At 46.0% G+C, this 72,089-nt stretch overlaps 1 protein-coding gene across 6 annotated transcripts; it reads right to left on the reverse strand.

Annotated features, from left to right (window-relative positions):
- Nucleotides 1-19,847: 19,847 nt before the first annotated feature.
- Nucleotides 19,848-45,271, reverse strand: LOC121546021 (protein FAM110B). 6 transcript variants are annotated; one of them, XM_041856996.2, is made up of 5 exons: nucleotides 45,152-45,271; nucleotides 44,841-44,912; nucleotides 30,099-30,162; nucleotides 24,629-25,004; nucleotides 19,848-24,455 (listed from the first exon to the last, which is right to left on the reverse strand). In XM_041856996.2, the coding sequence occupies exon 5, from the start codon at nucleotides 24,446-24,448 to the stop codon at nucleotides 23,180-23,182; it is 1,269 nt and encodes a 422-aa protein (XP_041712930.1). In that variant the 5' UTR covers nucleotides 24,449-24,455; nucleotides 24,629-25,004; nucleotides 30,099-30,162; nucleotides 44,841-44,912; nucleotides 45,152-45,271; the 3' UTR covers nucleotides 19,848-23,179. The 6 variants fall into 6 exon arrangements, with proteins under 6 accessions (XP_041712930.1, XP_041712928.1, XP_041712929.1 ...); XM_041856994.2 differs by lacking the exon at nucleotides 30,099-30,162; XM_041856995.2 differs by lacking the exons at nucleotides 44,841-44,912; nucleotides 45,152-45,271 and adding an exon at nucleotides 33,700-34,036.
- Between the last annotated feature and the right edge of the window lie 26,818 nt (nucleotides 45,272-72,089).

The raw sequence follows: 72,089 nt of genomic DNA on the forward strand, positions 1-72,089 counted from the left end.
GTAGATATTGAATTTTAATAATAAATTATATTGAAATTGTATTTTAAAACTGAATGCAATATTAATTCAATTCAGTTTGAAATCATGAAATACAAGTTCAATTTATACATTTTAGTCATTTAGCAGATGCTCTTATCCAGAGCAACTTACATTGGTGAGTGCATTCATTTTTGTACTGGTCCCCTTGGGAATCAAACCCACAACCCTTGCGTTGTAAGCGCCACGCTCTACCAAATGAGCCACAGTTCAATGATTCAATTTGTGCATGAAACATAAAAAAATATCCTAATACAAATTATAAATTATAAAATTCAAATACAATTTCACTCCATACCTGTCTCCCCTGCTCACCCAGGACTCATTCTGCCCTTTCACCTGGTCTAGAGATGGTTTCACATGTGAGCTTTTCAAGGTTTTAGGAGTCGTTGATCCGACTGCAACTAGAGCCATCGGGGCCAACGTGAAGCAATGTACAGAACAGTACAATACAGAGGCTGTACAGATAAGGCAAAAGATGCCTCTGTGTCAGTGAAGCGGGTAGAGTGATAGTCCATGTTGAGCTCTGCAACAAAGTGCTAAGCTAAAAACACACAACCCAGTTTTCCCACAGGATACAGCACCCAGAGTATGTACACATACGCGTGCTCGCTCGCTCGCTCGCACGCACACACACACACACACACACACACGTGCGCACACACACAGAGAGAGAGACCCCATCTGCCCCTTGTCCCTAATCAGTTTATCACTGCCTATGCTCCTCCCCCCTCCTGCCGGTGGGTTAGTGTGTCACTAGCAGCAGCAGCAGCCGTCTCATAGGAACTAGGGATCAGCAAGCCTTCAGTTTGCAATAACACTTACCCAGCCCCCCAGAAATCAACACACACAAAGTACATTCCCCTTGGCCCCCCCCCCCCCACCCCGTTTAACCCAGACTTCATAGTCTAAAGTCAAACAATCTCTACACATACAAACGCACTAAACTGATACACCCAGCAAACATACACACAGTGACACACAATACTGAACATGCAGTTCACACACTAACAGATGGCTACATTTCCACATGACTGTGTGTGTGTGTGTGGGGGGGGGAAATGCAGATGTGTGCGTATCTTTTTGTGTGTGTTCTTCCCCTTGCAGAGCACCAGAGCCCAGCTGATCTCTCAGTAAATATGGACATATGGCCTCCTCTGTGCCTCACTCCCTAAGAGCTAGGCGATCCTCTGCTAGTCAGTCTGTGGGTCTAATGGGAAACGACAGAGCAGGGAAAAACACATCCCTGTCCCACAACTCCCTCAACATTTGCCTTGTCTCTTGAAATTGCTCTAGAGTGCAAAATGAAACATCTCGGGTCATAGTATCTTCTGCTGTTGCTGTACTCCAGGTAAATTATTGGATACAAATGTGATAGGTGCCAATAAGTAATCCTAAAAACACTGTGGGAGTGTATACCCTGGCCTTGTCTGGTACCCCTGTATTCCTCTATGGCATCACTGATCAGTCTTCCCAGGCCAAGGTAGTCTGCTCCTTCAGTATAAGCCCTAACAAAAGGGCCTCTTTACACTACACTACTTTGACGACACAAACTAGATCCAGGAGAGATACAGTGCTTGAGTAGTGTAAAGAGACAGGTCTAGATTCAAATCTCGGTTTAAGAGATGTTTTAATCTACACCACAAGACAACGGCTCTCCAACACCACATGTCCCGGCAAGAATGACCTTAATTACGTTATTACTAGCATTTTTGCACTGTTAGCAAAAATATGCCACACTTTTAAAATATCCACACATTTGTGAATCAATGCATTAATCAATTGTGCAACACTAGTGCAATATTGTTTAGATCAGCCTTAAAGTATGGGACGTGACCCAAAGTGGGTAGCGGACCTGTTAATGGTGGGTTGCGACGTGTCAGAGTAATGATTTGGCCAAGTGCAACTGTGCTCTCTGTGACCGTACTAGGTTGGAGTCATTAAAACTTGTTTTTAACCACTCCACACATTTCTTGTTAACAAACTATAGTTTTGGCAAGTCGGTTAGGACATCTACTTTGTGCATGACACAAGTAATTTTTCCAACAATTGTTTACAGACAGATTATTTCACTTATAATTCACTGTATCACAATTCCAGTGGGTCAGAAGTTTACATACACTAAGTTGACTGTGCCTTTAAACAGCTTGGAAAATTGAAGAAAATGATGTCATGGCTTTAGAAGCTTCTGATAGGCTAATTGACATCATTTGAGTCAATTGGAGGTGTACCTGTGGATGTATTTCAAGGCCTACCTTCAAACCCAGTGCCTCTTTGCTTGACATCATGGGAAAATCAAAGGAAATCAGCCAAGACCTCAGAAAAAGAATTGTAGACCTCCACAATTCTGGTTCATCCTTGGGAGAAATTTCCAAACGCCTGAAGGTACCACGTTCATCTGTACAAACAATAGTACGCAAGTATAAACACCATGGGACCACGCAGCCGTCATACCGCTCAGGAAGGAGACGCGTTCTGTCTCCTAGAGATGAACGTACTTTGGTGCGAAAAGTGCAAATCAATCCCAGAACAACAGCAAAGGACCTTGTGAAGATGCTGGAGGAAACAGGTACAAAAGTATCTATATCCACAGTAAAACAAGTCTTATATCGACTTAACCTGAAAGGCCGCTCAGCAAGGAAGAAGCCACTGCTCCAAAACCGCCAGAAAAAAGCCAGACTACGGTTTGCAACTGCACATGGGGACAAAGATCTTACTTTTTGGATAAATGTCCTCTGGTCTGATGAAACAAAAATAGAACTGTTTGGCCATAATTATCATTGTTATGTTTGGAGGAAAAAGGGGAATGCTTGCAAGCCGAAGAACACCTCCACAGCATGATGGCAGCATCAAGCTGTGGGGGTGCTTTGCTGCAGGAGAGACTGGTGCACTTCACAAAATAGATGGCATCATGAGGAAGGAAAATATGTGGATATATTGAAGCAACATCTCAAGACATCAGTCAGGAAGTTAAAGCTTGGTCGCAAATGGGTCTTCCAAATGAACAATGACCCCAAGCATACTTCCAAAGTTGTGGAAAAATGGCTTAAGGAAAACTAAGTCAAGGTATTGTAGTGGCCATCACAAAGCCCTGACCTCAATCCTATAGAAAATGTGTGGGCAGAACTGAAAAAGCGTGTGCGAGCAAGGAGGCCTACAAACCTGACTCAGTTACACCAGCTCTGTCAGGAGGAATGGGCCAATATTCATCCAACTTATTGTGGGAAATTTGTGGAAGGCTACCTGAAACGTTTGACCCAGGGTAAACAATTTAAAGGCAATGCTACCAAATTCTAATTGAGTGTATGTAAACTTCTGACCTACTGGGAATGTGATGAAAGAAATAAAAGCTGAAATAAATCATTCTCTCTACTATTATTCTGACATTTCACATTCTTAAAATAAAGTGGTGATCCTAACTGACCAAAGACAGGGAAGTTTTTACTAGGATTAAATGTCAGGAATTGTGAAAAACAGAGTTTAAATATATTTGGCAAAGGTGTATGTAAACTTCCGACTTCAACTGTACGTACATATCCCAACCAGAAGCCATGGATTACAGGCAACATCCGCACCGAGCTAAATGCTAGAGCTGCCGCTTTCAAGGAGCGGGACACTAATCCGGACGCTTATAAGAAGTCCCGCTATGCCCTCAGACGAACCATCAAACAGGCAAAGCGTCAATACAGGACTAATATTGAATCCTACAACACTGGCTCTGACGCTCGTCAGATGTGGCAGGAATTTATAACTATTACGGACTACAAAGGGAAACCCAGCAGCGAGCTGCCCAGTGATGCGAGCCTACCAGATGAGCTAAATGCCTTTTATGCTCGCTTCGAGGTAAGCTAAACTGAAGCATGCATGAGAGCACCAGCTGTTCCGGACGACTGTGTGATCACGCTCTCCGTAGCCGATGTGAGCAAGACCTTTAAACAGGTCAACATTCACAAGGCGGCGGGGCCAGATGGATTACCAGAACGTGTACTCCGAGCATGCACAGACCAACTGGCAAGTGTCTTCTCTGACATTTTCAACCTCTCCCTAACTGAGTCTGTAATACCTACATGTTTCAAGCAGACCACCATAGTCCCTGTGCCTAAGAAAGCGAAGATAACCTGCCTAAATGACTACTGACCCGTAGCACTCATGTCGATAGCCATGAAGTGCTTTGAAAGGCTGGTCATGGCTCACATCAACACCATCATCCCGGACACCCGAGACCCCACTCCAATTCGCATACCGCCCCAACAGATCCACAGATGACGCAATCTCAATCACACTCCACACTACCCTTTCACACCTGGACAAAAGGAACACCAATTTGAGAATGCTGTTCATTGACTACAGCTCAGCGTTCAACACCATAGTGTGAAAGACTCCAGCCACCCTGGTCCATAGACTGTTCTCTCTGCTACCACACAGCAAGCGGTACCAGAGCACCAACTCTAGGTCCAAAAGGCTCCTTAACAGCTTCTACCCCCAAGTCAGAAGACTGCTGAACAGTTAATCAAATAGCCACCCGGACTATTTGCAATGACCCCCCCACTTTGTTTTTACACTGCTGCTACTCGCTGTTTATTATCTATGAATAGTCACGTTACCCCTACCTACATGTACAAATTACCTTGACCAACCTGTACCTCCGCACATTGACTCGGTACCGGTACCCCCTGTATATAGCCTTGTTATTGTTATTTAATTGTGTTACTTTTTATTACATTTTTTACTTTTGTTTATTTAGTAAATATTTTCTTAACTCTATTTCTTGAACTGCATTATTGGTTTAGGGCTTGTAAGTAAGCATTTGACGGTAAGTTTGTTGTATTCAGCACGTGACAAATAAAATGTGATTTGATTTTTTGCTCAGTGCGCACTCTGCTTAGCAGCTGCACCATCTGCGTGAGGGGGAAGGAGATGCCTGTGTGCTTCGGTGGCTTACCGGATCTTTTTTCTGCAGTTTTCTTGAAGATCACTCCGCGACCCACACGCTGCAGCGCTGCAATAGTTTGCAACTGCAGCCTGCAATTTGGGGCGTTCCTGCCCCCCTCGAGCATCCCATTGGTTCCTTCATGAACACCCCCTCCCTCGAGCATCCCATTGGTTCCTGTATGAACGCCCCCTCTCGAGCATCCCATTGGTGCAGTCTTTCGGGTTGGGACGTTAAACGGGTGTCCTGGCTCTCTGTGGTCACTAAAGATCCCATTGCACTTATCGTAAGAGTAAGGGTGTTAACCCTGGTGTCCTGGCTAAATTCCCAATCTGGCCCTCATGCCATCATTGCCACCTAATTATCTCCAGCTTCCAATTGGCTCATTCATCCCCTCTCCTCTCCCCTGTAACTATTCCTCAGGTCATTGCTGTAAATGAGAATGTGTTCTCAGTCAACTTACCTGGTAAAATAAGGGTACAATTAAATTAAATGAAATAAACATTCCTGCAAAATTAAGCACGTTATCTTCATGCTTGTGTAAACTTTTTTTCTGTGGCTCAAAAGGGAAATAAAAGTATTATCTGAGGTAGACAGTGTCCTTCGCTTCCGCCTGCCAAACACCTGCCCTCACGTCATTAACAGAACTGCGGGAAAACAGTGCCCGACAGGCGGGGGCGAAGGACACTGCCTACCGGTCACCCCCACTAGTACAGCAGGCGGGAGGCTGGAGCGACACCATGTGCTAGCTAACACTGTGTGCTAGCTTGCTAGTTAGCGAGCACACGGTGTCACTCCCGCCTGCTGTGTACCCGAGAAAACCGTGCCCGACAGGCAGGGGCCAAGGACACTGTCTACCGGTCGCCCCTGCCTACCACTAGCTACTCCAGAACACAGGACACGGGGAAACAGTGCCTGACAGGCGGAGGACACTCTGTGTACTAGCTATAGCTAGCTACCACTGTCGTCCCTGCCTCTTCTTCTTCTGTTGGGCTTATTGGCAGTTGGCATCCAACATTATGGTGCATTACTGCCATCTACTGTACTGGAGTGCCCCTGCCTCCCGCCTATGTGCTGGAGTCATAGCTTAAAAATGGACCAATAGGGGTGATCCTGCAGATGCAGGAATACCAACATGCAGGAACGATCACATGCAGGAATGCCCCGAATTGCGGCCTGCAGTTGCACCCTTCTCCAGCGCTGTCATTCAGCAGCAGATTATGTGCTGTCAGTCACTGACATGTCATTCCCACTCGCCATCACTCATCGCTGTCATCGAACTCATCGGTCGGACTTAAACTAGCCACAAGTTCTGACTAAGCTCAATCGTCATGAAACGCAAACACAGCGATGAGTTTCTCTCGCTTGGTTTCATACAAACTTTGAGAAACAATGTGTTTTGTGCGGTGAAGTGTTTAGTAATGAGTCTCTCAAAACGAACAAATTAAAACAACACGTCCTGACCAAACATCCACAGCATGACGGTAAACCCAGGGAATTCTTTCAGAACAGGGCATTTTATAACAGGTGATGATAAGCAGAAATAAGGGAGTACTATCTCTCATAGTAGTAGATGTGAGTTTCTCTTTCAAACAATCCCCTTGTACACAGCTAATTGCTAATGTTAGCCAAAGCAAGCTAGCTAGCTACTGATAGTGCAACCCTAAGTAAAAGTGCAGATGAAGATGAAGAATTATCAGGCCTAACGTTACTGTACATCTTACTGTAGAAATGATTGTTGAAAACAAGTCTAGGTTGGAACTGTTTCTGTTAAAATACAATAAATATTTTTTATTCTGATCTGGAATAAAATGATTTATCACATCACACAGATGTAGACCAGAACAGACAGACAGACAGACAGACAGACAGACACAAACATAAACACACACACACACACACACACACACACACAAACACACACACAGCTGATAAGATAAATCAAGAGTAGGTCATATTTACATTGGAACATGATATTTCATGGTAGGTGGCTTTTGACGAAAGGCTTTCTCTGCCCCTCTAACAGGCATCCGAAGGGAACAGAGCTATCCTCAAAGCTTCATACCAGGGGAGCCTAAATATTGCCAAGGCAAAGAAGCCCCACGGTACAGGAGAGGAGCTCATCAAACCCTGCCTGAGGGATGTCCGTGTGTCTCTCTTGGGTGACGAGGCAGCAAAGAAGGTGGAGTCAGTCCCACTTTCCAATGACACAGTGGTCAAAAGAATAAGAGATATGTCAGTTGACATACAAGCTGTCACGAGTTGCTAAGCCAGAACCCAGAAGCAGACCAGGACAAGGTAAGTTGAAACGAAGGTGAGTGTTTATTTACAAATTCAAGAGTGATGCTGAATAATCCAGGGAACAGAGCGGGCGGCGTTGATTAGTTGTTGGGGGGTGCAGTGGTTGATCCCATCCTGGGTCGGCAGCCCGACCACCAGGCAGAGGTTGGATGAAGGTTCCGGACGGGTGACTGCAGATGGAACAAAAGCGGGGGTAAGTAAGCAACAAACCAACAAGGTGCAAAAACAACAAAACTAACGCTAGGCTCTAAGACTGATACTCTGGTAAACCTACTGTTCATGGCTAACGATCCGGCAGGGAATGGATGTTAGGCCAGAGCCTAAGAAGGGTGATGATCAGGACCAGGTGTGCAGATTGCTGATGGGATGCAGGTGCGGAAATCAAGAGAGCTCCCCGGAGCGTTCCAGAACCCTCGGGAAACTGGAGATAACGAACATAAAAACTAGTCCACAGACAGGACCCGACTCAGACTGCCGGGATCGTTACAGTACCCCCCCTCCGACGGAACGCCACCGGGCGGACTCCCGGAGCGCCAGGATGGAGGCGGTAGAAGTCACTGATGAGGTCAGCATCTAGGACCTGTCGCCGCGGAATCCAACTCCTCTCTTCAGGACCATACCCCTCCCAGTCCACGAGATACTGGAAACCCCGGCCCCGCCGTCTGGAATCCATGATGCGACGCACCGTGTAGGCAGGACCACCTCCGATCATCCGAGGAGGAGGAGGAGGAGGCGGAGGAGGCAACAGAGGACTGAGCAAAACAGGCTTGAGGCAGGAGACATGAAAGGTGGGATGGACTCTGAGCGTCCTCGGGAGTTTGAGTCGAACTGCCACCGGATTGATCACCTTCTCCACCACAAACGGACCAATGAACTTCGGTAACAACTTCCTAGACTCAGTCCGTAAAGGAAGATCCCGTGTGGCCAACCAGACCCTATCTCCGATGGTGTAGGTGGGAGCGGGGATCCGGCGACGATTCGCCTGGAGCTGATACCGGTCCGAAACTCTAAGGAGTGCTTTTCTGGCCCGATGCCAGGTCCGGTGGCAACGACGAATATGGACCTGAACAGAAGGCACTGAGAGCTCCTTCTCCTGAGAAGGGAACAAGGGAGGTTGGTAGCCATACAGGCACTGGAAGGGAGACATCCCAGTGGCAGATGTAGGGAGAGTATTGTGGGCATACTCAACCCAAGGCAACTGAGAGACCCAGGAGGTGGGGTTGGAAGAGGCCAGGCAGCGTAGCGTGGATTCCATCTTCTGGTTGGCTCTCTCCGCCTGACCATTAGATTGGGGGGTGAAAACCAGATGTGAGACTGACTGTAGCTCCAATGGCCAAACAGAAGGACTTCCAGACAGCAGAGGTAAACTGAGGGCCACGGTCGGGAAACGATATCACTGGGCAACCCGTGGACCCTGAAAACCTCCCTAACCAGGATCTCGGACGTCTCCGAGGCAGAGGGAAGCTTGGCAATTGGCACAAAGTGGGCGAACTTGCTGAATCTGTCCACGATAGTCAGAACGACCGTGTTCCCCTCAGAAGCGGGCAACCCAGTGACAAAGTCCAGGGGCCAGATGCGACCATGGTCGCCGGGGAATAGGAAGGGGGTGAAGTAGTCCAGAGCTGGGCCGATTGGTACTCTTATTCTGCGCACACACTTGACAGGCAGCAACATAACCCCGAGTATCCTCGGCCATGGCAGGCCACCAAAACGTCTGCGAAGAAACGCCATTGTCCGAGCCACGCCAGGGTGACAAGCCATCTTGCTGGCGTGGGACCATTTGAGGACAGCAGGACGAACCGACTCAGGCACAAACAACCGACCGGGTGGACCGTTACCGGGACCGGGCTGAGTCCGAAGGGCCGCCAGCACCTCCTCCTCAATCTTCCACATAACTGCTCCCACGACGCAGTTCCGGGGAAGAATTGTCTCGGTCTTGGACCCACTCTCCTCCGTCTTGGAGAACATCCGGGACAAGGCGTCCGCCTTGCCGTTCTTAGATCCAGGTCGGAACGTCAGGGAAAACTTGAATCGTCCGAAAAACAACGCCCACCTGGCCTGGCACGGGAGTTGAGGCGTTTAGCCGATTGCACGTAAGCAAGATTCTTGTGGTCAGTCCAGACAATAAACGGTTGCTCCGCCCCCTCCAACCAGTGGCGCCACTCCTCCAAGGCAAGTTTCACCGCGAGAAGCTCCCGGTTACCCACATCGTAATTCCTCTCCGCAGGCGAAAGGCGACAGAGTAGTAGGCGCAGGGATGGAGTTTACTGTCCGTGGAGCATCGCTGCGACAGGATGGCGCCAACTCCCACATCAGACGCGTCCACTTCAACGAGCGAACTGACGGGCCGTGTCCGGTTGAGAGAGAATCGGTGCGTTGGTGAATCGCCTCTTCAAATCCAGAAACGCTCGATCCGCCTCCGGATTCCACTTGAAGGTCCTGATACTGGAAGTCAAGGCAGTTAACGGAGCGGCCACACGGCTGTAATCCCGGATGAATCTGCGGTAGAAATTCGCAAACCCCAAAAATCTCTGGAGCTGCAATCTCGTACCGGGCTGGGCCCATTCCAGAACCGCTCTAACCTTCTCCTGGTCCATCCTAATCTCTCCCCTGGAGATGATGTACCCGAGAAAGGATGTCGTGTGGGCGTGAAACTCGCACTTCTCGGCCTTCACGAACAGGCGATTCTCCAACAATCGCTGCAGAACCTGCCGGACATGCTGGACGTGGTCGGAAGGTTCCTTCGAGAAGATCAGAATGTCATCCAGGTAAACAAACACAAAGAGACCGATCATATCTCTCAGGACGTCGTTCACCATACTCTGGAATACCGCTGGAGCATTGGTCAGTCCAAACGGCATCACCTGATACTCGAAGTGACCCATCGGTGTATTGAAACCCGTCAACCACTCGTCCCCCTCTCTGATCCGGACCATGTGATACGCATTGCGTAGGTCTAGCTTGGTGAACACCGTAGCACCCTGTAAGGAGTCGAAGGCAGAACTCATCAAGGGCAGGGGATACTTGTTCTTGACCGTGATGTCATTCAACCCCCGATAATCAATACACGGTCGAAGAGAGCCATCCTTCTTACCCACAAAGAAGAATCCTGCCCCCAGGGGTGATGACGAGGGACGAACGAGACCAGCAGCTAGGGACTCCTTGATGTAGGTCTCCAAAGCCTCACGTTCAGGTCGGGAGATACTGTATAACCTTCCCTTGGGGTAGACAGCTCCAGGGAACAGGTTGATGGCACAATCATATGGTCGGTGGGGAGGGAGTGACAGAGCCTTCTGCTTACTGAAAACTTCCCCCAAATCGTGATATGTCTCGGGAACCAGGGACAAATCTGGGGGTTTAGCCTCAATCACCTGACTGGGAACCGAATGGGGGCAGGCAGTCTTGAGACAGTTAGCATGACAATCAAGGCTCCAACTCGTTACCTTGCCCGTCACCCAATCGAACGTGGGATTGTGTTCCTTCAGCCAGGGGTATCCAAGGACCAGAGGAACATGGGAAGACGGCAGAATGAAGAATGAAATCATCTCAGAATGATTCCCCGACAACCGCATCTTAACCGGTTCAGTCCTCATCGTGATACGTGCCAGACTACTGCCGTCCAGAGTGGTAGCTTCAATGGCTTCCGGCAATTGCTCCTTGGAAAGCCCCAGCTGTTCCACCAACTCGGCATCTAGAAAGCTTCCACCGGCACCTGAATCGATAAAAGCGTTAATCGCTAAGCTCTGATTCCTGTTCATAAGGGTAGCCGGGAAACGGGGTCTGACAGAGGTATTGAGAGGTCGAAACTGGCTCGCTAAAAGTCCTCCCAACTTTAGCGAGCCGCGCAGTTTGACGACCCGACTGGAACCTGAGAAGCTGATCGGTTGGACGGAACCCATTGCTTCTCCCTCCTTCGCTCTCGGACTCGATTATCCACCCGAATAGACAAGGCTACCAAGCTGTCCAGGTCACTAGGCTCCGGATAGGAGATCAACTCATCCTTGAGCTGCTCCGACAGACCCTGGTAAAAGGCCGCTTGCAGAGCCTCCTCATTCCACCCACTCTCCACAGCCAACGTCTTGAACTCGATCACGAAGTCGGCCACGCTGCGAGTTCCTTGGCGAAGCGAAAACAGGCGCCTAGCTGCGTCCCTCCCTCGGACGGAATGGTCGAAGAGCTTCCTCATCTCGGCCGTGAACCCCTGGTATGAAGCCATGCAGGGATCCTGTCGTTCCCAAACGGCTGAAGCCCACTCAGCGCTCGACCACGCAGCAACTCAATCACAAAGGCTATCCTAGCCTTGTCTGTGGCATAAGAGTAGGGCTGTAGATCGAACACTAATCCACACTGCATAAGGAAGGAACGGCATCTTCCCAGCTCCCCCTCATATTTATCCGGCGTCGGAACCTTGGGCTCACGGAAGGACACGGCTTCAGAAGCGGCAGGCGAGATGGGTGAAACCGGTAGTGGATCCTCCACCGGACACTTGCGTTGGTTCTGGACCTCCGTCAGACCGGTAGAAAGGTTCCGAACTGACAACGCGATCTCCTGTAGTACCGTGCTATGATGGCCCAACATCTTCTCCTGCTGGGTAATGGCATGGCGAACAGAGTCCAGGTCCGCTGGGTTCATTACTGGCCGGATCGTTCTGTCACGAGTTGCTAAGCCAGAACCCAGAAGCAGACCAGGACAAGGTAAGTTGAAACGAAGGTGAGTGTTTATTTACAAATTCAAGAGTGATGCTGAATAATCCAGGGAACAGAGCGGGCGGCGTTGATTAGTTGTTGGGGGTGCAGTGGTTGATCCCATCCTGGGTCGGCAGCCGCCGACCACCAGGCAGAGGTTGGATGAAGGTTCCGGACGGGTGACTGCAGATGGAACAAAACGGGGGGTAAGTAAGCAACAAACCAACAAGGTGCAAAAACAACAAAACTAACGCTAGGCTCTAAGACTGATACTCTGGTAAACCTACTGTTCATGGCTAACGATCCGGCAGGGAATGGATGTTAGGCCAGAGCCTAAGAAGGGTGATGATCAGGACCAGGTGTGCAGATTGCTGATGGGATGCAGGTGCGGAAATCAAGAGAGCTCCCCGGAGCGTTCCAGAACCCTCGGGAAACTGGAGATAACGAACATAAAAACTAGTCCACAGACAGGACCCGACTCAGACTGCCGGGATCGTTACACAAGCATCTGTGATAGAAAAGATGGAACAGCACAAGACATTCTCTCTTCAATTAGATGAGTCAGTAGATGTGGCTGGAACAGTTGATGGTATCATGCAAGAAACGTATTTGATGATGATAGGAGGAATGTATTTTATGTGACCATTTACCAACAACAACAGGAGGATAGGACATTTTTCAGGGGGGTAGACACTCATTTGAAAGACTTGCAACCTGACTGGGAAAATTGTGTTGGGATTTGTACTGATGATGCAAGATGCATGGCTGGGTGCAACTCTGGATTCATAGCTCATGTCCGCAGAGTTTTGCCCAACGTGAAGCTGACACATTGTATTCTGCACAGGGAGTCTTTGGCCAGCAAAGCATTACAACCTAACCTAGGGGCTGTTTTCGACTCAGTCATAAAGATTGTGAATCTGATCAAGAAGAAACCTCTTCAAACAAAGCTGTTCAGAGAGCTTTGCAAGGACATGAGAGCAGACCATGAGCACCTGCTGTTTCATTGTGAGGTTAGGTGGTTGTGCAAGGGGGAGGGTACTGGAGAGGCTGTCTGAACTGAGAGAGGAGGTTCTGGCCTATCTGGAGAAAGAGGACAGTGACCTTGCGTGACAAACTGTGGCTGGCTAAGGCTGGCTTACCTGGTGGACATTTTCAGAAAACTCAGTGAGCTGAACACAAACCTCTAGGGCAAGAAATCAACCATTTTAGAGCTTAAAAGTGACAGAGGATTCACTGCACGCCCTGGATTGTGGCAGTCACAGCTGAATGCTGGAGCATACGGCATGTCCCCTGTTCTGTAAGCTCACCTGGAGCAGACAGGATTTACCCCTGTGTGAGGCTGTGAAGAATGACATGGCTGAGCACATGGCCAGCCTGCAGCAGAACTTTGACCAGTACTTCCCGGACCCACAGGGGTCTTAAAACCTTCAATGGGTGAGGTATCCCTTTCAAGCAGTGTCCTCATCAGACCTAGGACTAAGTCTGCCAGAGATGGAGATGTTAGTGGCACTGCAAGCAATGGCAGCAAGATGCTTTTTGAGGCAAACACACTCACACGGTTCTGCTCATCTACTGCAGGCAGAGGGCTCCTGCCTGGCTGAGAAAGCAGTAGATGTTCTGATCCAGTTTGGCACCACATACCTGTGCGAGTCAGGGTTCTCAATTCTTGCGTACTTAAAAACCAAGTACAGAAACAGACTATGTTGAGCATGACCTCAGGGTTGCACTGTCAACAACTGAGCCCAGAATAGACCTGCTTGTTGAAAACTTCAACCAGCCGCACACCTCTCATTAGGACTGTGTGTGTGTGTATATATGTGTGTCTGTGTGTGTGTGTGTTTATATATATACACAGTGGGGAGAACAAGTATTTGATACACTGCCGATTTTGCAGGTTTTCCTACTTACAAAGCATGTAGAGGTCTGTAATTTTTATCATAGGTACACTTCAACTGTGAGAGACTGAATCTAAAATCCAGAAAATCACATTGTATGATTTTTAAGTAATTAATTTGCATTTTATTGCATGACATAAGTATTTGATCACCTACCAACCAGTAAGAATTCCGGCTCTCACAGACCTGTTAGTTTTTCTTTAAGAAGCCCTCCTGTTATCCACTCATTACCTGTATTAATTGCACATGTTTAAACTCGTTACCTGTATAAAAGACACCTGTCCACACACTCAATCAAACAGACTCCAACCTCTCCACAATGGCCAAGACCAGAGAGCTGTGTAAGGACATCAGGGATAAAATTGTAGACGTGCACAAGGCTGGGATGGGCTACAGGACAATAGGCAAGCAGCTTGGTGAGAAGGCAACAACTGTTGAAAAAATTATTAGAAAATGGAAGAAGTTCAAGATGACGGTCAATCACCCTCGGTCTGGGGCTCCATGCAAGATCTCACGTTGTGGGGCATCAATGATCATGAGGAAGGTGAGGGATCAGCCCAGAACTACACGGCAGGACCTGGTCAATGACCTGAAGAGAGCTGGGACCACAGTCTCAAAGAAAACCATTAGTAACACACTACGCCGTCATGGATTAAAATCCTGCAGCACACGCAAGGTCCCCCTGCTCAAGCCAGTGCATGTCCAGGCCCGTCTGAAGTTTGCCAATGACCATCTGGATGATCCAGAGGAGGAATGGGAGAAGGTCATGTGGTCTGATGAGACAAAAATAGAGCTTTTGGTCTAAACTCCACTCGCCGTGTTTGGAGGAAGAAGAAGGATGAGTACAACCCCAAGAACACCATCCCAACCGTGAAGCATGGAGGTGGAAACATCATTCTTTGGGGATGCTTTTCTGCAAAGGGGACAGGACGACTGCACCGTATTGAGGGGAGGATGGATGGGGCCATGTATCGCGAGATCTTGGCCAACAACCTCCATCCCTCAGTAATAGCATTGAAGATGGGTCGTGACTGGGTCTTCCAGCATGACAACGACCCGAAACACACAGCCAGGGCAACTAAGGAGTGGCTCCGTAAGAAGCATCTCAAGGTCCTGGAGTGGCCTAGCCAGTCTCCAGACCTGAACCCAATAGAAAATCTTTGGAGGGAGCTGAAAGTACATATTGCCCAGCGACAGCCCCGAAACCTGAAGGATCTGGAGAAGGTCTGTATGGAGGAGTGGGCCAAAATCCCTGCTGCAGTGTGTGCAAACCTGGTCAAGACCTACAGGAAACGTATGACCTCTGTAATTGGAAACAAAGGTTTCTGTACCAAATATTAAGTTCTGCTTTTCTGATGTATCAAATACTTATGTCATGCAATAAAATGCAAAATAATTACTTAAAAATCATACAATGTGATTTTCTGGATTTTTGTTTTAGATTCCGTCTCTCACAGTTGAAGTGTACCTATGATAAAAATTACAGACCTCTACATGCTTTGTAAGTAGGAAAACCTGCAAAATCGGCAGTGTATCAAATACTTGTTCTCCCCACTGTATATGTGTGTCTGTGTGTGTGTGTGTGTGTGTGTGTGTGTGTGTGTGTGTGTGTGTGTGTGTGTGTCTGTGTGTGTGTGTGTGTTCTGTTCTACATCTGTGTGATGTGATCAAGAATTTTATTCCAGCTGGAGCCTGAATAGCTTCTGCCCCCAAGCCATGAGACTGCTAAATAGTTAGTTAAATAGTTAACCAAACAGCTTCTACCCCCAAGCCATGAGACTGCTAAATAGTTTGTTAAATAGTTAACCAAACAGCTTCTGCCCCCAAGCCATGAGACTGCTAAATAGTTAGTTAAATAGTTAACCAAACAGCTTCTACCCCCAAGCCATGAGACTGCTAAATAGTTAGTTAAATAGTTAACCAAACAGCTTCTACCCCCAAGCCATGAGACTGCTAAATAGTTAGTTAAATAGTTAACCAAACAGCTTCTACCCCCAAGCCATGAGACTGCTAAATAGTTAGTTAAATAGTTAACCAAACAGCTTCTACCCCCAAGCCATGAGACTGCTAAATAGTTAGTTAAATAGTTAACCAAACAGCTTCTACCCCCAAGCCATGAGACTGCTAAATAGTTAGTTAAATAGTTAACCAAACAGCTTCTACCCCCAAGCCATGAGACTGCTAAATAGTTAGTTAAATAGTTAACCAAACAGCTTCTACCCCCAAGCCATGAGACTGCTAAATAGTTAGTTAAATGGTTAACCAAACAGCTTCTACCCCCAAGCCATGAGACTGCTAAATAGTTAGTTACATAGTTAACCAAACAGCTTCTACCTCCAAGCCATGAGACTACTAAATAGTTAGTTAAATAGTTAACCAAACAGCTTCTACCCCCAAGCCATGAGACTGCTAAATTGTTAGTTAAATAGTTAACCAAACAGCTTCTACCCCCAAGCCATGAGACTACTAAATAGTTAGTTAAATAGTTAACCAAACAGCTTCTACCCCCAAGCCATGAGACTACTAAATAGTTAGTTAAATAGTTAACCAAACAGCTTCTAGCCCCAAGCCATGAGACTGCTAAATTGTTAGTTAAATAGTTAACCAAATAGCTACCTGGACTATCTGCATTGACCCTTTTTGCTTTTTGAATAAACATAAACAGCTATTTATATGGTTATTTCATTTCATTGTTATTTGTTTTTGTCTATATTGCATTAGGCATAAGGGAAATTAAATGTACCGATATTTACGCATAGTTGCATATTTTCATAAGCTTGGGTCCCAGGAAAACACTGAATTTCTCATTTGGGTCCCAGACTGAAAAAGTTGAAGAACCCCTGGTTTAGATGAGAAGCTCCTGCATAGTTTGAATTACTATCCTTATTTTGTTAGTCTATAAACTATGGTATTTACGATATGCTAATAGCTGCACTATTAGCATATGAAGCAGGTATTATTTGATTCGATTTTTAAATGAACAAAAAAAACAGCATATTGGCATGCAGAAGGTGCACTCTCACACCCATCCTTCCCTCCCCCACTCCTCCATGGGCTGGACAGTAGCCCTTTACACTCATACCCGGATACTGGTTGAAAATAGCAGATTTGGGCACTGAAAAGCACCTAAATTAGCTGTACAGTAACACGCTATACATGACGTCAGAGCTCAGCTTCTGTGCTTCACAGCGCTGTATGGGTTTTACATTTTTGTCATTTTAGCAGACGCTCTTATCCAGAGCGACTTACAGTTAGTGAGTGCATACATTTATTTATTTTAATGTTTTTTTACTTCCATACTGGTCCCCCGTGGGAAACGAACCCACAACCCTGGCGTTGCAAACGCCATGCTCTACCAACTGAGCTAAACGGGACTGACAGCCGTTCTGAATGTGAGCACCTCATGCGACAAGAGTTTGCCCCCATCCCTCCCTCTAAACTGGACCACTTTTGTAAATGTTTTGTTGTCTTAGTGAGGGAAATGCTGTAATTAAGTGGACCTGATGTATTTTGAAAGATGAGATGTTGAGGATTATATTAAATACCACTTTGATGTCATACAAGCAAGACAAACACCTGTGAGTCCAAATGTGCACTTCACATTTCCATATCGTAAAACTATATTTGATGTATAGTTACAAGATGACATGGCGTCATACCCCGGGTTATTCTGAATGAGCCTGTGTTTGTCTACCGTGAAGAAAATTTGCAGCGGAACACGCAGCTGAATACATCACGCACCTGAATATATGCGCACCAAAATTACGATCTGTTTCTCTGAATTGCCTTGTGAAAGCCTAACACTGTGAGATCGTTTTTGATAACTTAGCTATTCATGTTGGCAATAGAAAAAGCTTTCAAATGATGCCCACCTGACGCAGATCGCAATTAAAAAATTGGCATTTTCTGGATTGCGTAAACAGTAAATGTGTGATGGTGGGGATGCAGGGTTGTGTTCCCAACAACACAACTACAAGTGTCCTTGTTCTAGTTCCTCACCAGCACAGCTAGGAGAGCTAAAAAAAAAAAGCACCTTATGGTTGAAGACTGTTTTTGAGTCAAAACACATTGAAATTACTTTGCAGAGGTGTGTGGTCACTTGGAGGCACCAGTTATTTATCTCACTCAAACCCTTGTAATATATTTTTCTTATGTTGCACCTACCCCACATGTTCCAGGAATATTCTTATCATGTTACTGAATGTATCCAGAGTATTTTCAGATTTTGTTATCAACAAATGTGGCGAAAAGTACAGTGAATGTAAAATGCTCATAAAATCAACAGTGTAATGTTTGGATTCAGTCTGGGGTCAGGTGAACTGTTGTGTCCTCAACTATGGTCTAATCATTTTCCCCATAATCTCCAAACTGTTCCCTTTCAATTGCTACCATGGTTATGCATTTCATATTTATTCTGTAAGAAACATTTCAATTTATCCCTATCCATATAGGCCAATTCCCATGAGTGTAAAGGGTTATTAATCACCGCTGACCAGAGTGACAGGTGGTTGTTGCCACTGGGCCTCAGCCAGCCTAGTGGGGACAATATTTATCACTTTGTTTACGGATTAGTACCGGATTGCTGCACCAATTCCATCAAAACTATAACCCTCCCCAAAACGACTAAAACCTGCACCCTAAATCAGAACACATCATTGGGTGAGTAGGGGACTGTTAAAATGACGTGCCAAGGGACACGGTTTGGCAGACAGGGACACTGTGGAATGCTGGGTAACAGCCCCCTCCTGCAGCCACTCCCCAATTCTATTCTTCCACAGTATGGAGGGAAAGTGCTCCCCTGAGGACAACTGGGTCAAGTCCGTATGGAGGGAAAGTGCTCCCCTGAGGACAACTGGGTCAAGTCCGTATGGAGGGAAAGTGCTCCCCTGAGGACAACTGGGTCAAGTCCGTATGGAGGGAAAGTGCTCCCCTGAGGACAACTGGGTCAAGTCCGTATGGAGGGAAAGTGCTCCCCTGAGGACAACTGGGTCAAGTCAGTATGGAAGGAAAGTGCTCCCCTGAGGACAACTGGGTCAAGTCCGTATGGAGGGAAAGTGCTCCCCTGAGGACAACTGGGTCAAGTCCGTATGGAGGGAAAGTGCTCCCCTGAGGACAACTGGGTCAAGTCCGTATGGAGGGAAAGTGCTCCCCCTGAGGACAACTGGGTCAAGTCCGTATGGAGGGAAAGTGCTCCCCTGAGGACAACTGGGTCAAGTCAGTATGGAGGGAAAGTGCTCCCCTGAGGACAACTGGGTCAAGTCCGTATGGAGGGAAAGTGCTCCCCTGAGGACAACTGGGTCAAGTCGGTATTCTTCCACAGTATGGAGGGAAAGTGCTCCCCTGAGGACAACTGGGTCAAGTCAGGGCAACCAGCACCAACACTGGACCTGAACCATCTCGGGAAGAAAAGAGAGAACTACACATTCTTCTAGCGTCTGTCCACACCAGACCACTAGTCATTTTTCAATGGACCGGCTGTTGGGGTACAACAATTGCTGTGTGTTTTGTGTCTATGTGTGAAATAAGAGAAATAAATGAAAAGTGAGTGATTCTGCGTAAGCGTGCACATTTTGTGTTGTAAATAATGGATTAGAGGTACTTCTTACAGAAAAAACAACAGTGGTCAAAAGGGACACGGGAGTGCTGCTAGAGGAGTCAATAAGTCAATAATTCATGCCAAAAGGAGATTTAGAAACACATGCTTCTTTTCCTCTGGACCTTCATCACATTGAAAATCCCAGAACTTGCAAAGCTGCCTTGTAGACTCTAAAGCCATTAGAGAAGCTACATCCATAAACTGTCACGATTATCTTATTTATTTATTATTTAACCAGGCAAGTCAGTTAAGAACAAATTATTATTTACAACGACGGCCTACACCGGCCAAACCCGGACGACGCTGGGCCAATTGTGCGCCGCCCTATGGGACTCCCAATCACGGCCGGTTGTGATACAGCCTGGAATCAAACCAGGGGGTCTGTAGTGACACGTCAAGCACTGAGATGCAGTGCCTTAGACCGCTGCGCCACTCGGGAGTCCCATCTTAGAAGACATTCAACTAAATTCAACTCTGCACGATGGAAGGCATGTTTGGTAGACATTGAAAGCATAATATCACAGCAAATACTGACCATGGAAATACTGACCAGGGAAATACTGACCAGGGAAATACTGACCAGGGAAATACCCTTTTCCAAAAATGTTTATTCTTTATTGACATGTTAAGAAAGACACCATGTTGCAGCGTATGAATAGCTTGACTCTTCTTTGGGCAGCCAGACAGTGCTGAACTCAACAGCACATCATCATAACACCAGACCAGACCATGGAGCTCTGTCCCAGACCCACATCATCATAACACCAGACCAGACCATGGAGCTCTGTCCCAGACCCACATCATCATAACACCAGACCAGACCATGGAGCTCTGTCCCAGACCCACATCATCATAACATCAGACCAGACCATGGAGCTCAGTCCCAGACCCACATCATCATAACACCAGACCAGACCATGGAGCTCAGTCCCAGACCCACATCATCATAACACCAGACCAGACCATGGAGCTCAGTCCCAGACCCACATCATCCTAACATCAGACCAGACCATGGAGCTCAGTCCCAGACCCACATCATCATAACACCAGACCAGACCATGGAGCTCAGTCCCAGACCCACATCATCCTAACACCAGACCAGACCATGGAGCTCAGTCCCAGACCCACATCATCATAACACCAGACCAGACCATGGAGCTCAGTCCCAGACCCATATCATCATAACACCAGACCAGACCATGGAGCTCAGTCCCAGACCCACATCATCATAACACCAGACCAGACCATGGAGCTCTGTCCCAGACCCACATCATCCTAACACCAGACCAGACCATGGAGCTCAGTCCCAGACCCACATCATCATAACACCAGACCAGACCATGGAGCTCTGTCCCAGACCCACATCATCCTAACACCAGACCAGACCATGGAGCTCAGTCCCAGACCCATATCATCATAACACCAGACCAGACCATGGAGCTCAGTCCCAGACCCACATCATCATAACACCAGACCAGACCATGGAGCTCAGTCCCAGACCCACATCATCATAACACCAGACCAGACCATGGAGCTCAGTCCCAGACCCACATCATCCTAACACCAGACCAGACCATGGAGCTCAGTCCCAGACCCACATCATCATAACACCAGACCAGACCATGGAGCTCAGTCCCAGACCCACATCATCCTAACACCAGACCAGACCATGGAGCTCAGTCCCAGACCCACATCATCCTAACACCAGACCAGACCATGGAGCTCAGTCCCAGACCCACATCATCATAACACCAGACCAGACCATGGAGCTCAGTCCCAGACCCACATCATCATAACACCAGACCAGACCATGGAGCTCAGTCCCAGACCCACATCATCATAACACCAGACCAGACCATGGAGCTCAGTCCCAGACCCTCATGGCTGAGCCCTCCGTCTGTCTCCCCTGAGAGGAACAGGAAGTCACATAAATACATAGTTTTCCCTCCTTTTCTTTCCCACAGAGCAGAGTGTATATCATCACATGTACTTCACCATTCAGTTACACACAACGTTCACACTCATGTTGTGTCTCATGTTGTGTGGCTGGCTGACAGCAGCTGGTGTCTGTTTGTATGTATGTGCATGTTCACATAGATACGATCAGATTGCACTTTTGTACAAATCTTGAATGCTATGCACTGGTTGTTGAATATTACAATAGCTTGTCACTTCAAATGGCATTTTTTAAATAAATATTGGTCCACCTTTCAGTAGACTTATGTCAAGGACACCCAGAACCTTCTGTTCCCTTTCGAGATAATTCACTCTTTCCTGTATCAACCTGTCTCTCACTCTTTCCTGTATCAATCTGTCTCACTCTTTCCTGTATCAATATGTCTCACTCTTTCCTGTATCAATCTGTATCACTCTTTCCTGTATCAATCTGTCTCACTCTTTCCTGTATCAATCTGTCTCACTCTTTCCTGTATCAATCTGTCTCACTCTTTCCTGTATCAATCTGTCTCACTCTTTCCTGTATCAATCTGTCTCACTCTTTCCTGTATCAATCTGTCTCACTCTTTCCTGTATCAATCTGTCTCACCCTTTCCTGTATCAATCTGTCTCACTCTTTCCTGTATCAATCTGTCTCACTCTTTCCTGTATCAATCTGTCTCACTCTTTCCTGTATCAATCTGTCTCACTCTTTCCTGTATCAATCTGTCTCACTCTTTCCTGTATCAATCTGTCTCACTCTTTCCTGTATCAATCTGTCTCACTCTTTCCTGTATCAATCTGTCCTACTCTTTCCTGTATCAATCTGTCTCACTAGACCTACCATCCTGATCCCTCTTCCATTGAGCTGTGTCTGTCTCTCCTCCAACCCCAGACAGCACCCCTACTCATCCACCCTACACTTACCTCAACCATCCACTCATGACATCACTATCTTTGTCATCCGTGGCCAGACATATACCTTCTTCACTGAATAAACAGAGACACTAACTGGACCAAAGCAGTCCTATGCTTGATTAGAGACCATGTTCCATTGCAGTACAGAAAACGACGACAGTACACAGCTACAGACGATACTCTATCCCTGACCTGAACACGTCTGTTTCAACTGGGAGTTGTGAGTATAGGTGATAGTGCTTTGTTGAGATGAGGACGTACATTGACTTTCACTTGCATGCTTGACAGCAACATCAACGGTTTTAATTAACAGTCTTACAGCCAAGGTTAGAAGATACTTTTTTTTCCCTTTTATTTCACAGTATCAATGAAGTTCTAGTCTTTCTTGCTCCTCACACACACACACACACACACACACACACACACACACCTGAATGTGTGAGAGCTGTGAAACATCCAGAGCCTATTCTTGCATCGTTAAGAGTCTGTAAATTCTAGCTCCAACGCCTGTGCAGACAGAACAGGGCTCTGGACCCTAAACACATCCTCCTAAGTACCTGTATTTCAGACAGACACACCGCAGGAACCACAGCATCTGGTCAACGTCATCATTGTCATCATCAGCATTCAGTCATTTCTACCACTGCCATTATTGCTTTGAATATTTGTTTAGGGAGGAGTGTGATTTCTCATCCTACTTCTCTTCTAAGGAAGCAGTCCTGACCCCCCCCCTCCCCAAAGAAAGGCAACACAATACAGAATAACAATGTCCTCCTGGAAAAGATGTACCCCTCAATGGTCTGTGGGATTTATCAATAAATAATAAACAACGTGGGGTAGGCCTGGGTATCATTCCAGAGCCTCCCCCTCCTGTCTCTTTCCTCTAAACGTTGGACACAGTGTTGGAGTCCCGAGCCTGGCGGATCCCGTACAGCCACTTGATGACACGAGCGTTCCTCTCAATGATTGAGATTCCGTAGGGGACACGCTCCCCGGGTCGGGCATGACCCTCCTCGCCCTCCACCTCCCCTTGTTCCTGCGCCTGCTCACACTCAGAGCTGGCGGTGCTGACGCTGCGCAGCTTGGACACAGACACAATATCTGAGCTGGCTCTGGCAAAGCGCTCCACTCCCCCCATGCCCTCCACCTCATCTGGGTGCAGCCCACAGTAGTTGAAGAAGCGTTCCAGGTCCGCTGTGGCTCGTGAGTACTGGTCACTCAGGTCAGACTTGGAGCGGTGTAGGGAGGGGTGTTTACGGGCCGAACCGGGGCGAGACCCCCTGGAGCTGGCTGAAGACAGGCGGGTGAAAGCAGGGGAGGCCGGGGGCATCATGCCCGCCCGGATCAGTATGGGGCTGGGAGGCAGGTAGGTTGGGGGATAGGGTAGAGGCTGGGTGGGGGTGAGGGTCTGAGGCTGGGGCTGGGCCTGCTGTGAGGGTGGTGGTGATGGGGCCTGGGGCTTAGCCACCTGGGGCTGGGAAGTCTGTCTGGGCTTGATCTGAGGCTGGAACTGGGTCCTCTGGGGCTTCCTCGGCTCAGTCTGGGGCCTCACATCCACCCTGCGCACCATCACTGAGTTAGGAGAGCTGTAGGGAGCTGGCACCCCCACCCTGTTCAGGACTCGATTGATCCTCTCCTGGTCAGCTGAGAGTCCATTCCCCATGCTGTTCCCCCCAGATGAAGGAGAGGAGGCGGAGGGTGAGGAGGGGATGGGAGATGGGGAGCAGAGAAGTGGTCCATCACACACGTTGTTGATGAGGTTGTTGAGGATCTCCAGGTTAAGAGGGGGTCCCCTCCTCCACCCTGCCCCTCCTGTCCCTCCTCCGTTCTCTGAGTCGGCAGGCCGCCGGGGCACCTTGCGGGCCGGGGGGGCGTTGATCCGACACTGCAGCATCATGCCCGGGGACAGCAGAGGCTTGCGGATGATGGGTGGTTTGACAGGCTCCTGCCTGGTGAGCACCACCTGCTGGCTCTTCACATACTTGGCCTTGTCCGCCTCCAGGCGCTCCACCGCGCTCAGCTTACGGGCTCCAGGCTCCGCTGGCCGCCGGAAGTAGTCAGGTCCCTTGTTGAGGATGCGGAAAGGCATGGCTGAGGTGAAGGGGACCCCCACCAGACGTCCGTCTGAGGGTCGGAGGGTCTCTACAGGCATTCTGGAGCTGTGAAGGAGGAGCAGAGCGTTAAGAAAAGAGAGTGAGACTGGGGGTAATGTTCATTGTCCTTTTTGTGCTCTCAAATGTCCTAAACCAAAGAAAATAGGAATTTTGTATTCCCCTTTTATCCCCCCGTCTCCTCTCCTCCCTCCACCCAAGGCCCCCTTTAACTTTCTTACTTGTTTATCTGTTCCTGCTGCTGCTATTTCTCCTCCGTTCTTCCTCCTTTCTTCACGTCGTCCCTCTGGTCTATTATCTGTCCTCCTCACTGAAAGGCTACTTGTGGGACAGAGTCACCATGGCTCGCACACCACATCAGTCTGGCTCAGTGACCCAACGGGGGCAGATCCTGCAGTTGCAGCTGCTGGTTGGTCCCTTTAACTAGATCACACAGCAGAAAACAGTCTGGCTCAGCCACAGACTGTCAGAGCAACTAAATCTCCTGATCCTGCTCCGTCTGTCTGGTCCGATCCTCCCACTGTCCTCAAAAGCAGCAGATCAACTGGCAGCTCCGCAGATTCCCGGGGTCCCTGGAGTGATGCTCCAGCAGGGCTCCTGGAGAGGAGAGAGAGAGACAGAGGAAGACGGTGTCAGACTAACAGGACAACCACAGGGAGCTCCTCTCCCAGTAACGTAACTACTCCACATTAACAAAAGCACACACTAAAGGAAAGGAGAGCAGACCGCCCAGCTTTAATATGCCGTCTGACTCCTCCCCTAAAAACGCTCACAGCCTCTGGCTCCTGGGTCCCACAGCAGCCAATCACAGGCCAGACTGGGAATCTCAGCAGGGCAGGGAGGAGGGGTGGAGGGTGGGAGCTGCACTGCTATTGGCTGTGGTCAAAGGATCTGACCAATTGCACCCCTCCCCCGACTGACAACAAAACACTGGGACTGAATTTTCATTCAAATTAAATGATTTGAAAGGGAGAAGAAAACAATTTTTAAAAAGGAGAGAGAGAAAGGGGGAGAGAGAGAGTGGGTAAAACAGCTGCAATATTTTACATTCAGTTGCATCAAACACAGCAGGATCTTATGAAAACATTTCAACTTCCTCATAAAAAAAAAAATAATAATAATAATAATTGTAAAGTGGTTATCCCACTGGCTATAGGGTGAATGCACCAATTTGTAAGTCGTTCTGGATAAGAGCGTCTGCTAAATGACGTAAATGTAAATGTAAAATTACTCCACATGTTCTGCTCTCTGTTCAACATTACAGACAGACACTGAGAGAAAGTCTTTGTGATGAAATATGGGCAGGTCAAAACTGTCAAGGCAGATGATATGAAGTTTTATAACCGCTCCATAACACCAGACCTGATCCTCTTAATCCCAGTACAACACTCAGGCGCAACACCTCTTCCTGGTAAACATGAGCCTTTTTTAATACTCTTTATGAATGTGTTGACTGGAGAAAGAAGAGAATTGCTCCATTGCTGTTCTGGTCTCACAGCAGATTACAGCTCTCATCCACCACTTAGTTCTCCTCCTTTCTTGATCCCCAGTTTCAGAGGAATTGAAAAGCAATTCCGTTTTTTTTTATTTGTCGTCTTCACACATCTTTTTTCATTACAGTTACACCATCAAACTCCCGGATTACATCACACTGAGTCCTACCGGGCTCATCTCTTTCCCCTCACCGCCATCATCATCCTCACCATCATCATCATCCTCACCATCATCATCATCATCACCATCATGACCATATTCATCCGCACATTTTTTATGTATCTTTTTATAGCCTTGCTGTCTCCCAGAGCCCAGTAGCATCAGAGAGAGAAAGCAGGGCCGGCAGGCGGTTCATACTACTGTAGCTCAACTCACACTGCTCCTTTCATCCTCCGTATGACACAACTAAAGAATAACTCTCCACTGAAATAGACCCAAATAGACATAAGAGCACTAGTGGTAAATGCCTTCGCTGCTCTAGCTACATCCTGTTATGTTATGTTGAAGCATGGAGAGGACGAGTCACCACACAGAAAGGACATGACTATAATCATGACATTGGCACATAAAACAAGGTTGCATTGTCTTGTGTAGCTCAGTCTCTCCTCACACACTGAGCTGTCTCGAAGAGGCAGGTATTTTAATAGCTGGCACAGTTGCTCAGGCATGAGTGGTGACTGGGTGAGGTGGCTGTCTGGCTGGCAGGCGCTCTAGTGTCTGGGCTTTACCCGACCTAGTCATCATTCACATCCACAGCTACTGTGGAGCTCTCCGAACACAGCCATGCTGCAGCCCTACAGGGCCAGAGACATACACACAAGGACAGGACACTGTCAAACACTCCAACACTGCAGCTCCTGGTCAAAGGCCAGACAAATCTCACACAGACAGACAGTGACCTTTCCAGAACCCACTCAACCTAGATTCTTGTTCAGACAAGAGACTCAGTAACCCCCCTGCCCCCCCCCAAAAAATCTCATTTTTCTCGCTCCTGACCTAATCAATTTCCCAGTTAACTGCCACACTCATTCTGTTGTGTGATTAGCATTCTTGTATGGTTAGCATACTGGGTGTAATCACACCAACAAAGGAGTGGCATTGTTCTGGTGGTAATTAGGATAACCCTCTCCTGTTCCTGGTGATGAAAACACAGGGCTGTCCTTTTCTCCCTGGACGGTGTCGCTGCCTACCGCCCATAAAAACCCATCCTAACTGACGGCATTATCCTCAAATTCACTCGCTTTGTTATCTGTGGCCCCAGCCAGAGATACGGCCATGAATCCCAAATACTGTGCGTTAAGAAGGGAGGTGTCGAAACACATCCCACCAACACAGTCCAACACTAAGCTATCCATCTCCTCCTGAAGACCTGGCTATTGTCATTCAGAGGTAGGCAGGTACACACGGTCCTCTTCCATCTTGCCCCCAACACCAATGGGCTGCCAGTGTTTTATGTTAATGTATCTCTAGTGTTATAGTGTTTGCATCAGGACGACGACACTAAAGACTTGAGCAGAATCAACAACCTCTGCATCATTCGAAACTGTTGCTTTGTGTGAAGGTTCACAGTTAATTAGCCATTGTTATGTAAATTTGTTTTTACACTGCTGCTACTCGCTGTTTATTATCTATGCATAGTCGCTTTACCCCTACCTATATTTACATTTGACATTTTAGTCATTTAGCAGACGCTCTTATCCAGAGCGACTTACAGTTAGTGAGTGCATACATTATTATTTTAAAAAAATTTAATGGGGGAATCGAACCCACAACCCTGGCGTTGTAAGCGCCATGCTCTACCAACTGAGCTACACGGGACCCAGCTATATGAACAAATTACCTCGACTATCCTGTACCCCCGCACATTGACTCGGTACCGGTACCCCCATGTATATAGCCTCGTTATTGTTATTTTATTGTGTTACTTTTTATTTTATTTTTTACTTTATTTTATTTGGTAAATATTTTCTTAACTCTTTCTTGAACTGCATTGTTGGTTTAGGGCTTATAAATAAGCATTTCACGGTAAGGTATTTGGCGTATGTGACAAATCAGGTTTGATTTGATGTGATTTGATTTAAATGCAAGCTGAAAAGTACCAGGGCTTTGCCTTGTTAGAGCAGGTCCGCCGGATCCATGGCCCAGTGAGACACGGGTGCCGGCCAGTGTAGATGGAAGGTCCGCCGGAACCATGGCCCAGTGAGACACGGGTGCTGGCCAGTGTAGATGGAAGGTCTGCCGGATCCATGGCCCAGTGAGACACGGGTGCCGGCCAGTGTAGATGGAAGGTCCGCCGGAACCATGGCCCAGTGAGACACGGGTGCCGGCCAGTGTAGATGGAAGGTCCGCTGGAGCCATGGCCCAGTGAGACACGGGTGCCGGCCAGTGTAGATGGAAGGTCCGCTGGAGCCATGGCCCAGTGAGACACGGGTGCCGGCCAGTGTAGATGGAAGGTCCGCCGGATCCATTGGCCAGTGAGACACGGGTGCCGGCCAGTGTAGATGGAAGGTCCACCGGAGCCATGGCCCTGTGAGACACGGGTGCCGGCCAGTGTAGATGGAAGGTCCACCGGAGCCATGGCCCTGTGAGACACGGGTGCCGGCCAGTGTAGATGGAAGGTCCACCGGAGCCATGGCCCAGTGAGACACGGGGGCCGGCCAGTGTAGATGGAAACAGAAAAGTCTGAGCCTTTTGGGTAAAACACTGGGGTAAATCCTCAGTGAAAATGCACCAACACAGTGCAGGTCCGTATCCTAATGTCTTCTCTATGGGACTATAATGGGTGTGTAAACGTCAGTGTCATAGTGTATTTAATGCCCCAGCCTGAGGGGTGACCTGATATGACAACAAGAGGCCCTCAACGACCTGACAACTGGACAGGGGACGGGGGACGGAAGAAAGGACAGTATTACTTCCCGATGGAAACAAAAACACACCTCCAATGGCATGGCATGCTGGGTAAGAGACAGCCCTTGGATTTACTGCCTGGCTGGCTGAACATTCAACTACATCACTCAGGTTTGGACCTTCAAGTTGGATCAAACCTTCAGTTGGACCGACCACAGAAACGGAGAACGGAAATAGCCTGGTTAGAAAGAACATAGCTAACAGTGATATTCTACTTCTTTGTTGTGTTAAAGCACACCCTCAGTGTGGTCGGAAGAAACCGGAAACATCCGGTTTTCAGTGATACAAGAAAGGCAATAGTGCACGTGACATCAACAACCTGAAACAGTATCTTCAACCTATCTTAATTTCCCCTGAAAACTAGACGCCTGCTATGTTAGGTTACGTTTAATTTCCCCTGAAAACTAGACGCCTGCTATGTTAGGTTACGTTGAGTGTACCGTTTTTCATTCAGCTGATGATTAGTGGATAATGATATGCCTTACGGGAAAAGCACATGGGGAAGTGATGCCATAAGATAAGTGCTTCATCTATTGGTGGTCAGTGAGCAACGAGCATGCTGGGAAAGAGGGGTTCAACCCAGTGGCCTCCGGCTAAAAGGAAAAAGAAGCCCACAGAGATCCAGAGTACATAACCAGAGAGCCATGAGGGGTAATTACAGGGCAATACTGGGACTGGGAGCACTCTGCTTCTCCTATAATACAGCATCTATCAGTTTACTGACTGGATGCCATATACAACAGACAGTGACCCGTGAGAGACAGATAGAGAGAGAGAGAGACAGATAGAGAGAGAGAGAGAGAGAGAGAGAGAGAGAGAGAGAGAGAGAGAGAGAGAGAGAGAGAGAGGAGAGAGCGAGAGAAAGAGATAGAGAGGAGAGAGAGAGAGAGAGAGAGAGAGAGAGAGAGAGAGAGAGAGGAGAGAGAGAGAGATAGAGAGGAGAGAGAGAGAGAGAGGAGAGAGAGAGATAGAGAGAGAGAAAGGGAGGAGAGAGAGAGTGAGAGAGAGCAGGGGTTTAAGAGAAAGAGAGGAAGAGGACAGGACGGAACAGAGTTATGTGTTCACTGAGGAATTCTAAATATATATATATCCTATGCGTCAGGTGAATAGGACTTCCATCCATCAGGCATCTAAAAGGGTTCAAAAAGCGGTGGACAGTAGTCCTGGAAAGCAGTCTCAATACAGTAGCCGTGAGCAAGACCGAAATAAAAAACAAACACAGTGAGATGGTGTGACTGACTGACTTCCTGGACTGAGAGTATAGGTGCCCCTCCAGAGCTGTGAACTCACCTCAGTCTGTGGAGATATGTATGAGCCTTGTCCTCTACTCGAATGACTGCTGGTTACAGACAGACTGAAATGAAATGAACATAACCTCAGTATGTATAACATAGCCTAACTCGTCAAAAAGACAAAAGGAAGGCAACTCCACACAACGGTAATCCAATGGTCTGCACTGACAGACCAATCAGCACCAACCCCACCACCAAATGTGCTCCAGATTTTTGGTCACCCAGCAGTTCAGAGGTTATCAAGCAGTCTATCTCCAGGGGTGATTTAAGAGGTTTTACTGGAGTAATGAAGAAAGACAGCTTTTCCCAGGGGAGGAGTGCAGCTGCAATTCCACAGTATCAGCAAATATCACAGATTTAAACCAAAAACCTGATAACTTTATGGCATGGCCTATCTCCTCCACACAGATGCTGAACTGCATTCAAGTTTCCCCCCCCCTAACAATCACACTCCCAGCAGGACAAAGTCAACTGTGAGAGTCACATTAGAGCCAGTCTTTAACGAGAGAGTTATTACAGCATCAAACTCTCCCTCCCCCACTGTACTCCCTCCCCCCACTGTACTCCCTCCCCCACTGTACTCCCTCCCCCACTGTACTCCCTCCCCCACTGTACTCCCTCCCCCACTGTACTCCCTCCCCCACTGTACTCCCTCCCCCACTGTACTCCCTCCCCCACTGTACTCCCTCCCCACTCCCCACTCCACCTCTAACCCAGCACTGTCTGGCTCTATGGCCACAGTCCCATTCTCAATTAAATCAAATCAAATGTTATTTATCACATGCTACGAATACAGCTGGTGTAGACTTTACAGTGAAATGCTTTCCCAATGATGCAGTCCCAATGGACCTTCTACTCTAACCCCCCCGACACACACAGACAGACAGACAGACAGACAGACATCACCCAATGGACCTTCCACTCTAACCTCTCAATTACCATCTATCTATCATCATAATGTTCACAACCATTCATGTTCCTCTGAAATCCCTAACCCTAAGGCTCAGTCCCCAGCCCTGCTAATCTTAATGTTAGATAACACAGTATAGACAGAGCCCTTTACTGTGGTAGCTCAGGAGAGAGAAAGGGAGCACAGAGCAATGAATGCATTGCAAAGATATGCAGGCACGGACACCATCACAAACATGTCCATAGTCAGCCAGCCAGCCAGCCAGTAATCACAGAGATGTGATTCTGGGGAGAGAGTGGCCAGGCTGAGTCACCAGATGGTCCTCCCTGTTGGCTTTGCCAGAGAACCCCACTTTCCCACAGACACACACAGACACACACACCTCAGTCATCATCCAATGATTAACCCCTGGAATCCCAGGTTGTTTTGCCATAGGCAGGCAGAGAGCCTCTCAAAGTCCAAAGTGCCCAGGAGAGAGAGGGGCAGTTTGTTTGTTTTAACTGACGGCCTGAGGATATATGACCCTCTACAGTGCATTCAGAAAGTATTCAGACCCCTTGACTTTTTCCACATTTTGTTATGTTACAGCCTTATTCTAAAATGGATCAATCTACATTTTTGCTAAAAAAAGAAAACAACAAAAAAATACATTTTTTACATATTTAGTATTCAGACCCTTTGCTATGAGACAAACATTTTTACTCAGGTGAATCCTGTTTCTACAACTTGATTGGAGTCCACCTGTGGTAAATTCAATTGATTGGACATGATTTAGAAAAGGCACACCTGTCTAGATAAGGTCCCACAGTTAACAGTGCATGTCAGAGCAAAAACCAAGCCATGAGGTCAAAGGAATTGTCCGTAGAGCTCTGAGACAGGATTGTTTTGAGGCACAGATCTGGAGAAGGGTACCAAAACATTTCTGCAGCATTGAAGGTCTCCAAGAACACAGTGGACTCAATCATTCTTAAATGGAAGACGTTTGGAACCACCAAGACTCATCCTAGAGCTGGCCGCCCAGACAAACTGAGCAATGGGGGGAGAAGGACCTTGGTCAGGGAGGTGACCAAGAACCCGATGTTCACTCTGACAGAGCTCCAGAGTTCCTCTGTGGAGATGGGAGAACCTTCCAGAAGGACAACCATCTCTGCAACACTCCACCAATTAGGCCTTTATGGAAGACTGGCCAGACAGAAGCCACTCCTCAGTAAAAGGCATATCACAGCCCGCTTGGAGTTTGCCAAAAAGCACCTAAAGGACTCAGACCATGAGAAACAAGATTCTCTGGTCTGATGAAACCAAGATTTAACTATTTGGCCTGAATGCCAAGCATCACGTCTGGAGGAAACCTGGCACCATCCCTACGGTGAAGCATGGTGGTGGCAGCGTCATGCTGTGGGGATGTTTTTCAGCGGCAGGGACTGGGAGACTAGTCAGGATCGAGGGAAAGATGAACGGAGCAAAGTACAGAGATATCCTTGATGAAAACCTGCTCCAGAGCGCTCAGGGCCTCAGACTGGGGCGAAGGTTCACCTTCCAACAGGATAATGACCCTAAGCACACAGCCAAGACAACGCAGGAGTGGCTTCGGGACAAGTCTCTGAATGTCCTTGAGTGGCCCAGCCAGAGCCCAGACTTGAATCTCTTGAGGGACCTGAAAATAGCTGTGCAGCGACGCCCCCCATCTAACCTGACAGAGCTTGAGAGGATCTGCAGAGAAGAATGGGAGAAACTCCCCAAATACAGGTGTGCCAAGCTTGTAGTGTCATACCCAAAAAACTTGAGGCTGTAATCGCTGGCAAAAGTGCTTCAACAAAGTACTGAGTAAAGGGTCTGAATACTTATGTAAATGTGACATTTTTATTTTTAATAAATGTGCAAACATTTTTTAAACCTGTTTTTGCTTTGTCATTATGGGGTATTGTGTATAGATTGATGAGGGAAAAAAACGATTTCATCAATTTTAGAATAAGGCTGCAACGTAACTAAATGTGGAAAAAATCAAGGGGTCTGAATACTTTACGAATGCACTGTACACAGTAGTCTATACACAGGCTGGCAACAGAGACACACTCACCTCACCAGCCAACCTGTGGATCTGACTTAAAGCTACATTATCCCAGTTAGGCATTACAACTGTCCTAGCTACATCATTATCAACAGCATGATCACAGTTTTCAACATGCTCATTCTGAAATGCATTGTTGGTAAGAATGTGTTTACCCTCTTAAATTCTCCCACTGCCATACATACTTTCACCCGATTAAGGCGAGAGAGAGGATTGTCTTCGAGCAGAGTTACCAAATGTTATAATCAAGGCCAGTATTTTTAGGAACATTCCAGCAACAATGAGGCCACAGGAGCCAGAGCCGAGAAGACACAGAGAGAATGGATGGTCTCTGTGTCTTCATGGATAGAAGTCTCCACAGGCTTTGTTTTTTTTTTACCACATTTGTTCAGCCAACTTACAACAAATGTATCTAGGTTAGTTTCAAATGGAATGTGCTTCTGGTTAATGTAAATGTCAGTTACATATCTGGAGTACAAAAGTGATTTCCCTTGAGTCAAAGTCTGGTTACCTCAACTAACAGAGCACCAAAGCCTCCTACCATAAAAGCACACAGACACAAACCCCGTCTAAACAATGACTGTTTGATCCGCTCGTCCAGACAGTCCTAGTTTAGTTTACCTGCTTGTGAGTGTTCACGAATGGAATCCTCAGCGGAGTCTCAAAGATCTGGAACCAAGCACTCTCTGGAACACTGAAGATTCCTCTAGTCTAAGTGAAAAGCCAGCTATGAGAATGTAGAGCAGGAGTCTGCGTCTAGAGAGTGAGCGTGTGCTGAGTGCTGTCTGAACACAAACCTGTAGAGGCTGGCTCATTCCCTCATCTCAAACACTCCTCCTCCTGCTCTCACTCCACCCTATGCCTTGAACCAGGAAGAGCCATTCTGGAGCCAGGACGTACGGGCTTTTATTCGCAGCCACATGACATCCCTTACACTTTCTGACACCGTCTTCCCCACTTCCCTTTAAGGATTAGACACATTTTCCTTTACCTGTGACAGATGATCAAGGGAATGGTGCCACTGTGCCAGGGTAGGATTCCAGTACACTGTAAGTCAACTGTCATACAGTGCAGGCATTAGTTTTAACCAGCATAACATCGCCTAATATGTCCCTAACAAACCCCATGAACAAACAATTAACTCTTACCTATTTTATGCACATACACCTCTGGTCTGCTGGACAGGAAGTGATATAACATCATAGAAAAGGATGGGTAAAGGAAAGAAAATCATGTGCAAATGGATGAGGATATCCTGCCGTTAAACCTGATAGGCCTGTGTTACAGCGGCAGGCCTACTGGGAATACCTGGGAAGGACTGAGCTATGTAACACTGCCCTGCGTGAGTCTATGTCCAAGTCCATTCATACCAGCAGCTTTATGGCTTCCTGTAAGCCAGAGCTTTACCGTACTTCTCTTCCACAGTTCAAACACACACGTCTTGCTTATTTATGGGAAACTATATGTAGGGTGGGGTGTTAAGGCCAGGGTTCTGTGGGTAGAATGTTATGTCAGAGAGAACAGCAGAACCAGTCAGATCACAGAGAAGAGCAGAACCAGTCAGATTACAGAGAACAGCAGAACCAGTCAGATTACAGAGAACAGCAGAACCAGTCAGATTACAGAGAACAGCAGAACCAGTCAGATCACAGAGAACAGCAGAACCAGTCAGATCACAGAGAACAGCAGAACCAGTCAGATCACAGAGAACAGCAGAACCAGTCAGATCACAGAGAACAGCAGAACCAGTCAGATCACATAGAACAGCAGAACCGGTCAGATCACAGAGAACAGCAGAACCAGTCAGATCACAGAGAACAGCTGGACCAGTCAGATCACAGAGAATCAGTCAGATTACAGAGAACAGCAGAACCCGTCAGATCACAGAGAACCAGTCAGATCACAGAGAACAGCAGAACCAGTCAGATCACAGAGAACAGCAGAACCAGTCAGATCACAGAGAACAGCAGAACCAGTCAGATCACAGAGAAGAGCAGAACCAGTCAGATCACAGAGAACAGCAGAACCAGTCAGATCACAGAGAACCAGTCAGATTACATAGAACAGCAGAACCCATCAGATCACAGAGAACAGCAGAACCAGTCAGATCACAGAGAACAGCAGAACCAGTCAGATCACAGAGAACAGCAGGACCAGTCAGATCACAGAGAAGAGCAGAACCAGTCAGATTACAGAGAACAGCAGAACCAGTCAGATCACAGAGAAGAGCAGAACCAGTCAGATCACAGAGAAGAGCAGAACCAGTCAGATCACAGAGAACAGCAGGACCAGTCAGATCACAGAGAACAGCAGGACCAGTCAGATCACAGAGAACAGCAGGACCAGTCAGATCACAGAGAACAGCAGGACCAGTCAGATCACAGAGAAGAGCAGAACCAGTCAGATCACAGAGAACAGCAGGACCAGTCAGATCACAGAGAACAGCAGGACCAGTCAGATCACAGAGAAGAGCAGAACCAGTCAGATCACAGAGAACAGCAGAACCAGTCAGATCACAGAGAACAGCAGAACCAGTCAGATCACAGAGAACAGCAGGACCAGTCAGATCACAGAGAACAGCAGAACCAGACAGATCACAGAGAACAGCAGGACCAGTCAGATCACAGAGAAGAGCAGAACCAGTCAGATTACAGAGAACAGCAGAACCCGTCAGATCACAGAGAACCAGTCAGATCACAGAGAACAGCTGGACCAGTCAGATCACAGAGAACAGCAGAACCCATCAGATCACAGAGAACAGCAGGACCAGTCAGATCACAGAGAAGAGCAGAACCAGTCAGATTACAGAGAACAGCAGAACCCGTCAGATCACAGAGAACCAGTCAGATCACAGAGAACAGCTGGACCAGTCAGATCACAGAGAACAGCAGAACCAGTCAGATCACAGAGAACAGCAGAACCAGTCAGATCACAGAGAACAGCAGAACCAGTCAGATCACAGAGAACAGCAGGAACAGTCAGATCACAGAGAACAGCAGAACCAGTCAGATCACAGAGAACAGCAGAACCAGTCAGATCACAGAGAAGAGCAGAACCAGTCAGATCACAGAGAACAGCAGAACCAGTCAGATCACAGAGAACAGCAGAACCAGCCAGATCACAGAGAACAGCAGAACCAGTCAGATCACAGAGAAGAGCAGAACCAGTCAGATCACAGAGAAGAGCAGAACCAGTCAGATTACAGAGAACAGCAGAACCAGTCAGATCACAGAGAACAGCAGGACCAGTCAGATCACAGAGAAGAGCAGAACCAGTCAGATCACAGAGAACAGCAGAACCCATCAGATCACAGAGAACCAGTCAGATCACAGAGAACAGCAGGACCAGTCAGATCACAGAGAACAGCAGAACCAGTCAGATCACAGACAACAGCAGGACCAGTCAGATCACAGAGAACAGCAGAACCCATCAGATCACAGAGAACCAGTCAGATCACAGAGAACAGCAGGACCAGTCAGATCACAGAGAAGAGCAGAACCGGTCAGATCACAGAGAAGAGCAGAACCAGTCAGATCACAGAGAACCAGTCAGATTACATAGAACAGCAGAACCCGTTAGATCACAGAGAAGAGCAGAACCAGTCAGATCACAGAGAACAGCAGAACCAGTCAGATCACAGAGAACAGCAGAACCAGTCAGATCACAGAGAACAGCAGAACCAGTCAGATCACAGAGAACAGCAGAACCAGTCAGATCACAGAGAACAGCAGAACCAGTCAGATCACAGAGAACAGCAGAACCAGTCAGATGACAGAGAACAGCAGAACCAGTCAGATCACAGAGAACAGCAGAACCAGTCAGATCACAGAGAACAGCAGAACCAGTCAGATCACAGAGAACAGCAGAACCCGTCAGATCACAGAGAACAGCAGAACCAGTCAGATCACAGAGAACAGCAGAACCAGTCAGATCACAGAGAACAGCAGAACCAGTCAGATCACAGAGAACAGCAGAACCAGTCAGATCACAGAGAACAGCAGAACCAGTCAGATCACAGAGAACAGCAGAACCAGTCAGATCACAGCTCTCTTGCCTCTCCATGAGTATGCCACACAGATGCACAACTCCCGCGACAAACACATTTCTGATCCTTCAAACTGATGTACTTCTGTCCTTGAGCTGTTCTTGTCTATTAATGTTCTATATTATGTCATGTTTCCTGTTCTGTGTGGACCCCAGGAAGAGTAGCTGCTGCTTTTGCAACAGCTAATGGGGATGCTAATAAAACCCCACCCACTCCATTAGCCTTCTGCTAAACCAGCACCTGTACAAACAGGCCATGAACCCTGATCCATGTGTGAGTTGGCCCCCTCTCTCCTCTCCTCCATCCTCTGCTGCTTTGAAACACACACCACTCTGCCAGGGGACACACACCTCATCTCAGCAGAACAACTATTGAACTTGACTTCCAAAGTGCACCCAGTGGCTATGGTAATGTTTCGCCATGGAAACCCAAGTTTAGCTGAGCGTACCCAACAACCTAACTCCTGTTCCACCTGCCCTAGCTAGCTGCTAGGTAGGTGTCAGAGAGGATTAAACGGACTCAGTGTATGATTGGTATTCTCCAGCAGGGTCTAAATATAATGACCTATGACAAACTGTACAGATTGTGGTGTTGAATACGCAAACCATAATGTTGAAGCGCCCAAAGTCAAAATCCTTTGCTTATTGGTTGTGGTGCAACCAATTTGATGCTATATTTATAATGCTATTGTACATATAGCATTAAAATGCTGAAAATCTGATTACCACCTAGCTGATCATTGTCTGCAGCCGGCTCGGATCGTAGTCTAATGAAACAGGCAGGGAGAGTTAGCTCGTCCGTGGTGGTTGGCGAACCCTGGCAACCTTCTGGCCCGTAGCCCTTCGTGGCATCGACTGTGGCACAAAAGCATGCTGAAGTGGCAAAGTCGATATCCACGTTTATAAACACAGGGTTCCTACAGCTACTGTTATTTGTGGTTGTACATATTATTTGGAGTTAATTTTATGAGGGGGAGGGTGTTGAATTTATTTTACAGTACAAGGGGAGGGTCGTGTGAAAATATTTGTAACAGTGGGGAGGGGGTGGATTTTTTTTTAATGACACCTCGAGTTGGTATGTCCCTAAACCTGACCTCTGGGCGCAAACACACACAAACACACACACTATTGAACTAAATGCACCACAGTCTCAATCCAGCTAACTACGGATAAATAAAAAAAGACTTTAAACATAACAGCACTATAATGATGCAATAAAAAATACCTTGTTATCTACTCACATTTGTATGAATTGTGAATTTGCCTACGGAATATGCCATGATAAACTACAGTTAAAATTCAAATTTCTTTCAGTTGGCTTATCAGGGTGAATGAACTGCAACAGCCCCACAAGGTGAACATTCACAGGTGTCGTAAAAGCAAGCACACTGCCAGTCAGTTGGTTACAGTATGACCATTCTTCGAGAGATAAAACATTACAAAGCCACTGGCACAAACACAACAAGTGAAGTGATACTTTGCACAATAGCACAAGTTCATAAGATGTGAATGGCTGCCATGGAGAGTTGACTCCCTGCCCACCTCTACGTTTTACTACCCTAACTGTCTGACTCCCATTTTGAACCCAGTCGACACAGCGTGAACCAATAACAGCTTTACACAGCTCACTGTTTAAACACGGAGCTCCGTTGGACAATGGCCCCGATAGGTAGGGGGCAGAGGTACACAGCACGGCAGTACCTAGTCAAAGTAGAGGCCGCAGGGACTATCCCTCACGTGCACTGAGAAAGCATGGACCTGTCCTGGCCCTTTGGTAATGAAAGAAGGGAAGGTAGCAGCCGCCATCTGGACTGGAGGATTGTCTTTGGAGGGTGGAGAGCAGAGCAGACACGAGAGATCCTGCACACATTCCTCACAGACCTGGAGCTGCACAGCATTTCAAAACACCAGATAATCAGACGAGATGTCTGTCTGTCCATTGTGTTAGTGTATGATTGTGATCTTGGTCAAAGTTGGCACGGCCTCTAGCATCTTGTTCTAACACATAATGTCACGAGTCGCAAGTTAAAACACTGAAAAGGGTAGGCAAAGGGGAACCTAGAAACGCAAGACCTGAAAAATGATCAAGACAGGAGGAAACATAAGGGCACCTGTGACTTGGTAGAAAAAGGTGCATTCTTCTATTCCCAACAAAATAATCTTCAATACATAACTGCAAACAGCATTCTTTTTTTTGTATTGTTCAGTAGATGGTAAATGTCATAATAAAAAACCCTCAGTTATCTTATGCAGCTTTCAGAGTCAAAGCTTTAGCTATCTATTTGGCATGTCATCACCACTACCATACTCCTCCCTTCTGTTTGGCTTACCTCTGATGCAAGACGGAAGGGAAAGATGATATCTAGTCAGTTGTACATCTGAAACGTGTGTTGCGCATTTAACCCAAAACCTCTGAATCAGAGAGGTGTGGGGGGCTGCTTTAATCGACATTATCGGCTTCGGGGAATAGTGTGGAGCTCAATTCGTAGCTCAATTGGTAGAGCATGGCGCTTGTAACGCCAGGGTAGTGGGTTCGATCCTCGGGACCACCCATAAGTCGCTTTGGATAAAAGCGTCTGCTAAAAGGCATATTATTTATAGTGCCTTGCTCAGGGACAGAACAACAGATATTTACCTTCTCAGCTCGGGGATTCGATCCAGCAACTTTTTGGTTACTGGCCCAACGCTCCTACCCGCAAGGCTACCTGCCGATGCGAAGATATATTCAAACTGAGTGGGGTGGTAGACAGACAGTCCTTGAGTGGCCCAGCCAGAGCCCGGACTTGAACCCAATCGAACATCTCTGGAAAGACCTGAAAATAGCTGTGCAGCGACGCCCCCCCCATCCAACCTGACAGGGCTTGAGAGGATCTGCAGAGAAGAATGGGAGAAACTCCCCAAATACAGGTGTGCCAAGCTTATAGCCTAATACCCAAGAAGACTCGATGCTGTAATCGCTGCCAAAGGTGCTTCAACAAAGTACTGAGTAAAGGGTCTGAATACTTACGTAAATAGTTTTTCAGTTGTTGTTTTTTTTGGTATAAATTTGGCTACATTTTCAAAAAAACAGTTTTTGCTTTGTCATTATGGGGTATTGTGTGTAGATTGATGAGGGAAAAAAACAATTTAATCCATTTTAGAATAAGGTTGTAACGTAACAAAATTTTGAAAAAGTTGAGGGGTCTGAATACTTTCCGAATGCACTGTATGCTCACTAACAATCTGTTTCAATCTGACAGTTTACTTTAAATGAAGTTGCATAATGCCATGGAGGTGGTGAGTGGACTGGAGGATTACTTGGCTGGCAGTGTAAGCCGATCTCATCACATCGTAGATAACGCAGATAGTCAGTAGCAGCACTGACAACCAACCAGAATCAGTCAGAGAGAAGGGCAACCGGACACTGAGTCAGCCACTGAGAGAGAATTGACTAACATCTTCACAAAACGATTACCCCACCAGCAATGTGGGAGTTTTCCTATTCGATCCTAAAAACGAAAAAAAAAACACCCAAACTCTTTCTGATAGTCTACTCCATCCCTTTCCTGCTATGTCAAGTGGAGCAGAGCACTGAGTTTTAGTAAATTACAATTTGATGTTGGCTCTTTTTTTAATCAAGTCTGAGCTGATGGGCCAGAAGGTCATCTGGTGCGGTTCCAAACGAGGAGTGTAAAAACTGCACTAACCCAGATTGTTAATTACATTTTGATATTATGCAATCTGGTCGGGTAGATGATGTAACCCCAAAGACAACATGTCATTATATTTGTGTAGCTATTCGAGGCACTAACTGTGTGTGTAGCTATTCAAGGCATTGCCGAAACTTTGGTTAGGTTTACCCATTAAATAACGTTGGTTAGGTTTACCCATTAAACAACGTTGGTGAGGTTTACCCATTAAATAACGTTGGTTAGGTTTACCCATTAATTAACATTGGTAAGGTTTACCCATTAAATAACGTTGGTTAGGTTTACCCATTAAATAACGTTGGTTAGGTTTACCCATTAAATGACGTTGGTTAGGTTGACCCATTAAATAACGTTGGTTAGGTTGACCCATTAAATAACTTTGGTTAGGTTTACCCATTAAATGACGTTGGTTAGGTTTACCCATTAAATGACTTTGGTTAGGTTTACCCATTAAATAACATTGGTTAGGTTTACCCATTAAATAACGTTGGTTAGGTTTACCCATTAAATAACGTTGGTTAGGTTTACCCATTAAATAACGTTGGTTAGGTTTACCCATTAAATAACGTTGGTTAGGTTTACCCATTAAATGACGTTGGTTAGGTTTACCCATTAAATAACGTTGGTTAGGTTTACCCATTGAATAACGTTGGTTAGGTTTACCCATTAAATTACGTTGGTTAGGTTTACCCATTAAATAACATTGGTTAGGTTTACCCATTAAATAACGTTGGTTAGGTTTACCCGTTAAATGACGTTGGTTAGGTTTACCCATTAAATAACATTGGTTAGGTTTACCCATTAAATAACGTTGGTTAGGTTTACCCGTTAAATGACGTTGGTGAGGTTTACCCATTAAATAACGTTGGTTAGGTTTACCCGTTAAATAACGTTGGTTAGGTTTACCCGTTAAATGACGTTGGTGAGGTTTACCCATTAAATAACGTTGGTTAGGTTTACCCGTTAAATAACGTTGGTTAGGTTTACCCGTTAAATGATGTTGGTTAGGTTTACCCATTAAATAACATTGGTTAGGTTTACCCATTAAATAACGTTGGTTAGGTTTACCCATTAAATAACGTTGGTTAGGTTTACCCGTTAAATAACGTTGGTTAGGTTTACCCATTAAATAACGTTGGTTAGGTTTACCCGTTAAATAACGTTGGTTAGGTTTACCCATTAAATAACGTTGGTTAGGTTTACCCATTAAATAACGTTGGTGAGGTTTACCCATTAAATAACGTTGGTTAGGTTTACCCATTAAATGACGTTGGTTAGGTTTACCCATTAAATAACGTTGGTTAGGTTGACCCATTAAATAACGTTGGTTAGGTTGACCCATTAAATGACGTTGGTTAGGTTGACCCATTAAATAACGTTGGTTAGGTTTACCCATTAAATAACGTTGGTTAGATTTACCCATTAAATAACGTTGGTTAGGTTTACCCATTAAATAACGTTGGTTAGGTTTACCCATGAAATAACGTTGGTTAGGTTTACCCATGAAATAACGTTGGTTAGGTTTACCCATTAAATGACGTTGGTTAGGTTTACCCATTAAATAACGTTGGTTAGGTTTACCCATTAAATAACGTTGGTTAGGTTTACCCATTAAATAACGTTGGTTAGGTTTACCCATTAAATAACGTTGGTTAGGTTTACCCATTAAATAACATTGGTTAGGTCTACCCATTAAATGTGGTCCTCTGTAGCTCAGCTGGTAGAGCACGGCGCTTGTAACGCCAAGGTAGTGGGTTCGATCCCCGGGACCACCCATACACAAAAATGTATGCACAAATGACTGTAAGTCGCTTTGGATAAAAGCGTCTGCTAAATGGCATATTATTATTAAATAACGTTGGTTAGGTTTACCCATTAAATAACGTTGGTGAGGTTTACCCATTAAATAACGTTGGTTAGGTTTACCCATTAAATAATGTTGGTTAGGTTTACCCATTAAATAACGTTGGTTAGGTTTACCCATTAAATAACGTTGGTTAGGTTTACCCATTAAATAACGTTGGTTAGGTTGACCCATTAAATGAGGTTGGTTAGGTTGACCCATTAAATAACGTTGGTTAGGTTTACCCATTAAATAACGTTGGTTAGGTTTACCCATTAAATAACGTTGGTGAGGTTTACCCATTAAATAACTTTGGTTAGGTTTACCCATTAAATAACGTTGGTTAGGTTTACCCATTAAATGACGTTGGTTAGGTTTACCCATTAAATGTGGTCCTCTGTAGCTCAGCTGGTAGAGCACGGCGCTTGTAACGCCAAGGTAGTGGGTTCGATCCCCGGGACCACCCATACACAAAAATTTATGCACGCATGACTGTAAGTCGCTTTGGATAAAAGCGTCTGCTAAATGGCATATTATTATTATTATTATTATTAAATAACATTTGGTTAGGTTTACCCATTAAATGAGGTTGGTTAGGTTGACCCATTAAATAACGTTGGTTAGGTTTACCCATTAAATAGTTGGGACGGGAGCATGTATTGAGTGTGTGACTTTCTTTCCTTTTCTACAGTTTACTCTCCGTTAGTCAGCACCTCTACAAAAAATGTTGGTTGTGCGTCAGCCAATACTTTTCACTAGACTAACTGTAACATTACCATAATACTGGGCGGCAGGTAGCTTAGTGGTTAAGAGCGTTGTGCCAGTAACCAAAAGGTCACTGGTTCTAATCCCCGAGCCGGCTAGGTGAAAAATCTGTCGATGTGCTCTTGAGCAAGGCACTTAACCCTAATTGCTCCTGTAAGTCGCTCTGGATAAGAGAGTCTGCTAAATGACTTAAATGTACTACTGACATCAATCTGGCTGGATTTGGGACAGACAGACCAGAGATATGTGTGAAGAGGATACTACTGCAGTTCATCAAATTCACTACTAAATAAAGTACAACAACTGACTGCTCTTAAAACACAACTGAGCGTGCAAATCCAACTTGCTGGGGAAAATGACTCAAATCCCAGTGGGATGAAGTGTGAGAGGGCTGCTTGTGACTCAGTTTAGTGCTCTGTCAATATTGAATTCTAAAGAACATCCATATAAATGCACTGTTAGAACATGTCTGTTTGTGCCGTGGTGTAATAAAGCTTTGCTGTGGGTATCTGTCTAAAGCTCTGAGTCTCTCTTGAAAATGAGACCTAGGACCTAAATAAAATAAGCATCCTAAACACTCCTAGAAAGGTTAAGAAAACACATGTTGGTATCCAGTCTCACCACTATTGAGGAAGTAGTCCTGGGAAATTATTAAGGAAGAGGATGGCCTGTTTGTTTTGTCAGACAGCCAACTGTTGAATGTCACTGTTTGATGATAAACATGGTTTTCTGCTGAAACAACGTGCCATGGTTACTTTTCCAACGGCTTTTAACATGCAAGCATGTTATTTAATTTCTTCACCTGAGCAAGCAGCATCGGTAATAACCATTTCATTCACAAGTAGAGCTAGAGTATGCTGCACCACAGAAATCCCTATTCCTGATTTCTGGCTCAGACAAAAACATGAGGTCTGATAACAACATGGAGTTTACTCTGAGACAAGGTCCTGATTTCATTTCAAAGGAAGAGAAGCCAGCAACCAGGGCAATACAGGAAAGGACCACAACTTCCTGGACAATATCTCCCAACCCTGGCTTCCTCCTCCTAGGGAGAGAGCGGAACTTCAGCCCTTACACAGAAACCAGCGTGTAAATAAAACCAAAGGGGACAATGAGAAGTATGCAGAGCCTAGTCCACCTCCTTCCAATCCCACCACACCCCGTTCATCAGCTACATACCTCCTAATACCCTCCGTGGAGGTAACACCCATCACACCTCTCTCCTGATTTCTGGGAATTAAACATAGGTCTCCAGACAGATGCCAGATTTTTATTTTTTTTATCTAACTGTGATGAGCTTTGGGTTTCTTGGACCCGCTGGCTCTGTCAATCTTTGAGAAAATGATTTAGGATTAATATGACAGTTTAAGGGTTTAAGCCGCATAGAAAACATCATAAAGTAAGGTTTGGAATTAGCCTACTTCTGTGGTTCACCATCAATGCTAGGCACACAGGTCACCTATCCAGTCCCACAAGTCCGTTGGCTGACACACCTGTTCAAACACAAAGGACAACAACACATAAGGACTTATTTTACACGTTTCTCTTGAGTCAATCTGCATGGGGGGAAAGTTGTACAATCACAAAAACATCATAACGTTTTTGTTGTTGCATGAAAATAATCTTGATCATCTAAAATAGATAAAGAGACCCATGCCTAGGCTATGCCATTCATTCTGGTTTTAGCAAACTGAATTGGAATACGTATAAATAATGTTGATAATTTACTCACCATGGGCTTTCTGAGTGGTTTATCAATTTATTAGGATAATCTTTCTCGATGATTTAGCTAGCGAGTTACAGTAAAGTTATGTATCTGTAAAGGGATTTCCAGATGAGTATGATAACTGATTATAAAGTATCTATCGGTGTGGTTGTAGATCGCGTGGATTGGTATGGGAATTCAACTTTGGCGCGGAAGATACCAACTCAAGATCATTCAGGCAATAAAAAAAGCACGCTGTAATTTGCCTTCAAGGATTTTAAAAAATCATACAATTTTATACATATCTATGTTGTTAAAGACATATATGATGGTATTTCTTTAGATTAGGACTAAATATTGTAAACATTGCATCTCTTTCAAGGCATGGTATTTCATTCACCCCTCATAACCTCCCAATTTGGTATGCCCACAATTCCGCCATTGGTCAGTTCCCAGTTTGGAAGATGCATCGTCTGCTGCTAGGAGACCACACTGTACAATGAAAGCCTTGTAACAAAAGTTGCAGGACTATCACACATTTTATAATCGGATACATTTTCAAATGCCACAAAGAAATCCAGTCCACCATCCATTACCCATTCATACACCATAGATAGATTAGGTTATTTAGTTGTTGTATGATGTGCCAAGACACACAAAAAGAGTGAAAGTGAAAAAGAAAGAGTTTGTTTTATCAACACAAACTTGCGCAACTCAAATCATTACCTGAGTGTTTGGCGCGAATATTTCTAGAATTAGAACCTTGTTGTGGAATGATTTTAAAATGTCATGATGTTGACATTTCATCCTTCTCACCTGACCAGGTAATGTCACAAGGACCCAGCCAACTGATATACACTGAGTGTACAAAACATTCAGGAACACCTTGTAGAGTCCATGGCCCGAGGAATTGAGACTGTTCTGAGGGCAAAAGCAGTGCAACTCAATATTAGGAAGGTGTTCCTAATGTTTTGTACACTCAGTGTAGTTGAAGATAGCAAGAGTAGAGGCTACACTTATCCTAAACCATTTCATTATACACAAAAAAATTACTATCAAAAAGGATTTCAAACAGTTTGTCACAATGCTTCTCTGGGTTTATCTGATTTAAAACGAGTCATTCCTTCATGAACCAGACCTTTTGCATCCTTGCAGCTCCCATAGTCACCATAAATGTCAGTCTGTCTTATTAACATGTGCCTCAGTAGCTATTCAAAACAGTATTTGCACACTTGGGACACCCACCAGCAAAGAAGGAGGGCTCCACACTTGGAGAGTTCAAATTGATGACAAAGTGTGTGTGTGTGTGTGTGTGTGTGTGTGTGTGTACATACTCTTGAGTCCTGTGTCCTGTGGGGACCAAGCCGACGGATGATCTAATGTTTTGGCAACAAACTGCATTAATTAATTAACTAATTCAAGAGGACCTAGACTCAAAGGAGATAGTGATGTGTTTTTCTCTCACCTCTTCATTATTTACGTGTGTACAGAAAGGACAGGGAAGAGGAAAGAACACTTGCTTCTCTGTTCCTGTGGGAACAATACATTTATTATTCTCAGCAGAAACCTACATGGATGTCTTTCTTGCTTCCGTTATTCAATTTGGGAAGAGAAGCAAAAACATATTGGATAAGGGGGCCTAGAAAGACCTCGCACAACAAAGATGATTTAATTGGTATGTTTGCCACATCAAAGAATGGACAGGATAAGGAATGGGAGAGTGTGTGTGTGTGTGTGTGTGTGTGTGTGTGTGGGTGGACAGGCCCTGGGGGAGCTCTGAGGAAACCTGTATCAGATACTCAATGCAGATGGCTCATGGATGCATCTACAGTTGAAGTCGGAAGTTTACATACACTTAGGTTGTTTTTCAACCACTCCACAAATTTCTTGTTAACAGACTATAGTTTTGGCAAGTCGGTTAGGACATCTGCTTTGTACATGACACAAGTAATTTTTCCAACAATTGTTTACAGACAGATTATTTCACTTATAATTCACTGTATCACAATTCCAGTGGGTCAGAAAGTTTACATACACTAAGTTGGCTGTGCCTTTAAACAGCTTGGAAAATTCCAGAAAACGATGTCATGGCTTTAGAAGCTTCTGATAGGCTAATTGACATAATTTGAGTCAATTGGAGGTGTACCTGTGGATGTATTTCAAGGCCTACCTTCAAACTCAGTGCCTCTTTGCTTGACATCATGGGAAAATCAAAAGAAATCAGCCACTTCCACAAGTCTGGTTCATCCTTGGGAGCAATTTCCAAATGCCTGAAGGTACCACGTTCATCTGTACAAAGAATAATACGCAAGTATAAACACCATGGGACCACGCAGCCCTCATACCGCTCAGGAAGGAGACGCGTTCTGTCTCCTAGAGATGAACGTACTTTGGTGCGAAAAGTGCAAATCAATCCCAGAACAACAGCAAAGGACCTTGTGAAGATGCTGGAGGAAACAGGTACAAAAGTATCTATATTCACAGTAAAACGAGTCCTATATCGACATAACCTGAAAGGCCGCTCAGCAAGGATGAAGCCACTGCTCCAAAACCGCCATAAAAAAGCCAGACTGCAGTTTGCAACTGCACATGGGGACAAAGATTGTACTTTTTGTAGAAATGTCCTCTGGTTTGATGAAACAAAAATAGAACTGTTTGGCCATAATGACCATAGTTATGTTTGGAGGAAAAAGCCGAAGAACACCATCCCAACCGTGAAGTACGGGGGTGGCAGCATCATGCTGTGGGGGTGCTTTGCTGCAGGAGGTACTGGTGCACTTCACAAAATAGATGGCATCATGAGGAAGGAAAATTATGTGGATATATTGAAGCAACATCTCAAGACATCAGTCAGGAAGTTCAAGCTTGGTCGTAAATGTTTCTTCCAAATGGACAATGACCCCAAGCATACTTCCAAAGTTGTGGCAAAATGGCTTAAGGACAACAAAGGCAAGGTATTGGAGTGGCCATCACAAAGCCCTGACCTCAATCCTATAGAAAATTGTGGGCAGAACTGAAAAAGCGTGTGCAAGCAAGGAGGCCTACAAACCTGACTCAGTTACACCAGCTCTGTCAGGAGGAATGGGCCAAAAGTCACCCAACTTATTGTGGGAAGCTTGTGGAAGGCTACCCGAAACGTTTGACCCAAGTTAAACAATTTAAAGGCAATGCTACCAAATACTAATTGAGTGTAAGTAAACTTCTGATCCACTGGGAATGTGATGAAAGAAATAAAAGCTGAAATAAATCATTCTCGCTACTATTATTCTGACATTTCACATTATTAAAATAAAGTGGTGATCCTAACTGATCTAAGACAGGGATATTTTTACTAGGATTAAATGTTAGGAATTGTGAAAAACTGAGTTTTAAATGTATTTGGCAAAGGTGTATGTAAACTTCCGACTTCAACTGTATAGTATCTCATAGGCCCATACCCATTAAGTGTGTTTAAAAACAAAAATGGAATGAAGAGATTTATTCCCTAAGGAACGGCATGTAGCCTCTGTCCTATAGGAACATTTGCCCTTTTTCCCACATCTGTAGCTTCAACTCGTTAACTAGACACAAAACAGTGGAGGGGATCAGGAGGATTATATGAAAGAGGAGTGACAGGGCTGATGTTGACGACACCATGCTTAACAGTCCTCGCCGACACCCACTCTCAAGCCCATTGTCCGCAGCAGTTGAATCTGTCAGGAGGAGGGAAGGGCAGGCAGAAAAGACAGTCCTCAGAGAACCACTGTAGACAAAGGACTGTGGTCCGTAAGGTCCTTGGCTCAGACTCCTGTCTGCCAAACCATCTTCATGATGTAACACATATCACCCCCCCCCCCAACCGGGACAGCGCTCATGTCAATGCTCTATGGAGCTTCAGAAGACGGAGAGGAGAGTTAATGTATAGTAAAGGGAAATGCTTGCGATTTCAGGTCATAAAAGCATTGATGTCATGTTATGTAATCTGTATGGCTAAATGCGTCTCTTTATCGAAGAAGGATAGGGATGTATAGTACTGTACTTCCTCCTCAGTAGAAACTACTGTACTTCTGTGACAGGCAGATCCTTATTTTTGCGGCTACATCATTTTATGATCTTTAGCTGTTTTATCACTACCTTCTGGACGCCTGAACATTGGACGTTCGTTACAGACATGTGAGAAATACACAGTGCTTGGTAAGGTTAAGAAGACGTAGGACCAAACAGAGCAAAAATCGCTCCTATTTCCTTACTGTTCAATATCATGCTCAAACTGAGTTCCTTTCTTAAGGCAACACAACTACATCCCTGCTACAAAAGGAATGTTGTCCACCCACACGCATCCAGTCGAGGACCAATAGGAATGTTGTCCACCCACACGCATCCAGTCGAGGACCAATAAAACACTTGGGGGGCCTAACCATTGTTTACAATGCACCTTAACCAGATGATTGTGTTTTCAATTACTTCCAGTTAACTGGAGGAAACCTCATCACTGTTCCCGGTTGACCCGGAGCCAAGCCGCTGGACAACACAGAGGTGGAAATCCTTCAGGACCCTCTGTGGAAACACAGTGTGATCACTTCCTTCAACTTGGCTGTTTCATTCAACCCCCCCGGTGTGTGACTGGACAGGTTTCTCAAAGACAACAGTGTTTTTATTTTGGGTTCCAGAGAGCTGCCCTCGCATGAACCAGCCCTGCCCACATCTCACAAATACATAATTAGTTTGGGTGTTGTGATAAGAAGATTTATATATCTCTACCTGTATCTCATAATCTTGGGCCCTCAACGATGGTTAGCGGGTTTCGGGACAAGGCATGATTTCCTCTTGTGCTACAGTAACGAATATGTAGATTTATGTCCAGAACAAAACAATGTTTACAGTGGGAAAAGTTACTTAATTTTATATCACTGTAAACATGCTTTCCTTCTGTACTAGATTCATCATATTTTAGACTCATCCTGGTATCATGATTTCAATAAATAGGAGTCCTAAGTTTGTAAACAATGCAATCAAGGATAAAGGAAAACAATTGACATGAGGGGGAAACGGACACAGATGGAGTGAAATTTTCACCTGAGTATTTCGTTTTCCTTAGAAGTGAGAGGAGGAGAGGAAGGATGAATACTTTCCATTGTAGAGATATGATCAGGGGCGGGGCAGGGCATGGACCAAAACAAGTCAAGCAGGGCCTACACACGTCATCCTGGCAGGCACTGCACTCTTCCTTGATAGGCTGCGGTAGGCGTTAGTGTTCCAGTTTGATCAGGTTTTCTATCAGCAGGCATCAGCAGGCATCAGCAGGCAACATCAGGCAACATCAGTCATGGGCATCCACTACAGGAGGACAGGTCGAACACAATAGTAATCTGGAAAGTCATAATGTTACGGTACATATCTAATAGCACCTCTTTAGATGTGTGTGGCCTGTTGCTCCCTTGTCTACAGTGCCTTCAGAAAATATTCATACCCCTTGACATTTCACATCCCTCCACATTTTGTTGTGTTACAGCCTGAATTCACATTTTCTCACCCATCTACACACAATACCCCATAATGACAAAGTGAAAACATGTTTTTAGAAAAATGTTTGCACATTTCTTCAAAATGAAAGAAATACACAAATACAGAAATATCTCAGTTACTTAAGGATCCAAACCCCTGAAAACATTTCAGAATCACCTTTGGCAGTGATTACAGCTGTGTGTCTGTCTGGGTAAGTCTCTAAGTGCTTTGCACACCTGGATTGTATAATATTTGCACATTATTATTTTCTAAATTCTTCAAGCTGGTTGTTGATCATTGCTAGACAGCCATTTTCAAATCAAATCAAATCAAATTGTATTTGTCACATACAGTGGGGAAAAAAAGTATTTAGTCAGCCACCAATTGTGCAAGTTCTCCCACTTAAAAAGATGAGAGAGGCCTGTAATTTTCATCATTGGTACACGTCAACTATGACAGACAAAATGAGAAAAAAAATTCCAGAAAATCACATTGTAGGATTTTTAATGAATTTATTTGCAAATTATGGTGGATAATAAGTATTTGGTCAATAACAAAAGTTTCTCAATACTTTGTTATATACCCTTTGTTGGCAATGACACAGGTCAAACGTTTTCTGTAAGGTTTTCACACACTGTTGCTGGTATTTTGGCCCATTCCTCCATGCAGATCTCCTCTAGAGCAGTGATATTTTGGGGCTGTCGCTGGGCAACACAGACTTGCAACTCCCTCCAAAGCTTTTCTATGGGGTTGAGATCTGGAGACTGGCTAGGCCACTCCAGGACCTTGAAATGCTTCTTACGCTCCTTCGTTGCCCGGGCGGTGTGTTTGGGATCATTGTCATGCTGAAAGACCCAGCCATGTTTCATCTTCAATGCCCTTGCTGATGGAAGGAGGTTTTCACTCAAAATCTCACGATACATGGCCCCATTCATTCTTTCCTTTACACGGATCAGTCGTCCTGGTCCCTTTGCAGAAAAACAGCCCCAAAGCATGATGTTTCCACCCCCATGCTTCACAGTAGGTATGGTGTTCTTTGGATGCAACTCTGCATTCTTTGTCCTCCAAACACGACGAGTTGAGTTTTTACCAAAAAGTTCTATTTTGGTTTCATCTGACCATATGACATTCTCCCAATCCTCTTCTGGATCATCCAAATGCACTCTAGCAAACTTCAGACGAGCCTGGACATGTACTGCCTTAAGCAGGGGGACACGTCTGACACTGCAGGATTTGAGTCCCTGGCGGCGTAGTGTGTTACTGATGGTAGGCTTTGTTACTTTGGTCCCAGCTCTCTGCAGGTCATTCACTAGGTCCCCCCGTGTGGTTCTGGGATTTTTGCTCACCGTTCTTGTGATCATTTTGACCCCACGGGGTGAGATCTTGCGTGGAGCCCCAGATCGAGGGAGATTATCAGTGGTCTTGTATGTCTTCCATTTCCTAATAATTGCTCCCACAGTTGATTTCTTCAAACCAAGCTGCTTACCTATTGCAGATTCAGTCTTCCCTGCCTGGTGCAGGTCTACAATTTTGTTTCTGGTGTCCTTTTGACAGCTCTTTGGTCTTGGCCATAGTGGAGTTTGTAGTGTGACTGTTTGAGGTTGTGGACAGGTGTCTTTTATACTGATAACAAGTTCAAACAGGTGCCATTAATACAAGTAACGAGTGGAGGACAGAGGAGCCTCTTAAAGAAGAAGTTACAGGTCTGTGAGAGCCAGAAATCTTGCTTGTTTGTAGGTGACCAAATACTTATTTTCCACCATAATTTGCAAATAAATTCATTAAAAATCCTACAATGTGATTTTCTGGATTTTTCTTTCTCAATTTGTCTGTCATAGTTGACGTGTACCTATGATGAAAATTACAGGCCTCTCTCATCTTTTTAAGTGGGAGAACTTGCACAATTGGTGGCTGACTAAATACTTTGGTGTTGAATGTTGAGCTATAGTCAATGAACAGCATTCTTACATAGGTATTCCTCTTGTCCAGATGGGATAGGGCAGTGTGCAGTGTGATGGCCATTGCATCGTCTGTGGATCTATTGGGGCGGTAAGCAAATTGAAGTGGGTCTAGGGTGACAGGTAAGGTAGAGGTGATATGATCCTTGACTAGTCTCTCAAAGAACTGCATAATGACAGAGGTGAGTGCTACGGGGCGATAGTCATTTAGTTCAGTTACCTTTGCTTTCTTGGGTAGAGGAACAATGGTGGCCATCTTGAAGCGTGTGGGAACAGCAGACTGGGAAAGGGAGAGATTGAATATGTCCGTAAACATACCAGCCAGCTGGTCTGTGCATGCTCTGAGGACGCAGCTAGGGATGCCGTCTGGGCCGGCAGCCTTGCGGAGGTTAACATGCTTAAATGTCTTACTCACGTCGGCCACAGAGAAGGAGAGGCCACAGTCCTTGGTAGTGGGCCTCATCGGTGGCACTGTGTTATCCTCAAAGCGGGCGAAGAAGGTTTGTAGCTTGTCTGGAAGCGAGACGTCAGTGTTGGCGACGTGGCTGGTTTTCCTTTTGTAGTCCGTGATTGTCTGTAGACCCTGCCACATACATCTCGTGTCTGAGCCGTTGAATTGCGACTCCACTTTGTCTCTATACTAATGTTTTGTCAGTTTAATTGCCTTGCGGAGTGAGTAGCTACACTGTTTGTATTCTGCCATATTCCCAGTCACCTTGCCATGGTTAAATGCGGTGGTTCGCACTTTCAGTTTTGTGCGAATGCTGCCATCTATCCACGGTTTCTGGTTAGGGTAGGTTTAAATAGCCACAGTTGGCACAACATCACCTATACACCTCCTGATAAGCTCAGTCACCGTTTCAGTGTATTCATCTAAATTATTTTCACAAGCTACCTGGAACATATCCCAGTCCGCGTGATCAAAACAATCTTGAAGTGTGGATTCCGATTGGTCAGACCAGCGTTGAATAGTCCTTAACACGGGTACTTCCTGTTCGAGTTTCTGCCTATAGGAAGGGAGGAGCAAAATGGAGTCGTGGTCAGATTTGCCGAAAGGAGGGCGGGGGAGGGCCTTATAACCATCTCGGAAGTTCGAATAGCAATGGTTGAGAATTTTTGCAGCGCGAGTACAATAGTTGATATGTTGATAGAACTTCGGCAGCCTAGTCCTCAAATTTGCTTTGTTAATATCCCCGGCTACAATAAATGCAGCCTCAGGATATGTGGTTTCCAGTTTGCATAAAGTCCAGTGAAGTTCTTTAAGGGCCGTTGTGGTATCGGCTTGAGGGGGGATGTACACGGCCGTGACTATAATCAAATAAAATTATCTTCGGAGATAATACGGTCGGCATTTGATTGTGAGGTATTCTAGGTTGGGTGAACAGAAGGACTTGAGTTCCTGTATGTTACTACAATTACACCATGAGTCATTAATCATGAAACACACACCTCCGCACTTCTGCTTCCCGGAGAGATATTTTTTCCTGTCTGCGCGATGAACTGAGAACCTATCTGGCTGGACCGATTTCGACAGAATATCCCCAGAAAGCCATGTTTCCGTCAAACAAAGTATGTTACAGGCCTTGATGTCTCTCTGGAAAGAAATCCTAGCCCAGAGCTCGTCGAGCTTGTTAACCAGAGACTGAACATTAGCAAGTAGTATACTTGGAAGTGGTGGGTGGTGTGCGCGCCTCCTAAGTTGAACCAGCAGGCCGCTCCGAGTGCCTCTCCTCTGCCAGCAATGTTTTGGGTCAGCCGCTGCAATAGGTTCAATTGCCCTGGGGAGAGAAAACAAAGTATCTGCTTCGGGAAAGTCGTATTCCTGGTCGTAATGCTGGTGAGTTACCGCCACTCTGCTATCCAGTAGTTTATCCCGGCTGTATGTAATGATACAAAACACTTTCTGAGCTAATAATGTAAAAAAGTATACATAAAAAAAAATAGTGCAACGTTTCCTAAGAGCTAGTCGTGAGGCCGCCATCCTCGTCGGCGCCAAGTAACAAGTCTTGCTACAGATTTTCAAGCCAATTTAAGTCAAAACTGTAACTAGGCCACTCAGGAACATTCAATGTTGTTTTGGTAAGAAACTTCAGTGAACAGTGCATTCGGAAACTATTCAGACCCCTTGACTTTTTCCACATTTTGTTATGTCACAGCCTTATTCTAAAATTGATAAAATAAATAAAAATATTCATCAATCTACACACAATGCCCCATAATGACAAAGCAAAAACTGATTTGTAGAAATTCTTGCTAATTTATAAAAAAATAAAAACAGAAATACCTTATTTACATAAGTATTCAGACCCTTTGCTGTGAGACTCGAAATTGAGCTCAGGTGCATCCTGTTTCCATTGACCATCCTTGAGATGTTTCTACAACATGATTGGAGTCCACCTGTGGTAAATTCAATTGAATGGACATGATTTGGAAAGGCACACACCTGTCTATATAAGGTCCCACAGTTGACAGTGCATGTCAGAGCAAATACCAAGTCATGAGGTCAAAAGAATTGTTCGTAGAGCTCCGAGACAGGATCTGGGGAAGGGTACCAGAAAATGTCTGCAGCATTGAAGGTCCCCAAGAACACAGTGGCCTCCATCATTCTTAAATGGAAGAAGTTTGGAACCACCAAGACTCTTCCTAGAGCTGGCCGCCCGGCCAAACTGAGCAATCAGGGGTAGAAGAGCCTTGGTTAGGGAGGTGACCAAGAACCCGATGTTCACTCTGACAGAGCTCCAGAGTTCCTCAGTGGAGATGGGAGAACCTTCCAGAAGGACAACCATCTTTGCAGCACTCCACCAATTAGGCCTTTATGGTATAATGGCCAGACGGAAGCCACTCCTCAGTAAAAGGCACGTCAGCCCGCTTGGAGTTTGCCAAAAGCACCTAAAGGACTCTCAGACCATGAGGAACAAGATTCTCTAGTGTGATGAAACCAAGATTTAACTATTTGTCTTGAATGCTAAGCCTCACGTCTGGAGGAAACCTGGCACCATCCCGACTGTGAAACATGTTGGTGGCAGCATCATGCTGTGGGGATGTTTTTCAGCGGCAGGGACTGGGAGACTAGTCAGGATGGAGGGAAATATGAACCAAGCAAAGTACAGAGAGATCCTTGATGAAAACCTGCTCCAGAGTGCTCAGGGCCTCAGACTGGGGCGAAGGTTCACCTTCCAACAGGACAAAGACCCTAAGCACACGGGTAAGACAACGCAGGAGTGGCGTTGGGATAAGTCTCTGAATGTCCTTGAGTGCCCAGCCAGAGTTCGAACTTGAACCCGATCGAACATCTCTTGAGAGACCTGAAAATAGCTGTGCAGCGACGCTCTCCCTCCAACCTGACAGAGCTTGAGAGGATCTGCAGAGAAGAATGGGAGAAACTCCCCAAATACAGGTGTGCCAACCTTGTAGCGTCATACCCAAGAAGACTTGAGGCTGTAATCATTACCAAAGGTGCTTCAACAAAGTACTGAGTAAAGGATCTGAATACTTATGGAAATGTGATATTTCAGTGATTTTATTTTTAATACATTTGCCAAATGTTCTAAAAACCTGTTTTTGCTTTGTCATTATGGGGTATTGTGTATAGATTGAATAAGGCTGTAACGTAACAAAATGTGGAAAAATTCAAGTGGTCTTTCCGAATGCACTGTATATTCGACTTGTGACGGCCGGCCGCCCAACAACCTGCCCGCTTGACCCTATCCCCTCCTCTCTTCTCCAGACCATCTCCGGTGATCTTCTCCCTTACCTCACCTCGCTCATCCTTGACCGCTGGCTATATCCCTTCCGTCTTCAAGAGAGTGAGAGTTGCACCCCTTCTCAAAAAACCAACACTCGATCCCTCTGATGTCATCAACTACAGACCAGTATCCCTTCTTTCTTTTCTCTCCAAAACTCAGAGCGTGCCGTCTTTAGCCAACTCTCTTGCTATCTCTCTCAGAATGACTATCTTGATTCAAACCAGTCAGGTTTCAAGACTGGTCATTCAACTGAGACTGCTCTTCTCTGTGTCACTGAGGCTCTCCGCACTGCTAATGCTAACTCTCTCTCCTCTGCTCTTGTCCTTCTAGACCTGTCTGCTGCCTTTGATACTGTGAACCATCAGATCCTCCTCTCCACCCTCTCCGAGCTGGGTATCTCCGGCGCGGCTCACTCTTGGATTGCGTCCTACCTGACCGGTCGCTCCTACCAAGTGGCGTGGTGAGAAGCTGTCTCCGCACCACGTGTTCTCACCACTGGTGTCCCCCAGGGCTCAGTTCTAGGCCCTCTCCTATTCTCGCTATTCACCAAGTCACTTGGCTCTGTCATATCCTCACATGGCCTCTCCTATCATTGCTACGCAGACGACACACAACTAATCTTCTCCTTTCCCCCTTCTGATAACCAGGTGGCGAATCGCATCTCTGCATGTCTGGCAGACATATCAGTGTGGATGACGGATCACCACCTCAAGCTGAACCTTGGCAAGATGGACCTGCTCTTCCTCCCGGGGAAGGACTGCCCGTTCCATGATCTCGCCATCACGGTTGACAACTCCGTTGTGTACTCCTTCCAGAGTGCGAAGAGCCTTAGCGTGACCCTGGACAACACCCTGTCGTTCTCCGCTAACATCAAGGCGGTGACCCGATCCTGTAGGTTCATGCTCTACAACATTCGGAGAGTACGACCCTGCCTTACACAGGAAGCGGCACAGGTCCTAATCCAGGCACTTGTCATCTCCCGTCTGGATTACTGCAACTCGCAGTTGGCTGGGCTCCCTGCCTGTGCCATTAAACCCCTACAACTCATCCAGAATGCCGCAGCCCGTCTGGTGTTCAACCTTCCCAAGTTCTCTCACGTCACCCCGCTCCTCGGCACACTCCACTGGCTTCCAGTTGAAGCTTGCATCTGCTACAAGACCATGGTGCTTGCCTACGGAGCTGTGAGGGGAACGGCACCTCCGTACCTTCAGGGTCTGATCAGTCCCTACACCCAAACGAGGGCATTGCGTTCATCCACCTCTGGCCTGCTGGCCCCCCTACCTCTGCGGAAGCACAGTTCCCACTCAGCCCAGTCAAAACTGTTCGCTGCTCTGGCACCCCAATGGTGGAACAAGCTCCCTCACGACGCCAGGACAGCGGAGTCACTCACCACCTTCCGGAGACACTTGAAACCCCACCTCTTTAAGGAATACATGGGATAGGATAAAGTAATCATTCTACCCCCCCCCCCCCCAAAAAAAAAAAACTTGTAAAGTGGTTATCCCACTGCCTATAAGGTTAATGCACCAATTTGTAAGTCGCTCTGGATAAGAGTGTCTGCTAAATGACGTAAATGTAAATGTAAGGTTATTGTCCTGCTGTAAGGTGAAATTGTCTCCCAGTGTCTGTTGGAAAGCAGACTGAACCAGGTTTTCCTCTGGGATTTTGCCTGTGCTTAGCTCTATTCCATTTCTTTTTATCCCCAAAAAAATCCCTAGTCCTTGCCGATGACAAGCATACCCATAACATGATGCAGCCACCACCATGCTTGAAAATATGAAGAGTGGTACTCAGTGATGTGTTGTGTTGGATTTGCCCCAAACATAACGCTTTGTGTTCAGGACATAAAGTTAATTTCTTTGCCAATAGTTTTTCTCAGCTTTAATTTAGTGCATTATTGCAAACAGGATGAATGTTTTTGAATATTTTTATTCTGTACAGGCTTACTAGTTTTCACTCATTTAGGTTTGTATTGTGGAGTAACGACAATGTTGTTGATCCATCCTCAGTTTTCTCCTATCACAGCCATTAAACTCTGTAACTGTTTTAAAGTCACCCTTGGCCTCATGGTGAAATCCATGAGGGGTTTCCTTCCTCTCCAGCAATGGAGTTAGGAAGGACGCCTGTTTCTTTGTAGTGACTGGGTGTATTGATACACCCTCCAAAGTGTAATGAATAACTTCACCATGCTCAAAGGGATATTCAATGTCTGCTTTTTTTTACAGGTGCCCTTCTTTGCGAGGCATTGGAAAACCTCCCTGGTCTTCGTGGTTGAATCTGTGTTTGAAATTCACTGCTCAACTGAGGGACCTTACAGATAATTGTATGTGTGGGGTACAGAGATGAGGTAGTCATTCAAAAATCATGTTAAACACAATTATTGCACACAGAGTCCATGCAACTAATTATGTGACTTGTTAAACACATTTTTACTCCTGAACTTATTTAGGCTTGCCATAACACAGGGGTTGAATACTTACTGACTCAAGACATTTCAATTTTTCATTTTTAATTAATTTGTAAAAATGTCTGAAAACATAATTAAACTTTGACATTAGGGGGTATTGTGTGTAGGCCAGTAACACATAATCTAAATGTAATCCATTTTAAATTCAGGCTGTAACACAACAAAATGTGGAATAAGTCAAGGGGTGTGAATACTTTCTGAAGGCGCTGTAGTTTTTATCACTCCATCCATTTAAACAGCTGGTTTCCTTGTATTCTCAGGCTGTGTGGCCGGGTCTGAAGGCCAGGCCAGGACGCTGGTACTCTGTCACAGCTGACCGCTCCTCTCTCTGTGGGCTTCTGTCTGACTCACAACCTGGTCTTTGTGCTTCGCTGGTATTTATAGTACGTATAAATGCAGGTTAAAAATAATGTCTTTGTTTTGATGTTGTTTTTATTCCATTATTTAATCACTTCTCCTGGATATCAATGATACTGTATCATTCTTGGAATCTATCATTCTTGGGATCTAGCATAAATCTTACACAGTTTTTGTAACACTCATACTTCCTTATCACGAAGGAGTCTAATGTGTGTCAAACATACCTCAAGAAGCAATTATTGTCCAGGAACTATTATTGGGCATGAAGAAGAAGAACAGTAAGTTAAAGTAACCCAGAGCAGAGAGATGAAACAGGTCAGACAAGAAAATGCAACAAAAACATCAAATCAAATCGAATTTTATTTGTCACATACACGTGTTTAGCAGATGTTATAGTGGGTGTAGTGAAATGCTTGTGCTTCTAGCTCCGACAATGCAGTAATATCTAACAAGTAATATTCAACAATTTCACAACATATACCCAATACACACAAAATTAGTAAGGAATGGAATTTAAGAAAATATACATATATGGACAAGCAATGACAGAGCGGCATGGACTAAGATACAGTAGAATATTATAGAATAGAATGCAGTATATACATATGAGATGAGTAGTGCAAGATATGTAAACATTGTTAAAGTGACTAGTGTTCTATTTCTTAAAGTGGCTAGTGATTTCAATAGGCAGCAGCAGCCTCTAATGTGCTAGTGATGGCTATTTAACAGTCTGATGGCCTTGAGATAGAAGCTGTTTTTCATTCTCTCGGTCCCAGCTTTGATGCACCTGTACTGACCTCGCCTTCTGGATGATAGCGAGGTGAACAGGCAGTGGCTCGGGTGGTTGATATCCTTAATGATCTTTTTGGCCTTCCTGTGACATCGGGTGTTGTATGTGTCTTGGAGGGCGAGTAGTTTGCCCCCGGTAATGCGTTCGGCAGACAGCACCACCCTCTGGAGAGCCCTGCGGTTGCAGGCGGTGCAGTTGCCGTACCAGGCGGTGATACAGCCCGACAGGATGCTCTCAATTGTGCATCTATAAATGTTTGTGAGGGTTTTAGGTGCCAAGCCAAATTTCTTCAGCCTCCTGAGGTTGAAGAGGCTCTGTTGTACCTTCTTCACCACACTGTCTGCGTGGGTGGACCATTTCAGTTTGTTGGTGATGTGTACGCCAAGGAACTTGAAGCTTTCCACCTTCTCCACTGCGGTCCCATCGATGTGGATAGGGGGGTGCACCCTCTGCTGTTTCCTGAAGTCCACGATCATCTCCTTTGTTTTGTTGACGTTGATTTTCCTGGCACCACACTCCCAGAGCCCTCACCTCCTCCCTGTAGGTGGTCTCATCATTGTTGGTAATAGTACGTATAAATTCCCACATTGCAGTTGTCTAAGGCACTGCATCGCAGTGCTAGCTGTGCCACTAGAGATCCTGGTTCGAGAGATCCTCGTCCGGGAGACCCATGGGGCGGCGCACAATTGGCCCAGCACCGACCAGGGTAGGGGAAGGTTTGGCCGGCAGGGATGTTCTTGTCCTATCGCACACTAGCGACTCCTGTGGCGGGCCAGGCGCAGTGCACGCTGACTCGGTCGCCAGGTGTACTGTGTGGCTGGCTTCCAGGTTAAGCGGGCACTGTGTCAAGAATCAGTGCGGCTTGGTTGGGTTGTGTTTCGGAGGACACACGACTCTCGACCTTCGCCTCTCCCATGTCCGTACGGGAGTTGCAGCGATGGGACAAGACTGTAACTACCAATTAGATACTACGAAATTGGGAAGAAAATTTCGGGTAAAATACTAAAAATAAATACAAAATAAACATCAACCCACAAACCGATGACAGACTTGATGCAAAACAGACAGACTCTCAGGCAAAACAGGGACACAGTCCACGCTAGAACTGAAGAAACGGAATACTTGGTTTGGTTTTCTAACACGTGAGCTGAGAAGAAAATGCCCCAGGAGCACACAAGCGTCTCAGAGAACCTAACCTCAGAGAGTTCTTTAGGGTTTTATAACAGCAGAGCCTTCTTACCTTCACACACTGGAATGTGACAGGATGGATACACTGACACACAGAAAAAACACAGTCCCATATCCACCCATTTCAGCTCCACTAAAACTCTCTGAGGCAAATAAAAACCAAAACAAGTTTACCAACATGAGGAAACAATGTCGAGGGCTGTGGTCGAATTGCCCCTACCCTGACCGATAGTCCCCTCACCCTATCACCAACCACCATCCCCTGTCCAATCCCCCTCCAGCAGAGGCGGGACTGCATCTCCTTCACCACCTTTAAATACCCACACCTGTCACTAATCAGTGTGGCAGAGCTGCTAGCAATGGTTGGTTGCATTCCGCAAGGTGATTGCAAGCGGGAAGATGGCAGAAGTGGATGTTGAGTTCGAATCAAGCAGCGCGTCAAGCAAATTTGGTGAAGACGAATGTTCTGAATGTACAACAGAAGTATCGAAAACTGGAACAGAAAGAACATTGTCTAAAATTGGAGTGGATACATGTGTAAATGATAATGAATCGCTTCTTGTTGGGATGCGTTTGTTGAGTAAGGATGCATATGTGGGAAACCCGTTTGAGGTGTCGAAAATTGTGAAGTATGTGCTTGGAAAGGTGTAGTCTGTCAGAGTGACCAGGAGTGGTCTTATTTTGATTAATTGTATTTCTGAAGAGCAGAGGAAGATTGCAGTGGGCATCAAAAGAATCCGGACAACAGAAGTTTGGTGTTTTGAACTTCGTAGTAGAACACCCGTCAAAGGAGTCATTTCAGGGGTGACGACGGATGTTCAGGTTGACCCGCTGGGTGAATAGGAAAAAATAAGAAAGTCTGTCAGTCCTGTTGTTTTTTTGATAAAGAGCAAATACCTACGCATGTGAAGCTTGGCTATGTAAGAAACGCCGTAAGAGCTTTCGTCCCCAAACCACTGCAGTGTAAGAATTGTAAAGACAATTTGCCATGTTTCAAGTGTGTGCAGACGAACAGAGTATACTGAAGAACGGTGTGTAGAAGGACAACGGTGTTGCAATTGTGGTGGGGATCATGATACTGAGTTCCTGGAGTGCCCTGTAAGGGTGAAGGAGATTGAGGTGGCAAAAGTTAGAGCGGTCAATCGAATCTCCTATGCGGAGGCGATTTAAAATAATTGAGAAAACAAGTGATGCTAGTGAAGACATGGTAGTGTACACCACAGCTTGCAGTAAAGGTTCCCCTTGAGCCTGTGTAGGGATCAGATCTGGAAGACCTGCCCTCCCAGGTTCCCCTTGAGCCTGTGTAGGGATCAGATCTGGAAGACCTGCTCTCCCAGGTTCCCCTTGAGCCTGTGTAGGGATCAGATCTGGAAGACCTGCCCTCCCAGGTTCCCCTTGAGCCTGTGTAGGGATCAGATCTGGAAGACCTGCCCTCCCAGGTTCCCCTTGAGCCTGTGTAGGGATCAGATCTGGAAGACCTGCCCTCCCAGGTTCCCCTTGAGCCTGTGTAGGGATCAGATCTGGAAGACCTGCCCTCCCAGGTTCCCCTTGAGCCTGTGTAGGGATCAGATCTGTTTGATTTATTTTATGTATTTTTACATTATTTTTTGGTAGTTTTTTGGTAGTTCCGTTTTTGGGAATAGTAGGTGGTACCTGAAGACAAGTACGGTTATGAAGACAGTTATGGGTACAGATCTACATTGCTACAATCAATGCCTGTAATGTCAACTGAAGTTCTAAAACTGTCTTTAGAGGTGCAAAACACTAAAAGCCAGAAACCATCAAATACATTTCTATGAATTTCTATTGAACTTGAGTCAGTGTTTCTTATCATATTGATATTTTCATAAATGTCATTAAAATACAAAATGATAAATGTAAATCTACTTAGCTAAAGAGTATGCCAGGGTGACATCTGACAATAGCAGAAATATGTGCCAAATGTTACAACAAAGTAAATAAGATACATTTTTCTATTTTCTTTGCTCCATCCCTTTCAGCCACACATCCCTCTCTGCCTTCCTTCCATCCCTCCACTTCGCTTCTCTCTCCAGACAGCCAGCGGATTTTCCATCTGAGACAGAGCAGTGCCCCAAGAGAGAGGGAGGGAGCGGATTGGTGCGACTAGATGCCTCAGGTCGGAGGTCAGACCTGCATGCGCCAGGGTTCTTTGTGTTCACCTAACCCCCAAACACGCTAAACTGTTGGTCTGTCCTGACACCCCCACACACGCTCATTACTGAGTCGATCAGCAGAGACAGGGTTCAGAACCCAAGGGACTGGGCCATGATCACAAAAATTGTCATGCTTACCCCCCTCCGTCATCGTTAACCCTCCCTCCCTCCCTCACTAGAACACTTGCCCCACGATCCCCCACTCCTATCTTTCACTCTCTCTCCATCCTCCTTTAATCTGGGACAGATGATTCCCTGCATGTGTGGCAGGAGTCAAGGTGCTGCTGTAAGCAACACAGTGGTGGCCCCATGCGTAAGGGCACTTAACCAAATCATGAATTATGAATTATAAAGAAATGAATAATAGATCAGTGATAATGTATTTGTCCTGAAGCTGTGTAACCAGGGCTGACACTCCACTGTGAACACCACTGAAGCTGTGTAACCAGGGCTGACGCTCCACTGTGAACACCACTGAAGCTGTGTAACCAGGGCTGACGCTCCACTGTGAACACCACTGAAGCTGTGTAACCAGGGCTGACACTCCACTGTGAACACCACTAAAGCTGTGTAACCAGGGCTGACGCTCCACTGTGAACACCACTGAAGCTGTGTAACCAGGGCTGACGCTCCACTGTGAACACCACTGAAGCTGTGTAACCAGGGCTGACGCTCCACTGTGAACACCACTGAAGCTGTGTAACCAGGGCTGACGCTCCACTGTGAACACCACTGAATCAGCAGTGACCACAGTATGGACAAGTTTGGATTGGATACTTGTTTTAAGGCTATTAGTTCAGGGAGCTTCATCAGTTGTTCATCATCTCTGCAGCACTGGTACTTCTCTAAGCTGTTGGACGTACAGTAGAATCCCAGTGGAGTGCGTGTACACCATCAGCTCTGTTTGCTGACCTGAATGAAAGCTTTAGCGTTAGGGATGAATTGCTGTTGTGAAGATTATTCTCATCACTCGTGTCAATATTATCGCTTAAATCCACAGATGACACTGTCAAAGCACGCAAGCTTACAAATACTGTAACAGGAAGTAAGAAATGGGTGCACACACTATCCTGAGAATGACTGACTAGAAGAAAGTACAATGCAATAAATAAAGAAAGAAAACTAGGTCACCCTATGCAGCAGACAGCCCCATTGCACAGTAGAGGGGAGGGGTTGTTCACAGGAAGCAGGGGTTGTTCACAGGAAGCAGGGGTTGTTCACAGGAAGGCCATGGAGTCAGTCCTCCTGAGCCAGAAGAGAGAGAAAGGTCAGACTGGAGAGATAGGACTGGAGAGATAGGACTGGAGAGATAGGACTGGAGAGATAGGACTGGAGAGATAGGACTGGAGAGATAGGACTGGAGAGACAGGACTGGAGAGATAGGACTGGTGAGATAGGACTGCAGAGATAGGGCTGCAGAGACAGGACTGGAGAGATAGGACTGGTGAGATAGGACTGCAGAGATAGGACTGCAGAGACAGGACTGGAGAGATAGGACTGGTGAGATAGGACTGCAGAGATAGGGCTGCAGAGACAGGACTGGAGAGATAGGACTGCAGAGATAGGACTGCAGAGATAGGACTGCAGAGACAGGACTGGAGAGATAGGACTGGTGAGATAGGACTGCAGAGACAGGACATAGAGAGATAGGACTGCAGAGATAGGACTGCAGAGATAGGACTGGAGAGATAGGACTGCAGAGATAGGACTGCAGAGATAGGACTGCAGAGACAGGACTGGAGAGATAGGACTGGTGAGATAGGACTGCAGAGATAGGGCTGCAGAGACAGGACTGGAGAGATAGGACTGGAGAGATAGGACTGCAGAGATAGGACTGCAGAGACAGGACTGGAGAGATAGGACTGGTGAGATAGGACTGCAGAGATAGGACTGCAGAGACAGGACTGCAGTGATAGGACTGGAGAGATAGGACTGGAGAGATAGGACTGCAGTGATAGGACTGGAGAGATAGGACTGGAGAGATAGGACTGCAGAGACAGGACTGGAGAGATAGGACTGGTGAGATAGGACTGCAGAGACAGGACTGGAGAGATAGGACTGCAGAGACAGGACTGGAGAGATAGGACTGGAGAGATAGGACTGCAGAGATAGGACTGTAGAGACAGGACTGCAGTGATAGGACTGGAGAGATAGGACTGGAGAGATAGGACTGCAGAGATAGGACTGCAGAGACAGGACTGCAGAGATAGGACTGGAGAGATAGGACTGCAGAGATAGGACTGCAGAGACAGGACTGGAGAGATAGGACTGGAGAGATAGGACTGCAGAGACAGGACTGGAGAAATAGGACTGCAGAGATAGGGCTGCACAGATATGACTGCAGAGATAGAACTGCAGAGATAGGACTGCAGAGACAGGACTGGAGAGATAGGACTGGAGAGATAGGACTGCAGAGACAGGACTGGAGAGACAGGACTGCAGAGATAGGGCTGCAGAGATAGGGCTGCACAGATAGGACTGCAGAGATAGGACTGCAGAGATAGGACTGGAGAGATAGGACTGCAGAGATAGGACTGCAGAGATAGGACTGGAGAGATAGGACTGGAGAGATATGACTGCAGAGATAGGACTGCAGAGACTGCAGAGATAGTACTGCAGAGATAGAACTGCAGTGATAGGACTGGAGAGATAGGACTGCATGTGTTAGAGGAAGCAGATGGTTTACCAGGCACAGGCAGGGGTGAGATAGGAGAGAGGGAGTTGGTTATTTGAATCAGCTGTGTAGAGCTATGGTAAAAACCAAAACATGCACCCAGAGGGGCCCAGGACCGAGTTGGGGAAACCTGGGATCATCAACTAGATTCATCCGCGGGCTGATTTTTCCTTGAGCGGATGGTCAGGGGGCCGGAACATAATTACAAATAATTTTTAGACCGCAAATTGACTGCCAAACTGATATAATATTTAACTAAAACATAAACATTTCAACCCTTGCTTACATTTAATAATAATAATAATAATTGATTGGAATAGCGCTTTTCGACCAACTGAGATACTCAAAGCGCTTTACATAGTAGAAGGAAACTCACCTCATCCACCACCAATGTGTAGCAGCCACCTAGGTAATGTACGGCGACCTTTTCTGTACCAGAATGCTCACCACACATTAGCTGAGGAGTGATATATGCCAATTAGGAATGAGGGGGATAATTAGGTAGCCATGATGTAATGTTGCCATGACACCGGGGTTAACACCCCTACTAGAGCCATGGGATTTTTAATGACCACAGAGTCAGGACACCCGTTTAACGCCCCATCCCAAAGACAGCACACTAAGCAGGGCAATGTCCCCTTCACTGCATGCGGGGCCGCCAGTTTGGGAACCCTGCCATAGACCAAGAAGGCTGTTCCACTCATGTATTCCTTGGGGAATTCACTATGCCAGTAACCAGTCCAACATGTGAACGATTCCATCATTGAGATACAAAATGAAGCAATAACATGCAACATGTACAGTAGGAGGGTCTTTGCGTTCTAGTTAGCATAGCACTAACCACCCTGGGTACTTTTCTGCCCTTCCCATCCTCCTGAGCTCTCTCCAGGTAACCTGTCTCAAACTGTGATCTAACCACATTCCACGGAGAATTCTTGGTTATTTTCTAGCCTCTCATTTTGTCCTTTATGTGTGTGGTGAGTGGGAGGTGCCAACATGTGGCTATGAGTACATTGATTTTTAACTATTTGTTTGAGTGTATTCAGGTCAATGTGAGGATACATATGTAGAGTGGCTTTGTGTCAACATCGAATACGATGAGTGAGTGTCTGTGTGAGTCTATGAGTGTATATTTTTGTATGTTTTGTGTATTAATAGCTACAATTGTACTTTGACACCCAGGACCAGTTCAGGACCAGTTCCGGACCAGTTCAGGACCAGTTCAGGACCAGTTCAGGACCAGTTCCGGACCAGTTCAGGAGGTTCTAAATCTGGAGCAGTGGCCTTCCTTGCTCCCCAACAGACAACGTTGAAAGTTGCATGAAGATGCCATGTTCACTAACACAACACAACACAACATATTGAGTATCTATTTTTCTTTTTTCTCCCCACATTTATTCGGTACATACAGCAACAGTGACATACCAGGGACCCCCCATCGCTACTGTGGTGGCATCCTGACCTGTGGTGGCATCCTGGCCTGTGGTGACATCCTGGCCTGTGGTGACATCCTGGCCTGTGGTGACATCCTGGCCTGTGGTGGCAACCTGGCATGTGGTGACATCCTGGCCTGTGGTGACATCCTGGCCTGTGGTGGCATCCTGGCCTGTGGTGGCATCCTGGCATGTGGTGGCATCCTGGCCTGTGATGGCATCCTGGCTGGCCTGTGGTGACATCCTGGCCTGTGGTGGCATCCTGGCCTGTGGTGGCATCCTGGCATGTGGTGACATCCTGGCCTTTGGTGGCATCCTGGCCTGTGGTGGCATCCTGGCCTGTGGTGGCATCCTGGCCTGTGGTGGCATCCTGGCCTGTGGTGACATCCTGGCCTGTTTTGACATCCTGGCCTGTGGTGACATCCTGGCCTGTGGTGGCATCCTGGCCTGTGGTGGCATCCTGGCCTGTGGTGACATCCTGGCCTGTGGTGACATCCTGGCCTGTGGTGACATCCTGGCCTGTGGTGACATCCTGGCCTGTTTTTGATATCCTGGCCTGTTTTTTACATCCTGGCCTGTGGTAGCATCCACTCCAGTACCTAGAGGGTGCAGAAAGAAATACCAGTGACCTTTCAACATTCCTGCCTCACTTTAGAGTAATCCATTACTTCTAATTAGATTAAACCTGATTCATTTCCACCACATTTCCTTCACTGAACCCTTTAAAAACAAAGAGTGACAGAATGGGGGTTTGTCCTGTAGATTCATTGGGATAAAGTTAATTAGAGCATTGCTCCAGACCCTCTGGTCCCTTCCCCTGCGTTGTATCCCAGGTGATTAGTCAGAGGCGCAGGACACTCTCCGACACCCAAAGGAAGGCCCCTAAACTCTGAGGCCATGCACAGAATGGACTCTATACACTGCCCTGGCAACGGCCACAAGCCTGCAGAGACCAACTCCTCCAGAATACTAAAGACTGAAGAAACAAGTCTAACTGCTGCTTTTTACTGAGAGACCAATTTGGTTGATTTGGTGCTGAAGTTTTATTGTTTTTTATTGTTATTGCTAAGTTTGTCTATTTTTATTGATGTGTGATGTCATTACATGTTGTTAAAAATCTATGAGAAACCGTAGGCTAATCTGGTACGTAGCAAAACCAAATTCTGCATGCCCACTGGGCACAAATGTCAATTCAACGTCTATTCCACGTTGGTTCAACGTAATTTCATTTAAATAACGTGGAAACAATGTTGATTCAACCAGTGTGTACCAGTGGGAGGCTACATCCAGTAGAACCAAGGACACTATGCTGTGCCCTCAGGCAAGGGGCTTAACCCAATCTGCCTCATTAGGTAGATAATACATACAGTTGCAAGCTAGGTGACTTGCCCTGGATAAGAGTGAATGTGCCAAGTATACAACTAAATTGACAATGTTATCTTGGTGCACCAGACCTCCCCTTCCTTTAGTGTATCAGTGGAGAAACAGAGAGAAAACAAAGCAACAAACGGTGATGAGGAACTAATCAATGTCATCACCAGCGGCTCCAGGGCCACGTCCCCCTCCCCTCGATGGCACGTTGGTTCATCCTTATCCAGGGCCACGTCCCCCTCCCCTCGATGGCACGTTGGTTCATCCTTATCCAGGGCCACATCCCCCTCCCCTCGATGGCACGTTGGTTCATCCTTATCCATGGCCACGTCCCCCTCCCCTCCATGGCACGTTGGTTCATCGTTATCCAGGGCCACATCCCCCTCCATGGCACGTTGGTTCATCGTTATCCAGGGCCACGTCCCCCTCCCCTCCATGGCACGTTGGTTCATCCTTATCCAGGGCCACGTCCCCCTCCCCTCGATGGCACGTTGGTTCATCGTTATCCAGGGCCACGTCCCCCTCCCCTCGATGGCACGTTGGTTCATCGTTATCCAGGGCCACGCCCCCCTCCCCTCTATGGCACGTTGGTTCATCGTTATCCAGGGCCACGTCCCCCTCCATGCATCAGTATCCCCTTTGAAGCAGTGCCAGGGAAGGGACAACCCCAAAAAGAGCACACAGCAGCAGAAGGAAAACAAAGAACAACCAGCCTCGGATGATGCCGCCCACGATGGGAATCTGACCCACTTACCCATTATGCCTCAGGGCTTCAATGGAGGGGACCATCCTGTGCTGCCATGGCCAGGGAGCCAGCGTGAGAACAAGCTCTACAGGGGAGACGAGACGGCCCAGCGAGCCTGGGCATGTAGGGGCCACCATGGCAGCCTCAGTTAATGCTGCTCCCAGAGATAGGCTGGGCCTCCACTCTCCTCGACCCACATTCCTTAGCAGGAGAATGTACTGTACAGTCTGATAAAACATCCTGATTCTCATGGCTGACTGAGGCAGCAGACTACACTGACGTGTGGAAGAAGATCAATAGCCATTACCCTGACAATAGACCCCTGATAGGTTCTGTCTGTCTCTGGGATGCTGCCTACAGTCTGTAGTCAGGGTAGCTCCTCTGTAGCTCAGCTGGTAGAGCACGGTGCTTGTAACGCCAAGGTAGTGGGTTCGATCCCCGGGACCACCCATACACAAAAAGAATGAATGCACGCATGACTGTAAGTCGCTTTGGATAAAAGCGTCTGCTAAATGGCATATTTTTTATTTTACAGTGTTTTCCATCAGCTTCTCCTAACGGAGATTAAAAAAATAATCTGTGGTAATTTGATGCATGCTGGATATAGTGTACATTACACAATGTGTGATGATGAGTTGTGACTTATGTCATAAGGTCCTGGAAAAAGAGGAAGTCATTAATGCATGGGTTGGTGATCCAGAATGGTTTAGGTTTAATTTATTTGCACCAAAGAAAACAAGTGATAAACAACAATACAGATAAAGACTAATTAAAACAAAAAAAATGGTGTGCAGGTTGGAAGCCCAAGGACTTAAATAAAAATCACACCACAAAAGAACACTATATAATACATAAAGTACAACAATAAAAAAGGTTTGTTAAAACTAATCGTAAATGTACAAATGAACCGATCATGGTTGACATCTCCCCCCGATGTACACAGATATCTAAAGTATCTGTATTCATTCAATAAAACTGGAGGTTGACACGAAAAAAATAAAATACGAATTCTGTAAGCGAAGTGAATAAAACAAAAGCAGTATTTTTTTTTATGAATAAAGGACGTCACCAGATAATGGGGAACTTTAGAGCAGCCGTTACACTGAAGAGACATCAGTAACCAGCGGATTGATAATCTATTATCTCTTCATGGGTCAGAAGGATGTGCTAGTGAGGCCGGTTTCGGGATCTGCCGTCAGGCGTTAATTCCTCCTTCAATTCTCATTTCTGCCTTTTTCAAATCTTTTTATTGTTATGGAAGAGACGATAGAAAGGTGAACAAAGAATTAACGTGTTAACCTCTGGAGAGAGAACGTCCAGCTGTAATGGGGGAGGCAGTGGGAGACAGGAGGTCAGCCAATAGGACAATAGGGGCATCGACTTGGGGGTGGGGTGGATTTCATGAAGGAATCAGGGGGACACGTGCCGACCTGTTTGGGGGAGTTTTTGTGTGTGTGTTGGTGGGGGTCCATGGCCTGTGATGTTTATGTTAGCTCTATGTTTTTGTCCTCCCAGCTGTTATGGTCATGTCCAACAGCTTATGTAACCTGCGTGTCAAGAAGAAACCCCAAAACCCCTACCAGACTACAAACACAAGATCCCTACAAGGCTGACTAGAAAATGTTGTATACCATATTGGTAAGATAATGTATTCTAAGTATGCTTCAATAAGATGCAGAACCTGGTATTTTATCAGTGGTGTAAAGTTACTACAGTTGAAGTCGGAAGTTTAGATACACTTAGGTTGGAGTCCTTAAAACTCGTTTTTCAACCACTCCACAAATGTATTGTTAACAAACTATAGTTTTGGCAAGTCGGTTAGGACATCTACTTTGTGCATGACACAAGTAATTTTTCCAACAATTGTTTACAGACAGATTATTTCACTTATAATTCACTGTATCACAATTCCAGTGGGTCAAAAGTTTACATACACTAAGTTGGCTGTGCCTTTAAACAGCTTGGAAAATTCCAGAAAATTATGTCATGGCTTTAGAAGCTTCTGATGGGCTAATTGACATAATTTGAGTCAATTGGAGGTGTACCTGTGGATGTATTCCAAGGCCTACCTTCAAACTCAGTGCCTCTTTGTTTGACATCATGGGAAAATCAAAAGAAATCAGCCAAGACCTCAGAAGTCTGGTTCATCCTTGGGAGCAATTTCCAAACGCCTGAAGGTACCACGTTCATCTGTACAAACAATAGTACGCAAGTATAAACACCATGGGACCACGCAGCCGTCATACCGCTCAGGAAGGAGATGCGTTCTGTCTCCTAGAGATGAACGTACTTTGGTGCGAAAAGTGCAAATCAATCCCAGAACAACAGCAAAGGACCTTGTGAAGATGCTGGAGGAAACAGGTACAAATGTATCTATATCCACAGTAAAACGAGTCCTATATCGACATAACCTGAAAGGCCGCTCAGCAAGGAAGAAGCTACTGCTCCAAAACCGCCATAAAAAAGCCAGACTACGGTTTGCAACTGCACATGGGGACAAAGATCGTACTTTTTGGAGAAATGTCCTCTGGTCTGATGAAACAAAAATAGAACTGTTTGGCCATAATGACCATCG

The sequence above is a fragment of the Coregonus clupeaformis genome, chromosome 30 (genome assembly GCF_020615455.1).
Source record: "Coregonus clupeaformis isolate EN_2021a chromosome 30, ASM2061545v1, whole genome shotgun sequence".
Lineage (NCBI taxonomy): Eukaryota > Metazoa > Chordata > Actinopteri > Salmoniformes > Salmonidae > Coregonus > Coregonus clupeaformis.

Excerpts from the sequence above, each read along its gene's own strand:
- LOC121546021 (XM_041856994.2), bottom strand. The coding sequence starts at position 24,448 with ATGCCTGTAGAGACCCTCCGACCCTCAGACGGACGTCTGGTGGGGGTC.